The sequence below is a fragment of the Sphaeramia orbicularis genome, chromosome 3, assembly GCF_902148855.1.
Source record: "Sphaeramia orbicularis chromosome 3, fSphaOr1.1, whole genome shotgun sequence".
Classification (NCBI taxonomy): domain Eukaryota; kingdom Metazoa; phylum Chordata; class Actinopteri; order Kurtiformes; family Apogonidae; genus Sphaeramia; species Sphaeramia orbicularis.
Genome location: NC_043959.1, coordinates 42,937,348 through 43,009,436, shown reverse-complemented (window position 1 = coordinate 43,009,436; position 72,089 = coordinate 42,937,348). Strand labels below are relative to the sequence as shown.

At 37.9% G+C, this 72,089-nt stretch overlaps 3 protein-coding genes across 4 annotated transcripts in view; all 3 read left to right on the top strand.

Moving 5' to 3' along the window:
* The window catches only part of galnt2 (UDP-N-acetyl-alpha-D-galactosamine:polypeptide N-acetylgalactosaminyltransferase 2), an 85,124-nt gene extending 60,648 nt beyond the window's left edge, over positions 1-24,476 (top strand). Inside the window, exons 4-16 of the mRNA XM_030131221.1 lie at positions 4,241-4,339; positions 4,457-4,524; positions 4,635-4,700; positions 4,928-5,049; positions 8,428-8,515; positions 10,944-11,031; positions 11,126-11,229; positions 12,125-12,251; positions 16,303-16,395; positions 19,209-19,292; positions 19,791-19,917; positions 23,128-23,247; positions 24,321-24,476. Of these exons, the coding sequence (XP_029987081.1) occupies positions 4,241-4,339; positions 4,457-4,524; positions 4,635-4,700; positions 4,928-5,049; positions 8,428-8,515; positions 10,944-11,031; positions 11,126-11,229; positions 12,125-12,251; positions 16,303-16,395; positions 19,209-19,292; positions 19,791-19,917; positions 23,128-23,247; positions 24,321-24,476 (1,342 nt within the window). The remainder of the gene's footprint in view (positions 1-4,240; positions 4,340-4,456; positions 4,525-4,634; positions 4,701-4,927; positions 5,050-8,427; positions 8,516-10,943; positions 11,032-11,125; positions 11,230-12,124; positions 12,252-16,302; positions 16,396-19,208; positions 19,293-19,790; positions 19,918-23,127; positions 23,248-24,320) is intronic.
* Positions 24,477-33,089: 8,613 nt separating this feature from the next.
* smyd2a (SET and MYND domain containing 2a) lies at positions 33,090-45,886 on the top strand. The gene is made up of 12 exons (XM_030131224.1): positions 33,090-33,360; positions 35,497-35,560; positions 36,103-36,213; positions 36,849-36,909; positions 39,207-39,334; positions 40,336-40,403; positions 40,621-40,723; positions 40,878-40,988; positions 41,746-41,866; positions 42,038-42,212; positions 42,932-43,040; positions 43,248-45,886. The coding sequence occupies exons 1-12, from the start codon at positions 33,188-33,190 to the stop codon at positions 43,329-43,331; spliced, it is 1,308 nt and encodes a 435-aa protein (XP_029987084.1). The 5' UTR covers positions 33,090-33,187; the 3' UTR covers positions 43,332-45,886.
* Positions 45,887-47,035: 1,149 nt separating this feature from the next.
* On the top strand, positions 47,036-64,801 carry cenpf (centromere protein F). 2 transcript variants are annotated; one of them, XM_030130830.1, is made up of 38 exons: positions 47,036-47,083; positions 48,033-48,208; positions 48,498-48,623; positions 48,880-48,950; positions 49,114-49,241; positions 49,415-49,506; positions 49,588-49,864; positions 49,984-50,186; positions 50,327-50,452; positions 50,561-50,689; positions 50,859-50,981; positions 51,101-51,236; positions 51,356-51,485; positions 51,574-51,853; positions 52,332-52,538; positions 53,016-53,224; positions 53,453-53,582; positions 53,785-54,063; positions 54,170-54,757; positions 54,848-55,021; positions 55,320-56,161; positions 56,295-56,506; positions 56,590-56,710; positions 56,850-56,997; positions 57,165-57,228; positions 57,521-57,768; positions 57,872-57,980; positions 58,135-58,340; positions 58,532-58,750; positions 59,172-59,315; positions 59,479-59,668; positions 59,756-59,853; positions 59,945-59,986; positions 60,087-61,211; positions 61,348-61,477; positions 61,735-62,463; positions 62,588-62,721; positions 63,802-64,801. In XM_030130830.1, exons 2-38 carry the CDS (start codon positions 48,047-48,049, stop codon positions 63,988-63,990), a joined length of 8,520 nt encoding a protein of 2,839 aa, XP_029986690.1. In that variant the 5' UTR covers positions 47,036-47,083; positions 48,033-48,046; the 3' UTR covers positions 63,991-64,801. The 2 variants fall into 2 exon arrangements, with proteins under 2 accessions (XP_029986690.1, XP_029986691.1); XM_030130831.1 differs by lacking the exon at positions 47,036-47,083 and having other exon boundaries at positions 48,047-48,208; positions 56,593-56,710.
* Positions 64,802-72,089: the final 7,288 nt, after the last annotated feature.

Here is a 72,089-nt window from a genome sequence, read left to right as displayed (position 1 = left end):
AGAAAGGTCGTTTTGAGCGCTGGCCCTTTAAATGCAAATGAGCCACTTCAGGCCCCACCCCCTCCAGGTTGTTGGCTGTGCTGCTCTGTCCTGTTCAATCAACAACTTAGCATTTTAGGTAATCGGCTCGAAGTTTGGACATATTTTCAGTATGGACTACAACCGCTGCTGCTGATAAACAATTATGTCGTACTCGGAGAAATGTTCATCAGAAGTCTTGACCTTATATGTGCAAATGTCGTGACATAACTAGATATAGACGTAACAAATTAAGCAGGAATTAAAACAGGTTGTAGAAATCCACTTGATTTTTGCCAAAATTAATATAAAGATAGCTTTGCAGCACGTGGAGGGTTCAAATTTAAACTTTTGGAACTATCAGGGTCCAAATACAAAATATAAATGTACCAAAGACTAATAAAAGTAGGTTTAGCAAAATATGACCCCTTTAACATGGCTGTTTTGAAGCTGATGAAAGAAACATACTGAAAAATGCAGCCAGTGCAGCATGTAAACACTGCAGGGAAAGTCATGACGAACCTGATTAGGACGGTGCTTTAGTCTTGCATAGCCGGTCCTGTCTCTGCAGCCTTGATAGCGGTCCTGCTTCACTACTGCGTTTTCTGTTTATTGGCGGATGGCGGACCAGCTTAGAGGTGCATTACCTCCGCTACGTGAGCCAATGCACTCTGTCATGGATTTTGATTGGCTTATTTTTTTCTCCTCTGCTGAGTTAAAGTGTGATACTTAGTAGTAAATTACGGTTTGCTGGCTCAGTCCAGCGTTAGGATTCATATCAAACTGGTCTGAAAAATTTTACACCAACACGAACTTAATACTTGGACCTCACCAGGATGTAGACCAACACAGGGAACTCTACTGTGGATTAGATGATTCAGTACGAAGGAAAGTTCCCTTGAGCTGAAACACTGATGAGGATGAGGATGATGATGATTGCGGCGGGTAGTTATGGTGATGACGGTGGTTGGATAAAAATATGGTGACAGGTTGTGATTATGTGACTTTCCGTAGAAATAGTAGGAAGTCAGACTTGTGATTTTGAAAACTTTCACAAGGAGGTGGTCTCTCTAATGGTTAATTATGGTGTGTGAACAGTGTAACTCACCTTTGAATACTTTAGCTTTAGGAAACCTGGTGAATATACCGACTTGGTAAGTGCTTGGAGCTCTTTCAGTTTTGGTTCTTTTAGTGTACCTCCAGAAGTAATGACGCAGTGAGCAAAAACAGCTTTTTTTTTTTTTTTTTTTTTTTTTTAATAAAGTCACTGCTTTATGCTGTTAATAGAAACCCATCACTCTCTGTAACTATGTGATATTAAACCCAGTAGAGCATTTCAGGGAACAGCACCTACTGGCATCTGAAACTGTGAGTCTTGTATCATTACCTATAGTGTCTAAAATCAAACAATAATGTTTTTTCAAGTAATTCAGAACAGCACCATGTTGAAGATAACATACATGTGCAGGATTAACACCAACTCACATGCATGTCATTGCTGTATTTATTTTTTAATGATATAATTATGAGACATGCCATTTGCTATTCAGGTATTTGATTTCCTTTGTGAAAAGCAAACAAATCACGTCACTGTAGTGTTTTAGCAGGGAAAACAACAACTGTTTATCATTTGTCAACATTTTAGGTGGTTGCTAAACGTGTTTGAGTACTTAATTTGACAAACACAGTGAGCACTGACTTCAGAGGTAAATGAAGTTGAAACTCCTGCCATCCCTGTCAGCTCACAGTGCAGTGTCGAGATACTGTACGTGCTGTGTGACTCAGAAACCATCTTTATGAAGCCAGAGGTCTAGCCATGCTGATTTATTGACCTGACTTGGACAGCTAGAGCCATTAGCCCACTAAAAGAGTGGGGATGTGTCTCCTATTGATTTGGTGGTGATGTGTCATTTGCACACCAGCTCTGACTTTGGAGGCGTTTTCTGCCTCAGCACCGCTTTTAACACACGGTCAGAAGATATGGACCAGACGACTCACACTCATTCCACATATAGATGCACTTCATCATCTTATATAAACTCACATTTACATCAGGATCTGACCGACGGGATGTAGTGTTAATATAATATATGTGTTATGCAAATGTAAATCAGGGTTATTGTAGATGATATAAAACTAAGAATAAGACCTTTCATCATGTATATTGGGAAGTTTTGCATCAAATTTTAATTTTAATTTCCATTCAATGAATTAAATCAGAGGTATTTCAGGGGATACAATATTACTAGAACGGATTCTCAGAGCAAGAATACCAACAGTGGGCCCAAGACATAAGAACTTATCATGGGACACAATAGAATACATGATAGTATGGTGATAATAATAAAAGAAAAGAAAAGTAAGGTTCATTACACACACACACAAAAAATGCAAAGATAACCTACAAACATACTCACACATACACACAAAACATATAGACACACAAACTTGACATCTAGAGGCACTAAAGTGAGAGAGGCAGTGGCAAAACTAATGTACAGCATGTTTTTCAGTCAGAGTCAGCAGTGCTACACCAGGTGTTTAGAGTGCTTTCATTAGCACCATTAATTTGAGCCGTTGAAAGCTCCGTGTATATGAAGTCCAAAAAGCAGAGAATCCAAGATTGGGTAGTTAGAAAATGAGGTGGCTTCCAGCGAGTTGCAATCATTTTCTTGGCTGCTGTCAGTCCAGCAAAGATGACTCACTTTTTGAGTTTAGAAATAGTAAAGACTGACAAATCATTAAGCATCAACACACATGGAGTTGCAGGCACTGTTTCATGGATCAACTCAAATAGTTTGGATGTTTTGTATCAGTTTTATTTTATGGAGTTGATAGCCTCAGTAGCGTTTTACATTACAGCTCAATAACAAGATACTTTTGGATTAATGTTAACAAAAAATTAATAATGTAACAATGCCATGTAATTGCCAAAACAATGATAACAAGAAGACTCTTTATTTTTTAGTATATTATGCATGCAGCACTTGAAAATTTGACTTCTACATTTAACTCATCACTAGCTGAACATGCAGGAACACACCATACACTGCAGACGAGGAGCAGTGGGTTGCCATGTCAGGTGCCAGGGGAGCAGATGGGGGGGTTGAGTGCCTTGCTCAAGGGCACATCAGACAAAGGAAGTTGCATTTGGACAAGGAATATGTTTGGAAGTAAAAATGATAGTCATCATATTGTAATGCTGTATACTTCTTTGTTTAGGTCTTGGTTTTTGTTCAGTATTGTGACTTGTTAAGTGGAAACACTTTTGGTTACTGGTTTCTGTGTAATGACCATGAAGCAGGGGTGCAAAATGCAAAACACCAATTAAGGCTGTGCATGAATAATCGATAAGTAAATTAGGGAGAGACTGAAAGCATAGTCGACATCTTTTTTTCAGAATTGAATAATTTTTATTTGGTGTGGAAAGAGATTCATGTTTCACTGTTTAGAAATACAGAACTAATGTTTATTTATCTGCCCGAGGGCTGCATATGTTAAGTCAGAAAAACTCTAAGTGTTAGACTTGTGGTCCACCCGATACGATTTTTTTTTTTTTTTGGTTTAGATGGCAGAAACATGTTAATGATGACAACTGACATAATTGACTTAAACTGACTTGATTGCTGGACTTTATAAACTAACTAAAATGCCTGTCGTTACTACCAAATTCTTTACTGATTTAGTTCTTGCTGAGGAGTTTACTTTCATTGCTGACTACTGTGCTATCCAGCTAATGCTAACTTGATCATTTTAGCTTTGAACTACAACATTAACTCAATGTTTTCCTTCCTCTTCATCCCTTCTCCTTCCTCTTCCTCTCCTGTCTCTCTCCATGCATCGTCATACTGTTTGTGCTCCTGACTTTTGGGTCAGGGCAGGATTTGTCTCTGTTGGACACACACATACACACAATCTCATGGGATTTCATCCTGTGGCCTGTAAAACCCACTGTCAATCCCAGCTTCACCAGAGCATTACTCTGTATGTCTTTGTGTGTTGGTGTCTCCCTCTTGAGTGTGTGTGCACTTTTTTTTTTTTATACGCATATATTCAGGTTCTGTTTTCAGGAGCGGTTCCTGTTTGCAGCTTGGTTCACACATTTCACTGTGTGTACGAGTATTTGTGCATGTGTATATCTGTAAACATTTATACCATGTCATTCTGTGTGGCTCTTTGTGGGTCTTTCTGTTCTACTCTGAATGATTTTGTGTGTTTTTAGTTGTAGGCATAAACAGTGGAAAACCGACCTACCCGCCTCCAGCGTCGTCATCACCTTCCACAATGAGGCCCGTTCCGCTCTGTTAAGGACCGTGGTCAGGTGTGTATCAGTGTGTCGTAATGAAGCCATTTATTTCCATCTGTTGTCCAGTGTCATTATTGGATTTCTGTTATTTCAATCACATTTTATTTTGTCTTAATCCCCGTCTCGGTTCAGCGTCTTGAAGAAAAGTCCTTCTCATCTGGTCAAAGAAATCATTCTAGTTGATGACTACAGTGACAACCGTAAGTAATACACTTTAAAACATTGATCTCTGCAGACGTGAAGATCAGTGTTTAATACTAATGTTATTTCTCAATCTTCTGCATTACATCTACTTTTATGTGTTTTTCAGCGGAGGATGGAGCACTGCTGGGGAAGATTGAGAAAGTGCGTGTGTTGAGAAATGATCGCAGAGAAGGTAATTTAGAAGAATATTCTATAGTATATGTGTCATTTCAAGAGGCTATGTTGCCTATTTAATATGTTATTTTAATCAGAATTTTGTCAAACTTAAAATGGATTTCAATTTCAGCCCAATTTCAATAATAAAATCTAATGAATATGGATCATTTTTGCATAATTCATACATGAAAGGCTGTAAATGCAAACAACACAGTATCCATTTTTGCTTTGTGTGTCCCTCAGGACTGATGCGTTCGAGGGTACGGGGTGCAGACGCTGCCACGGCGCCAGTCCTCACCTTCCTGGACTCCCACTGTGAATGTAATGACCACTGGCTTGAGCCGCTGTTGGAAAGAGTTGCTGAGGTACACATGTGAACACGCAACCTAGTAAAAGATAAACAAGTCCAACAAGAAACAGTGACAGAACAGAATTAGTTTGTGTTGTTAAGGGTGACCAAACGTCCTCTTTTCGGGTGTTCTGTCTAGAGCATCTGAGGGGGGGGGGGTTATAAATTAACCCATAAAGACCCTGTGCTACTTTTGTGGCCATTCCCAAATGAATTGTTCTCAGTTTTGGACCTTTCTTAAGTGATTTATCACCATTTATTGTAATATTACCCTCTGTATTTTGGGTTTTCTTCAGTACAAATCAGGTTTTTTGCTATATTTAATTTACTGATCATGTAAATGCTCATTAAAGCTCAGATTAAAATTGAGGGTTATTATATCAGAAACAAACAAAACTGAAGAAAAAGTGACTTTTTCTGTTAAATATATTAACTGAACAGTAAACAAGTGTCTCCATCCACTGTCACTGATTCAGCTCCATGGGTTTTATTGATGAATCAATGTTGTAGAAGGTGACGATGTTTCCACATTCACTATGGAGTCTCTGAACGTCCAAATGGGTCATATCTGATGACCATGAAAAGATGGCAAACTGCATTTACACAAATTATTTACATGGATTGATAGAATTAGTGGATCAACTGGTATTAAACATTTTATATGAATAGATAGTTTTGATCACCAGTGGATGTTTGGGTCTTTATGGGTTAATGTCTTTTCTATTCATACAGAGGAAGCTTACTTTAAATATCTAAAAGTTGTAAGGCATCTTTGAGTAAACTTTGAGTATCATTTTAGTATTCCAAGGCAGAGCTGAGTGTCCTCTTTTATGGAAATCAAAATATGTTCACTGCCATCTAGAGTAACAGTAGTTTGGAGGTGAAAGGGCTGCTCTGAAATGTCAACACAAACCCTGTAGACTCAGGTTTGCCCTTCATCTTCTAAAATCTGATAGGAAAAGTGAAACTTAGACAAACTATCAGCCTACCGCTGTGTATTGGTACAAAAGCACAGATATACATTTATTTTATCAGCACAATTATCAGCCAACATTTACATAACTTTGAAGGCCAGCTGTTTTTTCACCACATGGTACCGGCTCTGCTTGACTCAGGTCTTTGTAGATTGTACCTGGTACTTTTTACCCCTCCACCATATCCTGCAGCATCTGTCTGTCCATCTATGTGTCTGTCAGTTAGTATTAAGGAGATTACTCTTCATCAAATCATCTGATCTCCTTCATGTTTGGTATTTGGATGAGTTCTTTAGAGATTGACCTTAATTTTCAAGGTCGAATCGGGCTCAACGCATCAAATTTTAGCCTTTGGCAACAATGATACAACAACGTGATACCTCTTCACCGAATCATCTCATCTCCTTCATGTTTGGTATTTAGGTGCAAATTGGGAAGCTCTTGGTAGTATGAGTACTCACCCTTGACCTTCAATTTAGCAATGCTGATATAAATTTTTCCGGGGTTTCGGAGCCAGTGCATGGTCATGGGATCCAGATAGGAGAAGCTACAACCGATGAGGTGAGGGGATAGTGATACTGGTAGGGGAGTAGTGAGCAACATGGGTATACACTGGAAAAAATTTAAGTCTTAAATCTTACCAAGTGTATTTTTTTCCATTTCTAGTCAAAATATCTTCTTTATTTTCACTTGTTCCATCGGCAGATGTTTTTTTTTTTTTTTTCTTTTTTTTTTTTTTGCTTAATTCAAGTAAAAAATCTGCCAATGGAACAAGAGACAATTATCTTGGTAAGATTTCTTGAAATAAGATTTTCAAGATCTATTGTCTAAAAATAAGTTCTTATATCTCACTGAAAAGTTACTCTTTAGGTGATTAGGTCTTATTTCAAGTGTGGTGAGATATTTTGACTAGAAATGAGAAAAATGCGCTTGGTAAGATTTTGATTTTTGCAGTGTAGATGCAAGGCAGACATCATTGACAAAAGGGGACGAGGGGTCATGACAAAGTTTAACAGTGGTCTTGGTCTTTTGGTATGAGTCTGTGAAGGTTCCAACTGAGCTGAGGTGATGGTAAATACAGCAGAATAATGATTGGTCAGAGAGAGTCATCATAGTCATTGTGTGAGACAGGACTTGACACACCTGCCAGTTTTAACTGAAATGGAAAATGATGTGAACTGAAGTGAAATGAACTGAATCAAGGGGGAGTGTGCCCAAAGGGGAATTGTTACATCATCAAATGCCATCAGCACAGTGGAAATGTTTGATGGTGGATTGATCTTTTTCCTTTTATGAAAGCACACTGTCACAGATTATATAATGACTTTATAATAGCACTCATAGTGTGGATATCTGAGGAGGACACTGTTCGTTACTCCTTCTGTCATCTAGAATTTAGGAGTCAGAGGTCATAGGTTAAGGTCGTCTACAAAAAATAATACAGAATTCATGTTTCTATGGTTTAACAAATCACTTCATAGCTTTGAAACATAGAGAAATATAAAAATCGCATTTTTTCAGTCCAGTTTCTATTTCTGAAAAGAGAGGATAAACTGATCCTCAGTCACATCTCAGAAATGTAATCACAGGAGGGTCTTTTGGGATGGCACAACCTGGCTTTATTTTGTGTCAAAATAGAAATGCAGTTTCTCATCTAAGGCACCGTGTTTATTCAGTTGTAAGAAGACAAACCTTTCACAGATTCATGTGTTGTTCTTGTTAAAGCATCAAGCAGCGAAAGGAGAATCTTTACACAGAAACACAAATTACATTATTTTACAGTCTATTGATATTTAGAATGCAGCGTTTTAGTAATGACTTTAGGAGCAGCTTGTTGATTTAATGTAATCTGAGTCTGCAGCAGAGTACTGTGGGTAAGATTGTTCTTTAAATATTTATTAGATATAACTGAAAATAGCTCTAATTCTGCATTTGAGCCATGCAGAGCTGCTGTTTTATCATTCACAAGTTAATAAATGCCTGAAACATTTTGCGTTGAAGTAATTGCTTTTGCTTTTGTTTGCTTCAGTTGCACTTCTGAATAATAAATCACTCAATACAAAATGAAAGATGGGAAAAAAAATCTCTGGGGTAAGCCTCATTTGAAAATGTGAATCAACTCCCTCTGTACCTGGAAGCTAGTTTCTATTTTTGTAATTTGGAGATTCTGTCCTTTCTCTGATCTTTGATGTGATGCTACTGTTTCTGCTCAGGGCTTCATTTGGTTTGAAAAAAACTTAAACAGTAATAAAAATTAATATATAGTAGAAACAAACTGAAGTAAACACATGAATAATCATTGTGAATGCCAATTTTTCTCCTAAAATTATGTGATTACGAGTGGGTTGTAGCCTAATTATCTTTTAATTGTGTTCGTCTAGGCTGAAAATTAATATTAATGATAATTTTTTTGTCCTCAGGATAAGACCAGAGTAGTTTCTCCTATCATCGACGTCATCAACATGGACAATTTCCAGTATGTGGGAGCCTCAGCTGATCTGAAAGGAGGTACAGTAAACAAGAGCTTCATGTACACAAGTCCTGTCTAGTTCAGAGAATAGAGCTCCATAAAAGACCGTGTGTTTGCTGAATGCTCTTATGTTTTCAGTGCAGCACTGTCCTACAAGGAGCCTCCGATACTTGTTGTGTTGGCATCGAGTTTGTCTCACATGAACTCACTTTAACTTTTCAATGCACTTTTCACTGGATATTTCCACTTTTTCTCTCAAACACAAGGTGAATTCTTCTGGAATATACTAAAGGAGTTTGTTTAGGAACTTAGGGGCTGATTTACTAAAGGTTTGCACGTGTCAAAACGTATGCAAACTTGACTGCGCATGCAAAAACATGCTGAAGTGTTCCTACTAATGGGATGCACCAAGGGTTGCGTCTCTCAAATGGGAAAAATAGCTCATGCAACCCTTTTAGCGTGTTTGCCTTGACGAATAGGCAATATGGGTGTTTCTGCCAGAACATGCGAAATTATTGGGAGGAGTAAATGCAAATATTTATTTAGTGGGCGTAATGTGATTTACCAAACCCGAAACTGATTGTGGTGGCTGATTTTGCATCTATATTTAGCACATCTGAAAGGCAGGTTTTAAGTGACACAGCTTCATGCAAAACTAGCTGCAGTTGTTGTGGCGAAGAGGCAGCATAGGCCCAACCAAAGGCAATGCACAGAACCAATCTGTTCTGCTCGCCTCAACATTTTTGGAATGGTGGAAAAAAAATAATTGAGACCTATACCCCCCACTTTACAAGACTCTTGTAGAAAAGGCTACTTTTCCACTTGATCTGATGATTGTGATTAAAAATACGCACCAACATCAGGCTACAGTGTGACAAAATTTTGTGCACCTGACAGTCATTCAATCCAACAACCTTCACAGCCCCCCCACCTCTAGCATGAATCCAGCGCCGCTGCCCAGCAATGCCATTTTAGAACTTCTAGATCAACTAGGGGATGATTTGGGGCCAGTCACAAACAGTCAAGCAATACCTTCTATGAGAAAACTCCGCCAACGTTACATTTTTGTGCATCTGGATCCTTCCAGCGCACTGTTGCCATTAGTGCTGGTGTATTCCAGAGCAGTTTTGACAGCATACTGTCTCCATGACGACAACCAGTAGCGCATGCAAAATCCTCATTTAAATTAATGAGGTCTCCAAGACTTTGCACCTGTTGTCATTTGCGCAGGCAATCTTAGTTATCACCCGTGACACGCAAATCAATAGCATGTGCATTTTTAGTGCGAGCAGGCAAATTTGCACCTGTTATTTGCGATGTTAGTAAATCAGGCCCTTCGTGTCTTGCACCCTGAAAATGTGGTTTGACAGAAGCGTATTCATGTTGAGAGTGTAAAAACTATTTGGTGGAGAAACACGATCCACGGAACATGTCAGGAAATGGTGAAAAGAACTGAAACTGTGGTCCTCATATACTGTTTTAAACTGTCCTCTCTTAGCACAGTTTTAGTATTTACTGTCAGTTTGCTGTGGTTGCACAGGTAAATGATATGCAGATTGTAGATATATGTGCAATGTCTGCTCCACCTTTTACATATTTGCAAATTTAATTATTTTTTTTCTTTAATTCACTATTATACTATCACTTATATTTGCCCCTTTTCTTACACTGCGTAGGTGCAATAGTGTGGCAAAGAGACCTACTAAATGTAGAGAAGAGTTTACGGAGATTCTAAAGCAGTTACTAAGACCCGAATAGATGCACAGAAGAGGTGTTACGACACATTATTATGTGACCAAACCAATTCATTTTCTTGCACAATGCTGAGATAGCATCATCTTTAAGGTGTCTAACTTCCACACAAGTGGGCTAGGTGTGTATTTTTAGCATCAGTGTGTGTGGAAAAAATAATTTGGCGAGCCACTGAGAAACAACAAAACACTCCAGCAATAGGGTTAGACAGGGTAAAATATAATATACAGTAGGTCTTATTGATCTATAACTGTTTACTCAGATGCAAAATCTGTTGGTTAAATTTAAAGCAGGAAGTTTTACATCGACAAATAAATAAGACAGTGTGAATGTAGTTTTGTTGTATTATCCCAGCAGTGCTCTTGATCCATAGATTGATCTCAAGTACGTCACCATTGATGCACAGCACACTCTAATTGTATTAAAACTTTTATTATTTAATATTTAACATGATTTTTACCAATTTTTGTGTGCACATGAATTATATGTCGTATAAAAAATATGAATATTGCATCTTGTACTTCCTAATGCTAGTATATGTAGTAGAACTGGTATATCTGCAGAAGGGTTAATTCAGAAAACTTCAGATGTATCCAGCCCAATCGAATAAACCTGATTTATTTTATTATAGAGCTCAGTCGCTCTTTAAAGCTGGTTAATGGTCTCACTGGTGATGTGTTTTCATACCCTCGGTGTGGTTTTTCATGTGTGCAGGATTCGACTGGAATTTGGTGTTTAAATGGGATTACATGACTTTGGAGCAGAGACGAGCTCGACAAGGAAACCCCATCGCTCCGATAAAGTAACACACACACACACACCTGTCTAACTACGGGCACTTTGAAACAAAGGCAGCGATCTGACTCTTTTCTCTACTTTTCTCTCATTCCCTCCAGGACTCCTATGATAGCAGGGGGTCTCTTTGTCATGGATAAAGAATACTTTGAACAGCTGGGAAAGTACGACATGATGATGGATGTGTGGGGAGGAGAAAACCTGGGTGAGTGCTGCTACTATGCAAATGCAAATTCATTAGGATCATGCTTAATCCTGTGAGTAACAAAGAATTAAATAAATATGAGCGACTGAGAGTGGAAAGCTCAGTAAAGTGGCAGGTAGAGAAAACAAACACAGCAACACTCAGAGCCATCACAAGGATGTGTTACAAGTGCCTCGCTCTTTGACAATGAGCCTAAAGGACTTATACCGCACTCATATCCGCAGTGTATTTCAATCATTAATGCCATGCTTTTGGCTCAGAGGCCCTCAGATTCCTGCTGACTTATGAAATCTGTGCTCTCTTGAGATTCAGTAGCACCAAGGATATGTCTCACGCTGTAATTTACTCATGAGATCATCTGAGTTTCCAGGCCAAGATCATGATAAAGAGCAGAAAACCCTCCTGTGTTGCATCGGTCATATCCGGGGAAAGAGTCCTCAGGGAACAGTTGCTCTTAGGAAAATTACAGTGTTAATGTGATAATGATTAGAGTCGGTATTCAGTGAAAATACAGCAGAGACGATTCGCAAACAGTACAATGATATAATAACAGCTGTGACTCTGTGTTGCTTTTGTTTAAATTCTGCTGGGAGATCCTGGAGAATAAACAGCTGACACACTGATTCATGTTCCTCTTACAGCAGCATAATGATTCAGAACTGGACTGACAATTTAGATCTCAGATTACTTGTGTGCTCATTTAGACAACACTTACTCAAATTCAGACAATACTGGACCTGACAATATAAACACGCTGAGAGCATTTGTGACAATATGAATTACTCTCAAAACAAGACTGTTATTTTCTTAGAAAGAGCATTTTAGCACAGGCGTGGGATTAAAAAAAAAGAAAAGAAAAATCAGTATTTATGTTTTCTGTTTGTATGTGTTTCAGAGATTTCATTCCGAGTGTGGCAGTGCGGTGGCAGTCTGGAGATCATCCCCTGCAGCAGAGTTGGTCACGTTTTCAGAAAACAGCATCCATACACCTTCCCAGGAGGCAGTGGGACTGTGTTTGCTAGGTAACACAAATACACTTAGATTACCCCAGATATTTCAACACTCATTAACCAGAAGACATCACACACCTCGATTTATTTACAGAAGCACAAAAACATGCTCTCACACCTTGAAGTCATGTGATCAATGATAAAATCAAAGTAATGTTATTAATACAATTTGATGAATTCTCCTTCCAACTAAAACAGACCCACAAACTACCATATTTAAAATCAGTTAAAAGATGTAGACAAAGTTATAATGACCACACAATATGCATTTCTCAGTCTCTGTATTAAGATACAATCTGGATATGTGGGAGGTGTGTTCAGTTACAAACAGAAGTTTAAGAGAAAAAACAGCTTCTGTATACCAAAGAGGTAGTTTTTACTGTCCTCCATTTGCAATTAAAAATGGCTAAATGACTATAAAAACCAGTTTGGCAGCTTTCTTTAAAAAAAAAATATGGCAAAAAAATTGTAAAAAGTGCTACCTAAAAAAAAATTTAAACTTCGTAACAGCTACTGTCTGAAAACCTGTTGTTGTTGCTCATTCTATTTTCTTTTGTGATGTTTTAATGTGCTTTTCTCAGTTTCCCCACGACTCCCCATAGATTTCTCTAAATGCATGTGACTGCTGTAATGAAATAAGAGATTACTCTGACAACAAGTTGTGTCGGGTGAATTAGTTCGTGTTGCTGTGATTAGTAACTGCCAGAACATACATTAATAAGTTATGTTATTGCTCTGAGAGTCGTAACAATGTTAAATCATTAAAGCCAAGCGCCAACAATTAAAAAGCAATGAAAAAGTAATTACAGGGAAAATTGGCTTTGGATGAGAGACGAGCTCTCTTGTTGAATGTGGAAGATCTGTTTTTATACATGGTGTCCTTTGGAAGGTTGAAATAGGACAACATAATCAGGAAACACGATACACGGAAAGATAAAGCTTTGAAACTAAAACCACGCGTAACCACCCCTGGAAATGAGCCTGACAAATGCACTAATTAAGACCTCATGGGTGGATCAACAAACAGATAACAGTAAACTTACTCCTAGTGATGCACTTTTCTCTATCGACTTTATCACAGGAGGAAAACAACGCATGAAAGACATTATCAGCTCTTTATTGTCTTTAGTTTCTGAAAAGGCCTGAATTCTTCACTGGAAAAGGACATTTTCTGGCTGTAAAAGAGAAAAAGAAGCAGCTTATAGTGATCAAGGTTACAGTGATCAAGCACTCAATAAAACCCCAGGACTGGGGTTCCTAATAATTTCCTTATTGTGCTGAAGTATCCCTCTCACAGGGTCTTTATATCTAAAGTTTGCTGTATAATGAAACTCTGGTGGAGAGAAAGAAAATAATTTTCTCTCCATGAAAAAGTCTCCTCAAAGCTTATGACAACCTGCCAAAAATGAGCCAATCCGGTGGAGCAGCCAAACATGGTGTGCCTCAGGCTGTCTTCTGTAGTCTAATCAAAAAATGAGAAACAGTCATAGCTGCTAGCGGTGCAGACGTCAAATGAATGCACATGGCTAGAGCACCTGTGTTTGAAGCCATCCTCGTCAACTGGATTGATAATACCCGGTGTTGTAATTTCCCGTTGGAGAGGAAAAAGGCAGAAAACCTGGCAGGGAGCCCGGGAGAGGACGGTGTGAAAGTTTCCATAGGCTGCTTTAAGCAATTTGAAGAGAGAGAGAACATTGTGTTTAAGAAACCACAGGCTGCTGAGGTGATAGTTAAGCTATGCTGTGTTCGCGTCATTTTGCTCTTAAGTCTTATTACTGTCCAACTTGTAATTTAGAGTTTCTCAATGTTACAGTATGTGGATGTGTAAGTGTACCTACAAAAAACATAGCTACCAACAAGTTAAGGTGCATAAACTTCATTATTAGGTGAGGAAAAGGTTCCGATTAACACATATGACTAAATTATTGGTTGAGTTATACTCATATATTGATCAGTTTGGCCAGAATGGACATGATCACTATTTAAGCTGTAGTTTCAGCTGCAGAACAGTTTAGTAGATGAGTTTTTGTTATTTACATTGGATCCCCAGTAGTTAATACCTCAATAGCAACTGTTAATCCTTGAATCCACACAACAACAAGCAACACATTCAAACATTTTAACAACAACCAATAGTAAATGAAAAAACACAAGTGTAATATTTAGTTCACATCAATTAATTTCTCAAAAGACAACAAAACAACCTTCAAACATTACATTCATTCATTACTGTCAGTTACTAATAATATATAAACTTGCATAACAGTACATGATTCTATCAGCCTCATCAGGAAGAAATGTACTAATCAGTGCGTGAAGAATATCCTCTCAAGTCTTATTACTGTAAAGTAGATTCTCTCGTGTGTGTTATGTCAACTTAAACAGATCCCGTGGACCTCATTCCCAGTCTGTTTTTTGTCAGTTATATAAAAGTTAACCCAGTCTCATAAGATGTTGCATAAGCCTCGCCTACAATTCAAGACAGTGTTTATTAATTGATGGGAGCAGTCAACGGCGTGTATCAGAAGAGGAAGCTTACGGTGCAGAACAAACTGCTCTGTGCTTTGGGGCTGCCTCAGTTCAGACTTTTAACCCTCAGTCTAAAGACAGACCCAGACTCACTCCCTGAGGCTGATGGTTCTGACCCTGGGGAGCTGCAAGACGGCACCTGTTTTTTCTGCTTTGATGCCTTTTATAATTGTTCATCTGGGAGCCATATTTTCTTGTGTAAAAAGTTTTAAGACAAGCTTAAAGTGATCTTTAAAAAACCCTCTAGACCTGTACTATAAAGTTTACAAATTGCACCTTTGCTCGTGTTACAGTTCATTAGAATAAACTGCAGAAGTGTCTATGTGAGCAGGGAAAGAGTATCAGTTCTATTTCAGATTTGTCTATAGAGTAAAGAAACAGATGAAAGAGCAGGTCCAGATACATCTAGTTGCTGAGTTGCCTGTTCTCTTTGCAGGTCTCAGTGTTAATGGTCTGTATTAACTCAGTTAACTGTGGCAAGATGTAACTTTGTCAAAGTTGAGCTAATTTTACTATGTATTTCAGTTTTTTGTTGCTTTTTACTTCTACTCTGCCACATATTTTACTCAGCTAGATATGAGTGACAGCTTTAGTTCTTTTTCATATTACATTTTTTATCCCCTTCCTTTCCAGTACAACACAGTTTATCTCCAAATGTGTTGATTATGACAGTTTAATGAAGGATTAATTGTTCATTTATGTGCTGAGTTCATAAATCTCACTCTTGATCCAAGTAAACTCTTCAAAATCCCTCTTGGTGAAGCACTTTGATGAAAAATACATTGTCACAAAGCTGAAAATATGTCTGCTTTTCTGAAATCATGAAAAGTTGACATTTTAGAGATACTGTCCATGGCTCTCATGAGGTAGTGATACTAAAAACATATGATTTCATATAAAATGATGAACTGCTCTGGAATAAACAACACATAAGTACTTAAAATGAGCTCAGTCATGTACATTTACAGTAGTAAAATGCAACGTACAGATTTATTTTGCAATAAAATCCAAAACCATCACATGTAATAGTAAAACACTGACAGAGATAATATCGTTTTATTTTTCACAAAAGAACATTTTGCTAATTATACTCATTTAAGTGAAACTGTAAAGCCTCACCTTAATGTATGGTATTGCATGTCCAAGGAGTGGTATTTTTCCATAAGGAAATCAATTAACTTGTGCAGTACATAAGCTAATGAGACTACTGAAAGTATCTTTACTTAAATTTGTTGTAAAGTGCCTGTTTAGAGCTGAGCATGGCTGTATTTTAATAATAAAAGATCCTCTATCAGTACCCTCCAGATGTGCCAGTCCAGCCATCTGTCATATTAATCATTCATTAGTTAGTCTGATGATTTTACAGAGTGAAACCACCATACTTGATCTGCCTTTCTCTGTGTTTCCGACTCTGTCCATTTCCATTTTTCACCTGTCCAATTTGTGTCTCTCACATCTTCCTTTAAACCTTTACAGATTTTTTTTCATCTTTTTCTAATTGATCTTACTCTTCTCTTGTTTTCATTTCATGCAGGAACACAAGGCGAGCTGCTGAGGTGTGGATGGATGAGTTTAAAAACTTCTACTATGCCGCCGTTCCCTCTGCCAGAAATGTCCCCTACGGAAAGTGAGTATCACTCTGTTCGAGTCCTGCAGAGCTGAACAGAGTAACGATTCTAAAATTACAAAGGCAGCCACATGAATGGGCTTATTAATTGGATTGCCAATTTGCAGTATGTCAGCTATAAAAAAAAAATAAATAAAAAAAAAGTAATTTAGCCCTTTTATTGATGGGACATGAGGCGGTTAATGTGGCTCTAAAGAGGCCAAGAAGTCAGCACTGATCTAAAGACAGCCGTATAGTTTCATGTGTTAAAGGGATTAGTGTAGAATTATGACAGCATACACCGACGCAGACGACGTGTTGAACACAAACTGCATGAGTAAAGAGGAGCGCGGATCACACAGCGGAACTCTTATTAAAATAGATGGATTTTTAACAGGATATCTGCATAGAAATGGAGCCTTATCTTTCACTATGATACAGTATAGGAGACAAAGATGAAACAGTGATGTGACCTTGTGGGACGTCTCCCTCTAGTGTCAGATGAAGCAGTTATTTATTCTCCCAGCCGCACACATACACTTAAGATGTCTCTTCCCTCACAGAATCCTTGAATAAGGCTATAATCATGACATTCTGGGAAATGCCGATTTGCAGTTACATTGGTCCATAATATGTAGCCTTCTCCTTCACATTAAATTTGGGACTAAAAGTGTCTTATAGGAGTTAGGACTTTTTATTGAACTGGGAAACAGAAAGGATCTTGTTACTTTTGCTGGCCTCTTTTGATTTGTGGAGGATTTTTTTATTGCTGAAACTGGGTGAGTTGTTCTGATATGTGTTTGGTGTTTCTTAATATAGGTTGCTATAATAATGATAGTTTGAAACAAGAAGCTGAATGAATAAATGAATAACCGGCTGATATCTCCCCCTCCCTTCTTTCCAGGAAAAAAAACCAACACTGCCAGCCTTTAACTTTATTAAAATCTGGATAAATGATAAACTGAACATCAAGATCAATATCAGTAATAAATAACTCTGGATACGATGGGTACTGAAACCCAGTATTTAATATGTCCCAGGGCCAAATTTGTAAGAACTAGAACATCGATAAGCTCCAGTTTTTCCAGTTTTCCTAATGCCACTGGAGACAAAATAAATAGAAAAATAGGTCTCCTATCTATTACAGCAACATAAAAGTTGTTTGGCAGTTTTTTCTCACCAACACTGTTTCTGACTAAGATGTAATCTTGTTCTCATTTGAATTTGGAAAAATAATCAGTAAGAAAATCATGAAAACACCAGGTCAATAAGCAGCATCAATTAGAGTATTACCATTGATAAAATCTTAACAATACTCATCCCAAACTCTGGAACTGAAAATCAAATTAACCATAAAAAACAATCTGAGGAGAACAATTTTTATTTTCCTTCGGTGTTAGTAATTCCACTTGAGAGGCTTGATATTACCCATCAGCCACTTCTGTCCTTTCAGTGCAGTTTATTTCTCTATGCTTCTTTGGCTCTATTCAAGCTTCCAGCTGTGCTCAGCTCAGATCTATTGGGTTTTTTTTTGTTTTCTTTTTTGGGCTGCTCACATTTTGTGTCCAGTGTCAGATTCCACTGTGAACATGTCACAGGCCTGAACTGACCTACATGAGCAAAAGAACAGTTCCAAAGACATAACATGCAGCACGCTGTCGTATGGAAGTAATCACACTAAAGTCAGGGTTTGTGTTTTCATCTTTAATATGGTGTGTAGAGGAAGCCTGAGCATTTATGAGCAGAGAATAAACAGACAAGAAAGAGAATTTCTATTTTTACTTCAGTGCATAGTTATGATATATCTTAATCTAGAGCTGTGTGTAAAAGTCACATGGATTCTGATGACTGTTCAGATTGAGGTTATAATACAAAAAAAATAAATAAATCACCACACGTTAAAGCAGTGTTTCTCAGACTGTGGAGGGTATGAAGCCTTGCCAGTGGGGGGCATGGGATCACTCCTGGGTGTTTTTTCTTTTTTTTTCTTCAGGTTAGAACATGTAACAAGTGGAACTAATGTTTTAGTACTGGAGCACCCTGGACTCATTTTAGGGACATACAACAAACAAATCTACTGCCATGGTATCTGTCACTAAACTAGACAAAGAGTTTAGGTGTGGAGCATGGACAAGGTCTGGACTGGAAAAGAACAACGTGCAATGTTTCTGTTTTTGCACAGTTTGCACTTTAATGTACTGAGACGTGCAACGTAAACAGGCTCATTGCAGCCACTGAAATTGTGAAAATGTTCATCTTTATTGCCGTAGTTGTATGATAATTGCGCATTTCCTGTTTTTATTTGGAAAAATATTGTCTCAGGGAGCAGTCTTGTTGACTTGATTTGTTTTATTCAAGCAAAAATCTAAGTTATTTTTAATTTATGCAACAAATTTTTTAAGGAAAAGCAAAAAGTATTGTTACAATATTGATGTTTCTTTTAATAAAAGTTATAATTGCACCACTGTTACAATGTTGTTGGGGTTGAGGGGGACCTGGAGATTTTTCATCGTCCAAGGGGTGGTCCGACAGAAAAAGATTGAGAACCACTGTGTTAAAGTGACCAAAGTCTGACTTGAAAAGATCACATTCCAAATTACTTATTCTATTCACGCACAGCAATTTGTGTTATGTATGAGTGGAAAAAAGGCACTTTTTTAGCCACTTTTGCCTGCACTGGGAATGTAGATCAATTTTTTTCTGTCTTTCAACATCTTGGGGCTAGTTATGTTTTTAAATTCACTTACATATATTAATTTTTTTTTGTTTTTGTGTACTTTGTCTGAAAATAATTCATAAAAATAATCAGTGCATCCCTTCTCTGTTTTATATAGTATCCAGAGTCGTTTGGAGATGAAGAAGAGATTAGGCTGTAAGCCGTTCAAATGGTACCTTGAGAACGTCTACCCTGAACTGCGGTAAGAAAATTACAGCATATTACCTGATATTTATGCCTATATCATGTAACCGCATTGAGTGATATAATTACACATTTAAGGAAACCTCTACACTGAATGGAAGTGGCAGTTGTACCAAAACTTTGACATGAATAGAATGAACCCCTGTGTGCTAGACTAATGTTTTAAACCCTATAAGACTCTGTGGTGACACTAATGACTAACCATTATTAGAAATTATGACTCCTGCACAGTAACAGTGTTGACAGGTTTGCAATTTGTCACATACCCATCTATTACTGTAACACATAAAAACTGCATAATTTTAAATATAGTAAATATGAGATGTGAGAATTGTATTTTTTCAGAAAGATGAGACAAAAACATAACTTTTGATTTTCTGTCACATTATTCCTGTCCTTATTAGTGCCAGTTTCTACTAGTTTGTATTAAATGACTCTACAGACTTAGCCCATGCACATTATCTTTAATATTGACTGTGTGTTTGTGTGTGTTTAGAGTCCCGGATCATCAGGACATAGCATTTGGAGCCTTACAACAGGGAGGAAACTGTCTGGACACCCTCGGCCATTTTGCAGACGGGGTGGTGGGTGTGTACGAGTGCCACAACGCAGGGGGAAACCAGGTAGCGTTACCACGACGTCACACACAGGTCAGCTTGTCAAATCTTTACTAAAGAAACCTCGGCGGCAGATGGTGGCACTTGTGGTGAGAGCACAAGGGTGTAGCATCTCATGCAATCATAAAAATGGGAACTTGAAATGTAATCATTCTTACCCTGGTTGTAGGTAACATTTACTATAAGTGTGAAGTATTTGTCAGGGTTCCTATGCAGAGTGAGCTTGAAAGAAGAAAGGCAACAAGTACCAAGTGCAAGTGAAAACACCGCGGAACCAACAAAGCAAAGTCATTAGATTTCTTTTCTAGTTCCCTGATGAATTTTACATGAACGTGCCCTCTGTTACTGTAGAAGCTGAACATAGTCATTTAAATTTCCATGACAAAACCTGAATAACAATAGCATTGCAGCGTGAATAAAATGCATATGTTTTACATCCATATCAGTGGAACTTTACTCTGGTAGTGGTTGATGGATGTGCAGCCTCCAGCAGTAACATGGGGATATGTGACACTGACACTGAAGAGGGCACAGTAGTGTCAAAATGACAGTCTGTTGGCACCGTTAAATGACTTTGTATTTATCACTGTGCTCCAGTTTTTGTTACATAACAATTTCATTCTATTATTTATTTTTCGCAAAATCATTTAATAACTTATTATAACTTCAATTACTTAAATGTACACATTTACTTAATATGAGCATGACAAGGTTGTTAGTAATTGATGCTTTTATGTTTGTGGCATTATTTATCCACTCATGAATGGCTTTTCCCTGCTCCATGCTGTTCTTATTAAATCAGCATCTAATACTTAATCAGAATGCAACATACATTTTAACAATTGAAGGTTATTAACACCTTCAGTTACATAATAAACATTTAGCTATATGAACTCAGATGTCAAATGTGGTGTTAAATCTATGAAAAAGAGCAGAAAAGGGCCAATGTTAAATATGTATGTATCGAGCCAGTTTACAGGAATATAATAACATACTGTTTACTGCTCACATGTAGAGCGATTTCACGTCTATACTGGCTTGTCGTTGCATGTGGGCTGACTTCTCGGTATCTACACAAAATATCTATGTCTGTGCACTTAAGTATTGCAACATTGTTCATACAGGAAAGGACATGTGTGTGAATGTGTGAGGTCATGTTGCTGCATTTTGTGTCTGCAGACCCTTAAATAGTTTATTCTAGAAATAGAACGACAGGTGGAGAGGTCTGACTTGCGAAAACTGGTGTCAATTAGAGTTACAGCCAACTGCCTGTGTACACCTGGTTTACTCAATCACCACAGAAAATGCTGTTTTTCTGCTGAGACCTCTTGGGTCTTGTTTGGGTCAAGCACTCATCTTACCATCACAATACTGATTATGCTTATATAGTACATATATCTACAATATTATAATGAACTAAATATGTAGTTGGATCCCAACCTTCATAACTTAACTTGACACCAAAAACACCAAAATAGCTGTAATGGTCACATGACAACAAAATCACAATTTCTTTTTCAGTTCTGTCTCAAACAAAATACATGAAGCTTGCGACATGTGATGCAAAAACACTCCATTCCTGAAACATATTTTTCATAATCAAAAGTGAATGTCATTTTCAATGTCTCCATGCTTTCACAACATAGTCTGAGGTGAAATTGAAAATGAAATGGAATTCTTGATTTTTTTTTTTTTTTTTTTGTATTCTGCCTACAAGGACATGAGGGATGGATTAATAAAGCATCTTCTATTTACAGGGTGGGGAAGCAAAATTTACAATATTTTGAGGCAGGGATTGAAAGACAGTGTATGACCAATTAGTTTATTGAAAGTCATGAGAATTTATTTGCCACAAGAAAATTGACATAATAGAAAATGTTTTTATTCTATGTGTCCTCCTTCTTTCTCAATAACTGCCTTCACACGCTTCCTGAAACTTGTGCAAGTGTTCCTCAAATATTCGGGTGACAACTTCTCCCATTCTTCTTTAATAGTATCTTCCAGACTTTCTCGTAATAGTTTTGCTCATAGTCATTCTCTTCTTTACATTATAAACAGTCTTTATGGACACTCCAACTATTTTTGAAATCTCCTTTGGTGTGACGAGTGCATTCAGCAAATCACACACTCTTTGACGTTTGCTTTCCTGATTACTCATATGGGCAAAAGTTTCTGAAAAGGTATGGATAATAGTGTTAGGTATGATTATGACATCAATATATGTTTGGTTTCAAAACAATTGACATAGTGCCTGCTGAGAAAAAACAACTAAATGTTCATTGTAAATTTTGCTTCCCCACCCTGTATATTTACTTTATTCAGTCGTAGAAAAGTTTTGCCTCATATACTTAGCACCATTCAAAACGCACGGGTCAGAATAATATGTATATGTGGAGATATATTAAATTAATTGGTTTGGGGTTGCCTTCATATTAAAGAGGGAAGCATTGGTCACTAGAGAATGAATTGTGGACAAATTGTGATCAACTTACACGTTTATTCAGTCACTGAATACAGGTACTCAGAACTTGAAAGTGTCATCATTCAGTATCGGGTGTGTCCACCTCTGGCTTCCAAACAAGCAGTGCAGCGACGACACATGGAATTAAGTCTCATGATCCTGTCCCGAGGGATTCGATCACTCAGACGACTGATTGTACTGCGATAACAGTGCAGACGGCGAGCAACTTCACCACAGCTCAGACCTTCTCGTAATCTGCCACCGGCACATTGCATATCTTGTATTATAAGTCATAGCATTGTGAGCTGGCAAAAAGATTTTGGTGTTTTCTTTGCTGGCTTTATATCTGCTATTGACCACACCTACAGTTACCAGTCAAGCCTGACTCTGTACAAGAGATTCGACTCAATGTCCAACATTAAGTGATTAGTCCAAACGCCGACATCGTGCACATCAGGAATGAAATAAATATAGCTGTTAATTGTGTTACACATCTTGTGAGCAACATATACAAAATAGGCATCTGAGCAAATCATTTTCTGGAAAATACACCACATGTTTGGACCGTGCATTTTTAATGATGCTATGTATATAAGTAAACTGGACTTTGATGAAGCAACACACTGTATTGAGACACACTTTGACATCTTTAATCAGACCATTTCATGCTCTGATATGTAACAGGTGATAGTACTAGTAGCCTATGTTTTAATTTATTTATGCCTATATTCTCATGTGTGCATATCATTGTACAGGAATGGGCCCTGACTAAGGATAAGTCAGTCAAACACATGGACTTGTGTCTGACTGTGGTGGACAGAACAGCCGGGTCCCTCATCAAACTACAAGGCTGTCGAGAGAACGACAGCAGACAGGTAACAACCAGTTTAGTCACATGTGTGTAAGAATTTTACTGTTACAACTTAATAGAAATGTTCCAGACAGGGTAACGCACACCAGTACAGGTTGTGGTGGAAAAAATATTCAGATCCTTTAAGTAAAAATTGTGAAATGATCTGCATTCAGAACCTTACTGAAGCCTATATATACACCATGTAAGTTTTATCAGCAAAATGCCCTTAAAGTGTGGAAAGTAACACTAATCATTGTGTATTATGTTTTTCATTTCATATCATATCATTGTTTGCTGCATTTTAAGCTGCAGAGCTTGATAGTTTTTTGGCACCACTGGGCTAAAATTGCATAATTGCCTTTCAGTGGATTTTTGCATCTACTCTTTCTTTCGTTTTTTGACGATAGAAAATCTACACTGTTAGGTCTAGATTTGAGCTAATCATTGGTGGGGAAGGGTTAAATACATGATTGACAGCATAAGTACCAATTGATCAGATTCTATTACCCTACTCTGGGTGTTGACACTGAAGTGTGAAAAAGTGGCTTCGTTTTTGCATAACGGCATGAACCCACGCCAGTTTCATCTATATTTATATATTATAGAGTTTTTTCCCCTTGAATTTGGCTCCTGAAGCTGTAACTATCTTATATATTTGGGTAGTTTAATGTACAGCTGTGCATCACAAGCTCTAAGATCATCATGTTTGTATTGTCACTATCCTGTGAGATTCATCTATCTCTAAAGGAATTGACTTCTTATAAGCATTTTCCAACAAATCCAAAAGGATATTTAGCTTTAAAAGGAGGAGAATTTTAAACTCAACTCATTTAGAGACACTTTATCCTTCAGTTTATCACAAACATTCCGAATCAGCAGATTTTGATGTCTTTGGTTTTCACTGGACAGGAAATGGATGAAAAACTGTAAAATGACCAGTAATTAAAGACATGTAGTGGAGTAAAAAGCACATTATTTGCCTCTTAGAATTTAAAAACTTGCATAGAAATTATATATTTAACTTAAGTAGAAGTCCTTCCTACTCAGTCACATATAAGTGTTATATTGATGTTTGGTATTTTCTTGTTGCTTCAGAAATGGGAGCAAATCGAGTCCAACTCGAAGCTTCGTCACGTGGGCAGTAACCTCTGTCTGGACAGCCGCAGTGCCAGGATGGGTGGGCTCACAGTGGAGGTCTGCAGCCCGAGCCTCAATCAGCAATGGAAGTTTACCCTCAATCTACAATCATAGGGGGCGTTACAGACCCCGGGAATATTTGGATATAATAGATACTATAGTGGATAATGGATAGAGACACCAACGGACTCAGCAGATGGATATAGACTCAAGGTGAAAGACAAACTTGATGGACGATTAGATCCTTCACCTGCTCCTCCTCTTCCTCCTGGGTCTTGCTCCGACAGTCAGAGGTGGAGCCAGTACTGTCTATACCCCTCCCCCACTACACTCTAAACACACCCACTGGGGAAGGGGCTCGTAGACCATAATGGAGCAAAACAAGAGACTGACTATTGAGTGGATGGACAGTGATAACGAAGATCATGATGAGGATAAAAGCAATGAAGAGGCTTTCCACCCAAACTACATACCTCAGTGTTTTCATTGATGGTTGAAAAGGCAAACGATGAGTGAATTCTTTCAGTTCTTTTACTTTCTTCAAGTGCTGGTGAAATAGAACTCTTTGCGGTTTTTACTTTATAATTATTTTATTTTCATATTAATATTTTTATTTCTTACTGTTAATTCTTCATAGAGGTTCACAGAAGTTTTGGGGGGGGGTTTTGCCAGAAAAATCAGGTGTTGATGTTGTTACTCCTTTCCCATGCTCTCTCTAATCGAGCCAGAGCCTGTGACAGTAGATAGAGGCTTCAGGTTGTGATTTCTGTTGTAACATGTTTTGAAGGGAGGAAAAGGACTTGATTTCCTGAGCCTTTCCTGTTCTTTGATCTTTTTGGTTTACAGGATCAACAGAGAAAAGAGTAAGGAGGTGGAGAGAAGAATGCTGCTTTGTTTTCTCTGCTGCTTTTCCTACAAATAGTGTCTGAAGTCTCTGCTCTCTGTCTGTGAGGGGAAAGGAGTTCATAGGTGAACTTAGGTGTTGTCGACAGGCCGGACACAGACTGGGCAGGGATGCGACGTCCCAAAACCAGAAAGTGTCTCGAACCCTGCCCTGAGGATTTACTCTTCGTCTTCTGGCTGTAGCACTGGCTGCTACAGTGATCTTTCTTCCACACGATCATGTCTCTAAAGATACAACACAAAGGAAATATCTTATCAGTCTTTTTTGTTTACGATTGTCAAAAACAATGGAACCAAATTTCAGGAGGATGTTTTGTGTTTCAGGAACTCCCAAGGAGCAATTAAAAAGAGTAGATGTACTTTCTTTGCTGCTCTTACTGCCCTCTAGGAAGTGCTTCTGTTTATTGTTTTCCTGCAGATATTTCCTTGGCCTGTGTCTATATTGCCATTGTGTTAAGTTTTATTGTCCAAAATTACACCCAAACTGGATACAATGAATTTAATGTAGCAGCTTCTCCAACACTCAAACAGGTTTTAGCTGCAAATGGAAAACATTTATAAAATCACCCCAGTGAGACACACAGTATTTTACTGATCAGTTGTCATAGGCATGTTTGAGTTGTGTGTCTCTCCACTTCTACCACCACCCTGCCTGTGCTGGCTAGAAAATAGAAGGAAACAACAGTGTTCACACGTGGCTGACTTTTAGAAGACTACACAGGTCACCCACATTGTTGTTGAAGTACAAACCTTGCTTATTCCAGCCTAAGAACAGATGCTATGCAGAAAAGTCTTTACTGTAGTCTCCCTGTTATGTGAAATGAGCATGCATTTGTGTTGAAACTATCTTTCTAGCTGCATGTTTCATCAGCGAGTTCCCACACTTACAGTCAGTTGAGTTTTACATCAACTTTTTCCTTCATTGTGTCTGCTAGATGAGCCATCTGTTCAGAAGTCTGAAACTGCAATAAACAAGGTTTTACTGTTTGTAGTCACTCTGTCTCTGCTAGAGATCTGCAGATTTTGTGTTTGCACCAGCAGAGCTGCTCAGTTTTTTTTCTGACATTCTAAGTTCAAGTAACACTTTTCTTGTTTATTTTGGCAAGTTATTTTATTTAACGCAAGAACATTTCGTTGTCACCAAACAGCACTGTGCCACTTCTTAGATTTTTGGTTGCCTGATAGTGTTACTAACACAATTTAAGGACATGTAATGGTTTGTCATCACTTTATCTTCATTGCTGTAAAACTCTGTACTGTTAAACATTGATGAGTTATTTTGTTTTAGGATTTATGGCATTGGTTTTAATCGTATCTGAAGTGGCTAATCACATGGCAGCTTCAAGGCAACTGCATTGAGTCAAACATCTTTGAACAGACATTGTGTACAACAAATATGGCCTACAAAATTACATCTTTTATTCTAGCGAGCAGTCACAGCCTCAAATGATATTTAATGTAACTGGTTTTCAGTCACACACACAACCTCCCTATAGACGCTACATCTTTTTGTTTTACTGACCTGCCAAATCTGACGAAGACAGCTGGTCAGCTGGCTCTGTTGTCTGATGCTTTCTCTGGTGCATTGCTTCTCTCATTTTCTGCCATTTTGTTCCTTTAATCTTATGTTTGCCTTGTCTTAAACGTTCATTTTTCTGAAAGCAGAGTGAAAGGAGTTGAGAAGGTCAGCTGAAACTGCAGCTGTTTGAAAAGCCTATCCTGTGACTTGATAGGTTGCTGCATTGTGCTACGAGGCACAGGACCAGCGGTTATGAGGCCAGAGTGAGACTCGACCATGGCCCAGCCTAGATGTGTGGAAAATGTGTTGCCATGGTGACCAGACTCAAAGGCCCAAATCTGATTTAGGACACCAGTTGGTGCTAATCAGGTGGTTTTACAGCTAAGGGTAAAATGCTGGAGAGTTTTTGTTGTTTGTTGTTTTTGTTTTTTTTTTCAGGTTAAACTTTAGTTATTTCTTATTATTAAAGGAATGCTGCACACATCAGTAATTGTAAATACTGAAGGCTTGATTGGCTATAATGCAATAATGTATTTCTGTGAGAAATTTCATTGGGCAGTGAGGTTTGGAAAATAATTTAGATCAATTGAGTCCAGCAGTTTAATTTTTAGTACTTATTCAATTGTGTCTCTTTTATAAAGTGTCATATCAAAAACTGCTAATGGCTGATGAAATTTTGTTAATTTTCTAACATATTAGACTTGAAAGGTTAAATGTCATTAAATGTTTTCCCCAGACGTTCTTCACTGTGAGGCAGGATCTCAGATGAGAAGGCCCTCCTTTGCAAACTGGTTCATTTATGTTGTTATTTAGGGCATCATATGTTGTCAAGGTGTATGGCGCCCTCTATTGCCACACTTCTAGTGGGTGACAAAGAGAAAAGTAGAGATTGTAAAATTGTGATGCATAATGCATCTTTATTGTGTTTCAGGCATTTAATGACATGTCCTTTGTCACTGGTTCTTTATTCTGGGCGACCATGGCAATACAATCTGCAACAGTGACATGTTGTTAAAGCCTTTTCTTTCTAAACCAGTCTTATCCTTGTGAAGATGCTGTTTTACTTTATATTATTTTTATGTCATATACAGGGGGAGTGACTGTATTAATAATTAGTCCAGCACCTCATTTTGATTGAATGATTAAATGTTTACATCTTTAGAACAATGTGCCAAAGTTCCCTCCTGTGTTTTTTCTGTTTGAGGAAGAATGAGAAGTCTTTGGAAATGCAGCATTTCAGAGGGTGCACATTGCCTACAGCGTGCTGAGCATCACATTGTTGTTTCTCCTCTCAATTTTAGGACAGGACAAGGAAAAGCTCTGAGCTGCTGAACTGGTGTCAGTTTGTCATTAACAGCCTTTATGTAACAAACCTCCTGCTGTGTAACCAATCCACACTGAAACCAAGCAAAACCAGCTGTGAATGTTGTATTGTGGAAGTGGCTGATACCATAAGCGAAAAAGAGGAATAAAAGAGCTGTTGTCTATATTAGATGTGTAAACTGAACACCAGTCAGTAAAATGGAGTTTCTCACTAGAGGAGGAATTTAGAGAATTAGTTTCATAGTCACTGTGTTTTAGAGGGGAATGTTTAAAGGTGAAGTAAGTATTCTCTAAGCTTCTCCCTTAAACAGGAAAAACAGTCATGTCATCATTCGTCCTAATAGGAGTGACAGCTTCCCCTCTTAGTGCACCTCAAATCCTCTCTTTTGGATTAAGCCCTGCTGAGACATTCGGCTCAGAGCTGTTTAGTTCAGCTCAGCTCTCCCTCTTTTGTTGACAATGATAGTCTGTGCACAGGAGGCCAAACGTGCACACAGACAATATCCTGTACAGGTCTAATAAACCAATGTGAAAAATAAAACGGTAACTAGTAGGGAGAGACATGAACTGATGATTAATGTGTTTTTTAAGAACAAGGTGGCTTCATTTAATGACAGTGGTGTGAAATTAAGTGATATGGCATGAGGGGGTCACACATGTAAAAGTGTATATTTTTGTATATACCTACATCAGTGTGTGTACAGTATGTACATATATACACAGTGTACTCAGCCGCGGTTCCTAGTTTTGTTGTCACACTGTACAGCGCTTCTAACTGTTCCCTGTTTTATAGATACTGCAGAAATTCAACTTTGAATGAGGAGAAATGATTAACTTAAATAAATGCATTTATATATATAAACTGAACAGTGTTGAGTATTTTAATGTGGTGTAATGTTTGAAGGTGTGAGTCCTGATGAAGACACAAATGCCCACACAGACACACAGTATACTGATGACTCTATCAGGTTGGAATACAATATAGTAGCTGGATAGCTCTCTGATTTAGTTTTAATCTAAGGATAGCCAACATGAAAGATATAAAATACACTGTAATGTATTCTATAGCTTTAATATTTTAACACATTCTGTCAGAAAGTTTGTCTTTTCATGTTGTAATGTGTCTATTTGATCTATTACGCCACAGAGCAGCTTTATGTGTAATGCTAGTGAGAGTCAGTGACATACTGTGGTGCTGACAAAGTACATTAGTGTGATATTTCTTAATTATCCAGGCCAGAGAGCAGCCTGAAGATGAATTAAACGTCTTATTTCAGCACTTTGCATATGCGTGGTGTTGCCTTCAGCAGTGATGGGTTAGTGGGACAAAAGCCTTACATTTAAAGCCTTGGGCTCCATGTGGCATATTTATAATGTATAACCACAGCTTCATAGGCTTTGTGACATTATATTGACTAAGATACTGACGTGTATTGGTTCTAATATCAGTATTTAAAACTAGAATTGACCTTTTCCCAGCGGACATTTTAGCTGTTACTGCAGAAAACACACATGTATTTGGTATCATTAAAAAAATGTATAGTTTGATCATTTTCAAGCTTTGGAAATGTTCATACCAGTTCATTAGAATGGCCTCCTGAGGAAAATCAATTGAACAGTGATTCTTAATGTTTTCAGAAAGATATGTACTTTACTTGCTTCACAAACCAAAATGTCTACAGTGGAAAATATCTATTGTATTTTCTGCCAAACAGGGTGGATATCCATAATTTAGTAATGAGTAATTAATTGAATTCAGGTTTAGCTCTACTGTATATGCTATTGTTATGCTGAAAGAGCCAAATGCCTGCTCAAACTGCTTGATAAATAAAGACATGTTTCAGTAAGAGATTTATTTCAAATTAGAGGCATAGCCCAAACAACAAAAATCATTCCCATGTAAAAGAGAAACATGGTTTAGTACAGTATTCCAGTCAAATGTGTTTACTGTACTTTTTATTAAATATTTTTGTAGATTATTTTTTGCTATACCCCCAAAACATAGGATGTTGATGAGATGCCTGCACAGACAGAGCATTCCAATTTGGCTGATCTTTCAAGTCAGACATCTACTTTGTCCACATTAAGAATATGTTTGGTCGAGCATCACTGACTCTTGCTGATGATGTTTCCAGGAAGGAAGTATCCAAAGAGCACTGAAATCACCAAGTGCATGAAATATAATGACATTTCTAGTGTTGGACTGCTGTCTTTGTAACTATAACTATGCCTCCCAGTCAGACTTTGGTTGATAATACAACAGGGTCCATCGGTGATAGTAACTTTGTTTATACTGTAAGGATACTCCTAACCCGCAACCTAAACTTCCAGAAAATGTATACACAGGCCAAGGGTTCCTTTGAGGAACAAGAGCAATAAGTCAGGAACATTTCTCCTCACAATTTCAAATGCAATCCTAAGTATTAACTCATAAAGACCCAGTGCTACTTTTGTGGCTGTTCCCAAATGAAATTTTCTCTCTATTTAACCTTTTGTAAGTGATTTATCTCCATTTATAATGATGTTACCCTCTGCATTTTGCATTTCTCACTGTGAATCATGTATTTTCCTCTAGTTTATTTCCCATATTTAATTTAAATGGTCGTGAAAACTAAGAGTAAATTAAAATATTATTACATCTAAACAGAGATAAAACTGAAGAAAAGCTGACCTTTCAGTAATATACTGTATATCAATAACTGAACATAAACTAAGCGTCTCCATCCACTGTCATTGATTCAAATCCATGGTTTTTACTGATGAATCAATGTTGTAGACGATGATGGTGTTTCCACATTCACTACAGTGCCTCTGAACTGCCTCCAAACGGGTCATATCTGATGACAATGAAAAGATAACAAACTTCATTTTACACCAATTATTTACATGTATTTATAGGATTAGTGGATCAATAGTTGTTAAATATTTCAGATCAGTAGATATTTTTGGTTGCTGGTGGACGTTTGGGTCTTTATGGGTTAAATTGATTATATTATATCGTTATCCCCGTACATTCTACCATGCGCTACTGTTTGTCAATGTATTATGGTTCATTGTGGTTTTTAAAACTCAGTCTATTTAATAAATGATGTGGTAATGCTCAAGCTGACAATTTAACAATGCAATGAAGATGTATGTTTTCTTTAAAATACTTTTTAAAGCTGAGAATTCAAGGTCATAGTTATTTAAAACACCATGCTACACACAATTTGTTATGTGTAAAGTCTGTCTTAACGTCAGAATAGTTGAGAGCCAGAACATATCAAGTATGAGATGTGTGTGGGACTGCAAAGCAATTTCAAAGTTGGTTTGTGAAGAGAAGCAGTAGGTGCATATTTGTAGTTACAGTAAGGTTGAGGATGCAAGATATCATCCTACTTCCTACTGTTAAATCCAGGTTTGTAAGTTTACTTTGTCCTTCACGTGCTGATGCCTGTACATAATCTATATATTTGTGTGTTTTTCTCAACTGTGATATTAGATCAAAATTTAAGATCAATAACGTTTTGACACAGGAATTCAAGGTAAAGGTGGATCTGCATCAAATATCAGCTCTGAGCTCCTATTTGTTTGCATGGTGATGTTTGCAGATGATGTTATAATCTCTAGTGAGAACAGGGAGCAGGTGGAGGAAAACCTGGAGAAGTGGAGGTATGTGCTGGAAAAAAGAGTGATGAAAGTCAGCCACAGCACGACAGAATACATGTAGACATAATACATGAGTATGAATGACAAGAAAAGGAGGTGAAACAGTAAGGATGCAAGGAGTCAAATGTGAAATATTGTAATCATTAGGGTCAACTGTTCAGAGCAATGGGGAGGTTGGATTGGAGGTAAAGAAGAGAGTGCAGATAGGGTGGAATGAGTGGAGAAATGTTCCAGGGGTGATGTGTGTCAAATTAGCATCTGCACAAGTTAAAGGAAAGGTGTAGAGGACGGTAGTGAGATCAGTGATGTTGTACAGTTGAGGTGGCTGTAGGCACAGCTGAAGATGTTGAGATTTGCCTTGGGAGTGACAAGGATGGACAGGATTAGGAACAAACCCATGAGAGGGACAACTCAGGTTGGATGTTTTGGGGACAAAGTGAGAGAGGCCAGACTGAGATAGTTCAGAAACATGCAGAGGAAGGCTAGTGACTATAAAGGTAGAAGGATGATGAAGATGGAGCTACCAGGCAGGAGCAAGAACAAAGAGGAGATTTATGGATGTGGTGAAGGAGGACAGATAGGTAGAAGATGCAGGGGACAGAGTCAGATGGAAGCAGGTGATTTGCTTTGGTGAGCCCTAAAGGGAGCAGCCGAAAGTAGGAGTAGATCAATAACATAGCCCAGATCTTCCTTAACCTCCTGAGACCCAGGAAATATCAGCAAAGTACAAGATTTTTTTGTTTTTTATTAAATAAGTGCCTATATTGGAAACATCATGATACAACAGTTTGTTCAGATGCAGTTTTTAAAATTTTTATGGAAAGCCCTTTGTGGTGGACAGTTTTCTTTTTTCTTTTCTTTTCTTTTCTTTTCTTTTTTTTTTTTAATAAAGTTGTGAAACTCTTGTCCACAAATGTGGACAGAAAACCCATGGCTGGGTCTTAGGAGGTTAGACAAAAAGTAAAAGACAGTAAAGTTTTGGGCTTTTTTTCTATTTCTTTTTTTAAATTAAATAATTGTCTTAGTTGGAAACAGCATGATGCAAGTTTTTTTCAGATATATTTTTTATGGAATGTTCATTGCAGTGGACATTTCTTTTATTTATTTATTTATTTATTTATTTATTTATTCATTCATTTAAGTAAAGCTTGGCCCCTACAGAGTACAAAAATGCATTGCTGGCTCTCAAAAGGATATAGTCCCACACTACTACTATTTGGACCTACTCATCCTCAACAGGCTTTTGCACATTTACACAACAGTCAGACCGTGTTGTGACATTTCCTCTCCAGCAGGTGGCTGTGAACGCATCACCCTACACAAAGGTACCGTAGAAGAAGAAACAGCTCCGCCAGAAGCTGCTTAGTGGATCCAGCACACATAGGTAGTGGTCGGCGGTATCTGACTCAGGACCCGTAAACCGGATAAAAACATGAAGAACGAAGGCATAGAGGGCACTGAGAGGTTCCTGAGCCCGGGTAAAGGCCGCGGCCTGCGGGCTGTGCGGCACTTCTCCGTGGGGGAGCTGGTTTTCGCCTGCCCTGCCTACTCCTACGTGTTGACAGTGAATGAGAGGGGAGCACACTGTGAGCACTGCTTCACCAGGTAACTGGAGCCACACTCACAACACCTCAGCTCTCTGTAGTTGCTCTGAAAAACACCTCCTTAACACCTCGCCTCCAGTTGCTGGCTTTTACTGCACTCATGAAGAGAATGGAAACATGTCCAGTCCGGTGCTGGCTAACCTCACTACTTTGCTAGGTTAGCATTAAAACCTCTGGACACCTACCGAGCTGAAGTGGGTCAGTGAAGGCAGCTCACCTGACTGGCACTGCAGCATTTGTTTGTAGCAGTGCAGACACAATCCAGCATTTAATGGAAACATGCATGATCAGCAACCTCACTATGACTATTTAATCTAACATTAAAAATGCTACCTTTCCCATGGTTATACCCATGCTACCATGCGACCTGACAGTGCAGATTACAGTAAATATATTAGTTAAATGTGCACCAAACCCATTTTAACCTAATGTGTTTCGTCCTAGAGTCTGTTACACGTATTTATTGATCTTATGATCTGTTGCTCTACAACACAGGGATAAATACAAGTGCATGCTTCAATCTGTCTTTATTTTCCCTACATTTCAAGTTCTGTTTTCTTAGGTTAAGGCCTGTGTCTAAACTGAGCTGTCAGCTTGTGCTTGCATCACTAAATGAGTCTGAATGAATGAGTGCAAGCCTTTAAGTTCACATAAACATTAATGTAAGAGATGACAGAGATTTGCAAAGTGAAACAACCTTTAAATCTCATCTAAATTTTCACCTTGAGGGAGCCCCAGTGACCTATTAAATAACTGCCTTTTATGTTTTAAGTCAAAATGCCAAAGAAGGTCAAAGGTCACTGTTCCGTCCAGACAGAGTAGATATCAGTTTCCATTTCTTGTAAAAGAAAAAAAAAAAAAAAAAAAAAAAAAAAATGGCTGACGGACATGGTTTCTTGTCTGTCTTGCCATGTGCCATACAAAACTGGACACCTTTCACTGAGCATATTAAGAGGGGGAGGTATCATCCTGGGCAGGAAGTGTCATTATCTGTCTTGTTTTTGTGTTGAACTGTGCTTTGATCTGTCATGACTACAGCTTTCTAGTGTTCAATATCACTTTGCACTGGCTCCTATTATTCAGACTGATATGCACTGACTTGTTTTTTCGTTGAATTGGCAGCAACATGTTGTGTTTTGTCTCACTTCTCAACATTTTTTGCTGTGTTGAAAAATGTATTATTAAGTATTTAGCACTTTCTGCTTAATCTCAGCTTCTTGTCTTGTGAAGATCTGATGTACTATGACTGTTTTGAGTTGAATTAACACTCACACACACACACACACACACACACACACACACACACACACACACACACTTGCGTCCTTCCTGAACTGCCGTTGAGGTTTGTAGAGCAGTAAAAGGTTAGGGTGCTAAATATAGGTGTCCATGAGAGGGGGAGCCAAGAGATGAGAAGGGCAGGGCTCCATGTGTTCATTCAAGGGGTGACTGTGTGTGTACATTTGTTCCTATACAAGCAGAAACTGTGTGACTTTGTGTCACTTGCTGTAGTCCATCAAACATTTGTAACTTTCATGGGGCTGCAACTTACACTTATTAACCTTGTTGATTTAACTATTAGTTGTTTGCATATCTATAAAATTGTGATCAAGCATAGATCAGTGTTTCCCAAAACTCAAGAGGATGTCCTCAAATGACACATTACATTTACTGTCATGAAGGAGGAAAGAAATTCAAAAGTGCTGGAATCAGAGAATTGTGACTTTTTTGTTCCTCAATAATGGTTAAGCTATTATCAATATATTCGCAGTTTGCAATGAACATAAATGATTGACAACTAAACATAAGCTCTAATCTTTTATATTATGTGTACATCAGTTTCAAAATGGGCTGTTTGGCTGTGTAAGAATCTAATAAAATATGGAATTGCATGCAAAAGCACAAGTAATGAATAAAATAAGATTTGACATCTGGTCTATTCAGTTTTTTGTTGCATAATGATTTAACAGTGCAGCTATAGCTCATAGGAAGGTTAGGCTTTTTGTCATGTTTAAATATAGATATACAGTGTATTTTTTCTCCAGACAATTCATTTTAATCCTGTTTATGTAATGTTTTACTTTTCACTTTGTCACAGATTTTTCCACTAACATGTTACATCTTTGTGTCATTACAGGAGAGATGACCTTTTTAAATGTGGTAAATGTAAGCAAGCGTACTACTGCAATGTCGACTGTCAGGTAAGAGGTTTTCATGTATTTAGATCCTATTCCTGCTTCAGTGTTTCACTTTCAAAGAGAAAATAACAAAGCAGAACCAAAGCCAGAAAAATACCAATGCAAGGTGTAAATGTGCACCTAAACATTTTCCAGCTCAACTCCTAGTAAATTGGAGGAACATCTTGCTGCAGCGCTCCGCAGACCTCTCACTGAGAAGCTGTTCAGAAGAGCTTCTAGCGTTTGCAGAAACGCACAAAGAACAAGCTCACACTGCTGTTGCTATGACGATCTAGCCTGTCCACCCTCTGCCTCTGTCTAGTTTTAGTTCAGTCATACAAAAACATGCACGGTGCACTACAGGAAAGCTGAAGAGTTTTTTGTTTGAGGGGAAAAAAAGAGAAAAATGAGTGTCCTCGGCTGCTGATATAATCCTCTCACATAACAGATTTAACTTCTTGCTCTATTTGTTCATTTCATCACTCCATTTACATGTTTTTCTATGAATGGGATTATTTGATATAATAACTGATTTGTTTCCTCCTCCTCCTTTTGTGTGTGAGCAGAGAGGTGATTGGTCCATGCATAAGCCAGAGTGTTTAGCCATGTGTGCCTACGGGGAGAACTGGTGTCCATCAGAGACTGTCAGACTGGTGGCCAGAATCATTATGAAACAGGTCAGAGAAAAACAGAAGCATAACAAATTATATACAGGAATGTTATGCAATAAGTGAAATATACACTAGTAAGGTTAAGGCAACAAAAAAAATGTTCATTTCAGAATCTAGGAAATCCGAGCGTGCATTGTGGACTCTATTCTTGGTGCTCATGAAAATGACAATGAAAACCAAAGCAATTTAATGTGAAAGCAGCTAACTGTGTGAGGTTTGTAGCTCATAATCAAGTGAGTAAGCAACAGTCGTATTAGTTACACCTAATGTGGATTAGTTTTCAGTTCACAGTAAAAGAATTAACACTTAATTGGAAACTCAATCATTAAAGATAAAGGTTAGGTACCAGACCAAGCCTGATAAGAGTTATTGTGTTATATGTGACCAACCATCTGTAATGACTTCAGTGACACTTGCACATTTGCATGAATACTGTAACTGGTGTTATGTCTTAGATGTTCATTTAGGGCTTGTGTTGGTTGCTTGTTTTAACTAGGTCAAACACATCATAAAATGAAACAATTATAGACCGGCTGTGTTTTACATCAGTCCTTAAAATGTCCAGAAGCTATATACTGTTTGATATAGGTCTAATAAAGTGTAGTATTAGGTGAATTTACACTTTGTCTCTTGTGTTTCAGAAAGTCACAACGGAGCGGACTCCTTCAGAAAGACTTCTTCTGCTAAGAGAGTTTGAAGCCCGTAAGTCAGTGCATGAATACATGAGCTTGTATGTTTAGTTACATATGTGTATTCTTTTAGTTACAGTAAGTGTGCGTGTGTGTCTGTGTGACTGATCGTCTGTGTCTCTGCAGTTGTAACTGTGCGTCTATTAATAGAGTTTGCTGTAGGCTCCAGTCCTGGTTCTGTCTCTTTCATTCACTCCAACTCGGCAGAGCAGTGGGACTTAAATCCCGAGCGTCTGGGTGCTGTAATTTCATTTGAAAAATGACTGTCTCAGTGCCCTTTAGCAAGGCACTCATCACTCTTCTCTTGAAGACTTTGACTGAGCAGCTTGTAGTATTCATTTAGTTTTGCAAATGTAACTCAATACTTAACAGTTTAACGTTTCGTAGAGTAAGTTTATTCCCTCTTGCCGTTTTCCCAGTGTTCATGTTAAATTCTACACCTATACCACATAGGGTTGTAACTATGTCATGGTGTTTCGATTAATCGCGATTTTAAATGTCACGGTTAATTAATCGTCATGACTGCCAAAAACCGTCTCATAAAGTACAGTAGATTAAGAGCAGAACCAAAGACAGCCAATATGCACTTCCCGCACGGAACGAAAGCAACATTACAGAAGCACTGCATTCAACATTCCACGAGTGAAAATGACAGAGAAAGAGCAAGCTGACTGTGTGTCTCAGGGGGTGGACCTATTTCTGAATAGTCTTGACCACTTTCGTTTCCATAGAGTTTGCGTTTGCTACCGTCATCTACGCAGCTTCAGGCTACCATTGTCCAACCCATTCACAACAGTCGGGCTGCATAGCTTTAGTAGAGTAAGGCCATTCTTCTCCAGTTCAGACTGTCATACAAGCTTTGGGAGGGTTAACTTGTGAATTGATGCAGTAAATCTGCTCTGTTTGATCACAAGGCGAACTGCATAAAGTAGTCTGATGCACCTGTAGAGCAGGCCCTGTTCTGGGAGGGAGCAAGAGGGGGCAATTCCCCCTTAAACAAATGTCCTGCCCCCTCAAATGAAAGTTAGCAAAGTTTCAGGAGGTAGGGAAAAGGTAAATGAGCTTCACAACAGCGGGAGACATAGAGGAATTAGTAACACCTATCAAGTTTCACTCGCTTTCACTTTGCAAAGGGACGTACAGTCGTATGGTCTGTGCATATTCATTATGAGATATGTGCGGCACGGACCGCACCCCTACGTATAGACCCCCGCAAAATAATTGTAGTAGTCATGAAATAGCGATTATTTCTTTGACTATAATCATAGCGCCAAAATCTCCAATCGTTACATCACTAATATCACCCTAGTGTCAACTCCTAAGAGAGCACAGAAAGTATTTAAGTATAGTTTCAGAAATGTTGAACATATACAGAGTTTTCCCTAGGTTTGTGGGGGGCTTTAGTGATATGGTTGTGATTTGGGGTTGTGTGATCATAGGGTTTGATGTTATTTGATTAATTTCTCTGCATTTTCACATAGTATTAGACTATTCTTATAATATTTGTGACACAGAACATTCATACTACACTTATGCATGAGAAAAGCACAACAACAAGTAATCTTCTCATTTTTATGTGCCATGAGAAATAATAATCGCAAAATGACTATATTAAAGAATGGTGTAGACATCAAAGACTATCTGCTATAATGATTGGAAAATGTGATAGAGTTTTTTTCTTTCAGATGAAATCCCTCAGTATAATAAGGGCTGGGATATTGTGGCAAGAAACATTTACTTCCATTTTTGCCTACTTTGGTGCATTATAGCTGAAATTAACGAAGCAAAGCTGCTCTTGAGTTGCCCTAACCCAATTAAACTTTGTTAGTTGACAAAAGAACGCGTTATTCAAGACACACACCCATAAAAAAAACCTATGTTCCATGTCAGTATCCACAAATTGTTTTCTGTGCTATGCTTCATTTGGTATTAACATTAGTCTGAGCTGTTGTTATTGGCAGACATATGTCATCAGAGGATTGTCACAGAATTACCCTTCACACCTGTCTCTCACGCACATAAAGCAAATCTGTGGCCAGCTGCTGCCACCTGTGTGTGTGTGTGTGATTGACAGTAACGTGTTAAGCAGCAGTGATCTATTCTACATAGGTTATAATGGGGTTATAATATAAACACATACTAATAAAACTATGCATTAATATCATACCTTACTTTTTATTACCAGTAAATCATAGACTGGTGGTTTTTTTGTCACAGTGGTTTTCATTGGTCTGAGTGGAGCACTGTCTCAAAGACTTTCTTTACTCTTTTTCACCCCCTTATCTATTTTCTTCTCTCTTTTTTTTCCAGATTTAGATAAAATGGACAGTGAGAAAGATGAGCTGAACCAGGCAGATCTTGCAGCACTGCACCACTTCTACTCCAAACACATCAGTAACATCCCTGATGAACAGTCTCTCACTGAGCTATTTGCACAGGTAACATTAGAACACATTTTTATCAGAACAATGAGGTTCTCTGCTGAATCTTATTAAAATCTGAAGCCTATGCACTTCAGTGATACTTCAATCATTACACCTTTTTATTTTAAACTTTTCATTGCATGGGATGTCTGCAGAACTGCGGAGGCAGCGTCATGGTTGTGTACCTCTGTGGGAGATTTCCTTAAAGGACTGGTTTTAAGGATTTTTTTGAAATCCAGTTGTGAGGTTTACGGATGCCATCGGGGGGATTACTTCTTAAAAATTAAGTTTTTCTAGTATTTAGTTTCATTCAAGAAAAGCTGTGAAACAAACTGACTTTTCATAGAAATTACAAGCATTTACTCCCTAACAGTAAAGGTGTGGTTTACTTGGACGAAAACACCAGACAAATTTAGAGCAGTTCAATGCAATAGATGACACAAACTTTGTATAAAGATACAACACTAAAGAGTCTTTGTTCTCAGAAGGATTCAGGATCCTGGTGTGTGGTGTATTTGGTCAGGAAAGTGCGTCAGTGAGTTTTGGCTGAGACGCAGACAGGTGTTGACCTTTCTTGGTTTGCAGAAGGGCATCCTGTGTCACAACTCACCCAGTGTGTAAATACCAGGTGTCATGTACGTTGTGCATCTGTGCACACAGGTTCAGGTTATTGTCGGATACACAGGAGCACATGTTGAGTTGAAACCAGCGTCTGTACCACAAAGCCCACTGTGATTTGTTTAGCTCTTCAGTGTGTGAACTAATTTCTTTTTCATCTTCCTGTTGGGGCTGTTGTCGTCTTTCAAAGTCAAATGGATGAAAACAACTTTTTTGGCTTCTCATCACACAACCTCTTTTAATCTCCACTACCAGATGTCCTCCTCCTGTTGGCTGTGGTGTTATACAACAGGACAAATTTTATTGTCGTATTACTCACCCCTGCTGTTCTCATTCTGTTAGTTTATTTGTCTTCCCCTCATTCTTGATCTGTCTCCTTTACTCTTTTGTGTATTCAGGTTAACTGTAATGGTTTTACCATAGAGGATGAGGAGCTCTCTCATCTGGGATCAGCTGTTTTTCCTGAGTAAGTGGATAACGCATCATAATCTTTCAAAAATGTTTTGTCCTGTGTCGTTTTGCATCAACAATCAATGCACCATTCGAGCCCCATCCTTAACACCTTTTCCCTGTTTATACTAGAACATGAACATTATCGAACTACTAAATGTGATGCTTTGTTCCATCTATGATTTAATTCATCTGGCTCTTACTTTTATAATTGTCCTCTTTCCTTCTTACAGTGTAGCGTTAATGAATCACAGCTGTAACCCTAATGTCATAGTCACCTATAAAGGCACCGTAGCCGAAGTCAGAGCTGTTCAGGAAATAAACCCTGGAGATGAGGTAAACATCAAGTAACATTGAAGACCTCCGCTCACAATGACTAAATACTGAACAATAATGAAGAAATGGAGATGGTGTTAATAGTCGTATTGTGATTAATGTAATGTATAAATATCTGTTACTTCTTACACTCTCCGTGCTTCTTCCTTTGTAGATTTTTGACAGTTACATAGACCTGCTCTATCCAACAGAAGACAGGAAAGAGAGGTTGTTAGATTCCTACTTCTTTACATGCCAGTGTACTGAGTGCACCACCAAGTCTAAGGTACTGTTGACTCACACGGTTACATTGCATGCACTTTCTGTTTTGAAAAATAAATTTTACTGACTAAGTGTTTAAGGCCAGATCTCTCCCATTTGCATCGGTTCAGTTGTGTGACAGAGAAATGCAGCGGGTTCATTCTGTGACAATATTGTAGAGTTTGAATCATGCCAAAAAGAGGATCAGTGTTTCTAAAGTGTTAAATTTCTCAGCGTCATTGAGAGCAGCTGTGTGCCAGTCCCTTACCTCATACTCTTATATTTACTCGTAAATGTTGATGAATCCTTTCTTTAGAACCTATTTAGACACAAAGTGCTAGACTTACAGCAACAGAAGTCCATCAACTTTGCAAACATCTTCTAGTTATATGTTTGGAAACACTGCAGATTTTTTAGAAACATTTTTCCTTTGTCTGAGATTTTCCTGGTGCCGTTTCAGGCAGATGTGTGTAATAATTACCAGCTGTGAGGAGTTCCCATTGTGCAATTCACTGAAACCATAAATCAAACATTAGTATTCATACTGACATGTGAAAAATGGAAGTTGTCACCACACACCTTCTTCATAACCTCAAAAGCTGTGTAGTATAAAACCTAGACATGATGAATGCTAATCTACAGCTGTTTTCTATAAAAGTCTCTGTGGTGCTTGGGTGTTTGTTTGTTTTTTTTTTCTTTTAGGTAACCTCTCTAAATCTTGTCTTGTTAGATGTTTTACTGTCCTGAAATGTCTTGTGTCATTTCTTTCTGTCTGTCTCTAGGACAAAGCTAAGATGGAGATCAGAAAACTGAGCTCTCCACCTGAGCCGGGAGAAATTCAATCCATGGTCCGTTACGCAAAGAATGTTATCGAGGAGTTCAGAAGAGCTAAACATTACAAGAATATCCTCCTCGTGTGATTATGACCGTCTCTCTTTTCTCCCTTCTCAATTTTTCTGATAGTGTCTGACCTTGTGTTTTGTTTCTCAGTTTGTCTTCTGTGTTTATCAGTAACAGCCTTTTAGCCTCCTCTTCTGTCTCCACTCTGTTGTGTTTTCCTTGACTCTCTGGCACCTCCCAGTGAGCTGCTGGAGATGTGTGAGCTCAGCCAGGAGAAGATGGGGGCTATATTTGCAGACACCAACGTCTACATGCTGCACATGATGTATCAGGCTATGGGTGTGTGCCTCTACATGCAGGACTGGGATGGAGCTATGAGTTACGGGGAGAAGATTATTCAGCCATATAGGTAATACAACTTCAGCACAGATCTAATGTCTTAGAAACAGGGATGTACTGACTGCAGAATTCTTGGCCGATAGCTGATGCAGATTCCAATGGTACTTTCTGTTAATTTATTTTGTTGTTGCTGTTATTTATCCCCTCTTAACAAAGAAATGTTCATTAAAGAATATTTAAAATGGTTACTACTTTAAAGTCTTTCACTCCTTGATCACAATTATCTTAATGGAAAAACCTTTAATAGACCAACACATTCTTTATGTTCATATTGATATCGGCCAATATTTGTTGATATCAGTTAAACAACAAATTCTGTCTGCTGTTTTTTTTTTTTTTTTTTTTTTTTTTAAGTTTTAGATTGTGTTCTGGGTAACATTTTTCTCTTGAGACATTTGGGATATGCTAATATTATGCAATATTTGGAAACTTTTTGGACATGAATCATCAAGTGTGGATATACTTACAGAGTATTTATATTACAGTTTAGAATATAATTTTATGGGATTAAAGCAAAAAAACACTATTTTATAAATGGTAACATAATTACAGATGAGTCAGTCTGTAATAATGTCATTTTTGCAGAGATCTGGAGAAATTTAAGGGCAGAGACACAGTTAACGATTAACTGTCTTTAGTATACAGTAGTTTTACAATATAACACGTCATAGATTTGTGATATCTTGTTTCCTCAAACTTCTGCATATACAAATGATATTCTTTCCACAGTGTACACTACCCAGCCTACTCCCTGAATGTGGCGTCTATGTATCTCAAACTGGGCCGTCTGTATTTGGGGCTGGAGAGGAAAACGCAAGGAGTGAAAGCTCTGAAGAAGGTTTGTATTGAGACATCCGGACAAATATTAAAGTGGTATGAGTTTGATATTTTAATGATGAACTGAAGGGCTTTTGGGTAGGAAAGACGGGACTAATCTCAAAAATGTAACAGAAGATACATTAGTTGGAAAACTGCAGTCAGAATAATTTGAACAAATAAAAAAGATAACGAAAAGACTGGTCTGAATCCCCGTTTCTGTCTACAGGCACTGGCCATCATGGAGGTGACCCATGGCAAAGATCACCACTATGTGGCAGAGGTCAAACGTGAAATCGAGGATCAGAAGTAAAGGAGATGGAGCATCAAAATAAGAGAGGGACGGGCTCCGGGATGACCCACGATGAAAGCAGCAGCAACAATGAAAAATACACATTACACACAACTGCATGGCATGCATCTTATACCTCTCTGTTTTTAACTTACCTCACTCACTCTGTTTTTCTGCCTCTCCTCCGACTGGATTTATTTTAACTTCAGATGACTTTCTGTCCTACACCTCTGATCTATATCCTGTTAGACCTGGATTTAAAAGCAGGCACCCCAGTGTTCAAATGTTCGAAATGAAAAAAAAAACAAAACAAAACACATCTATACCTAAAGAGGCTGCATTTCTTCCATAGCATGGCATCCTCATATTTGGTTTGTATTGTTCAAATTTAATTTAAAAAATTTCTGCATCTCTGTACTAAAACAGTTACTCAAGAAGGATCACATCTGAGTGGAAAAACAGCTAAAGTTTCTGTGATACTGCCTTTTGGAAGAAACAGCTTTCATGGGACAGATTTGTGAGACCATTTTCTGATTCTGAGCTGAATTTTTATGCAGTTTTTGCTTCTATTTGTAAGTCTGTGGTTTTGACGGGACCCACTGACAGGCCATTTTACTTTTCACTGGCAGCATTTTCCACTGGAAAGCCTTACTCCAATGCGGTTGTTGTAAAACTCTACACAAACTGCTTATGGGGGGCATTACGACACTTTTCTTATCCAGTGCATTTTAATTCTGTCTCTCAGTTTCTGGCTTTACTGATTCATTCTTGTTTAAACTGTGAAAAAAAGATGACTGACCATGCATCAGGTGCTCTGTAGCAACTTAGCAGAGAATGCAAAGAGCAAATTCCATAATGAATAAGCAGTGGTTTGATTGGCTTGTCTTACAGTACTTTTTGCTTGTTTAACAAAAAAAAATAACAGAAAAAGTGTTGCATGTTTTATTGTTTGTATTGTGTCTTTTGTTTGTTTTTGAGTTATTGTTAAGCATTTGACCAAAATGGCCACGGGTTAACTGACAAGGAACCAGCTGTAAATCATTTACAATTTAACCTTATACAGGGGTGCTGAGCTGAGATCAGTTTGCCTCTTGAGCTGAAGAGTTGTATGATGATCTGACTATTGACTGTCTGTCAGAGCCCCTCTGCTCTCAGGAAATTAAAAAACACCAAAGGCAGCCCTGTAGCTTTTGTTGCCTTTGTCAAAAGATACAGTAATGTCCTTTTTTTATTGTATTTTCAGACTCATGAGTGCAGATATTCATCACACTGGGAGTGGATTATTAGTCACCGTAATGGCACAGAGATTCATTGATGGTGTGATGGGCAGAAAAGATCTTAATTCTGTATTAAACTGATTAAAAATGGAATGTAATTATTCTCAATATACACTTAAATCATTATTTTCAACAAAAAGGAATTAATTATCAAATTATGAAATATTTCTTAAGGAGGTTAATGCATCTCCCTTTAGTCTCTGCTTTAAGTGTGATGTAAATTTTTGCACTGTGTACACTGTATAGAATATATAAAGACCAGGGTCTAAAGTAACTGTTATTCACACTTCACAGAAGCATGTACTTCAGTGAGAGTAGAAGGTAGATACTTGGAATAAATCTGAGTAGATGGTGCTCTTCGAGGATTTAAAAACCAGTATTGAAAAAAAGGAGGACGGTATTATGAAATGTTTCTTGTATATCATGGTTTGGAAGTATGTCCTTTGTAAAACCAGGCCCTTCATTAAGGCATTACCAAGTTAGAGGCAACTGGACCTTCTGTTTATAGCTGTTAGAAATGTGACAGGCCTAAAAAGACTTAATCATCATCACATGGGCCTGATTTGTTTGAAAGGATCTTGTTTTGCTCCTGTTTTGTAAACTTTTGTGACAAAATGATGTCAGACTAACTTTTGTCAGTGGACGGTCAGCCTGCCTACATGGTCCATACCTTGTCATTAATGTCATTGTTTATTTTCATTGAAATGTTCATAGCTTCCCTGTTGTATTTAATGTAGATCAAATGATATGCACCACATGGAAGTGGAGTATAAGTGTTCAGTAGCCCACTGTCATGAGTTGCCTGTGGTCATATTCTGTAGCAACACCTGATGGGTGACTTCTTTCCTCACCTGCAAAAATGCATCTAGTAGGTGCCTGCCTTACAGCTTTGAATAGGTTATCCAAAAACAGCAACTCTGCAACACATATTTGTATGCTTTTATAAGGAAATGGATCAGGAAAAGATGGTTTTATAGACAGATTTACAAAAACAGATTCAAGCACTTCATTTCTGACCAGGAAGAAGTAAAATTCTTACTTCTTTTTCTCTTTTTTGATGTTTGTGATAAAGCCTGTGGAACAAGTGTTCAAAAAAAATCAGTTTTCTTGCTGCATGAATAAATCCAGTGTAAAGAGTAATGGAAAGGCCACCTTCATGATGTTTTCTGCTTTTTGTAACCAGCTGTTTTGTTCAGTTACCAGGCATGAATGTTAATTTAATGGAATGCATCAAATAAATCTGAGCCACTGATTCTTTCTGTAACCTATTCATAAAACTCAATAAACGACAGGATGGCACTTTGGCCTTGGTAAACTGATTGTTCATCAAACACAAGTAGCTAACCATGCAGTGTGACTTCAGTTTCAAATGGTTAACAGGTTCAAGTCTATTTTCTGCCCCGAGCAGAAAATGAGGACTACTAGTGACACCACCCACCCTGACTAGGGCAAGTGATTCAGTGACCATTCAATATTTTTTATTAGTAATAAGCAAGCCATCATACAAAAATTTAAAAATTCAGAATAGCCTAGTTTTTTTTTTTTTTTTGTATTAGGAACTGTCTGCCTCAGATTATTATTATTATTATTATTATTATTATTATTATTATTATTATTAAGAAGAAGAAGAAGAATTGGAAAACAAATGACAAAAGTTCTAATTTCAATGTATATGTCAAAGTTTTATTCCACATATCGTTTATGCTCATTTATACAATTGAATATTAAATCCTCCACAAGAAAGAACCTGTAAAGTGAATTTATTGTGCAGACAGTGTATTGAGGTAGATCTGGTAGCTCTCAGAGAAACATTCCTTTTGAATAAAATCCATTCTGTCACCAATTCTCAGAATCTCACATTTTTATCAAAAACTCTATCCTGAGAACTACAACCAGCATTTTTTACTTAATTTTTTTTATTAGTGGCTCAAACTTTGTCTTTTTTTTTTTGCTACTTTTATTCTGTAGGACTTCTACTTGTAGCCCAGTGTAAGTGAGTTTACAATCCCAATTTCCATTTTCTATATCTGTTAACCTCAAATAATATGTCAGTGTAATGTTTAAGTTGGATAAATTCAATTTTCAGTGGGTTTCTATTGAAGATGTTAAAAAAAAAAATTTAGGTCCAATATATTTTTTATTTTTATTCTGAGAAAAAGTCAGAATTCTGTGACCTTATTTATTTTAATTGTTTTCCAGTGGCTCTAATCCTCTTCCGTACAGTTCTCAATGTGGAAGTTTATAATAGTTTTTGTGTAAAGGTTCTTGGTCTTTGTTACCGAGTCCCACATGCACCTGCTCTACCTGCTCCTACCACACGATGTCGCTAGTGAGTGAATAAACTTTAACCAATCATATGCATCACGTGGTGACGTCACAAATATTAGCCAATCAGATGTGCTTTTGTACTGAATTGCGGTTTCCGCTTGTGGAATTTGAATTTTCAACGGGATCCCAAACAGCCCGTGAGTCCGGTAAAGAAGAGTCGCGCCCAAAGTAAGTCCATTTCTCTGTAGTCGTAGTTCTACTTTAGATAACGTAGAAATGTGCCATTACTCATTGACAAACGCGTATTATAGTTTGAACCTGTGCACTTGTTGAAATTGTCTTAAAATCCAAGTCACCCTCATGTTCTTCATCCAGGCTGTTCACTTCAGTTCCGTTAGTGTTAGACTGATGCTATGTAGTTTTGACCCGCTGACTAAATATTATCTTTAGATTAATGAACATTAACATCATATCTTATGAATGCTTAAATGGTTATACAACAAATGCAATTTAAAACAACCTGGTAACATTAGCTGCAGTGGACTAGTCGCAAAGCTAAATAATATTTGGTAACTCTACAATACCCCACGATTGTAAATATGCATGCTAAGCTAGCTAGTTCATACCCCAAATAACCTATTTTACCATATCTCGGCCTTTAGTTAAACCGATGTTTTATACCCACCTGTAGTTTACAAACTGATAGGTTATCATCGAAGTTACTTTTACGACAGTTTACTAATTCACTTCTATATGGTATTTTTGTTTCACTAAAACATTAGTTTTCTTTCCATCGCTTTAAATACATATTGCAGGGTTTACTCGACTTGTCAAAAATACCATATAGAAGTGAATTTCATCTTATTTCTTGCACTTCAAAAATTCTATGCATAATCAAATATTTTCATGTGCGCTGTTTTTATATTTATTTTTATTTTATTGTATTTCTCTCAAATTTCATTTTCTTTCTTGATGTATAATCAAATCTTAATGTATTTTAATATTGTATTTTTTCAATCAATGTGAAGCACTTTGGGCTACAATTTCTGTATGAAAGGTGCTATACTAATAAAGTTTATTATTATTATTATTATTATTATTATTATTATTATTATTATTATTATTATTATTATTGTCTTTTGTGTTAACTTGTCATATACTTAAACTGTTTATTTAGTCGGGTTATAAACCATGAGCTGGGCGTTGGAGGAGTGGAAGGATGGACTTCCAGGGAAAGCCCTGCAGAAGATCCAGGAGATGGAAGTCCAACTGGACAAACTGAAGAAGGAAAGGACCCAGAAGCAGTTTCAGCTGGACTCCTTAGAAGCTGCCTTACAGAAACAGAAACAAAAGGTTTGTATTTCTGGCAGATGGATTAATGAGTTGAACCATTCATACTTTACATTTGAAGGTTCTCAATCATCCAGGTCACTGTGTATCTGCTGTATGTGGGCAACTGATCTGGTCAGAGTTTCCTGAACCATCTTAATTTTAGATGTATTTGCAGAAGTGAAACAAAAAAATTTCTCCTAGAAATTATTTTGCATGGTACAACTTTGAAAATTAAATCTCAGAACTGATTAAAAGTTGTAAAGAAAGGATAAAAGTTATGGATGTGTTCTTGTCATTTTCCCTTCCTTAGGTGGACAGTGAGCGTAATGAGATCTCTGGTTTGAAAAGAGAAAACCAGTCCTTAGTAGAGTCATGTGACTCTTTGGAGAAAGCTCGTCAAAAGGTTGTCCATGACCTCGGAGTCAAAGAGCAGCAGGTCAGTTTACTGCTCTGAGAAAATTACATTTGTTTTGGTTACAACAGAGAATTGTTGGTGCTGTGCTTATTAAAGATTCTTTGTGTGTGTGTGTGTATATATATATATATATATATATATATATATATATATATATATATATTTACACACATATAATGGGTGCTTGCTGTGTCAGTCCATCCTTCCAACTTCTGTTTTTTTAACAGAAGTTAAAAAACAACAACTTAAGTTTTTTAACTTCTGTTCCTGAATTTAGGTTAGCTACCTGGAGGGTCAGCTTAACTCATGCAGGAAAACCATAGAACGACTGGAGCAGGAGCTTAAGAAGTAAGTTTAATTATTTGTCTGCTTATATACAGCCTTATAAAAGGATAGATTTGAACAATACCTTCATAAGTACTGAATAATGTCTTTCTAAAACAAGGGCATATGTATAGGATCACACAAATCCCTAAAAGAAGATCCTGTCTTTGTTCTCCCATTTTCTCAGGTACAAAAATGAACTGGATCGTTCTGCAGGTGCTTCTTTGTCCTCTTCCTGCTCTGATCTTCAGGCTGCCACCACTCCACAGAAAGGTTTTGCTACACCAGCTCCTGTTCAGGCCTTCAGACATCAGGGTATTTCAAGCTTTATCCTGCATATTTTAGGCTGTGTATATCAGTATAGTTTAATTGGTTGTCTGGTTGATATTTTTCACCTGCTTCTGATCTATTGTATGGGAATGAGCACATGTATCTCAATCTGGATGAATGTGATGCTTTGCTAACTGTTATGCTCTTATTTTGTACAGATAACAAACTAGAGGAATTGCAGGAGAAATATAGCCAGGAGGTAGAAGAAAGAAAGAGGCTAGAGACTGAACTCAAAGTCCTTCAGGTCAAAGTAAGTACATTTATTAGTTATGATAGATATTTTCTGTTTAATTTGTAACTCATGATGATTTCTTTTTTTCTTGTCTACTAGATGTTGAATCAGACATCAGTTAGTGTAAGCCATAAGGACATTGCTGCTCGCCAGCAAGCTGGATCATCCATATTCCCATGGCAACAGCAGGATCAAGTACACAGCCGCCATTCTCAAGATGCAATGGAAACACCACTGAAGAGACGGGGTATGTCTCTGTGGGAGACCCATGAGGCGACTCCAATCAAGGCCAGTCAGCGAATGAGCTGTTATGCATCAATGCCGAGTCCCAGTGGGTCTTCCCAACAGATGGATCAGCTCAAGACTCTCAACCAAGGTGGATTGTTTGTAATTAGTTTGTGATGCATATATTGTGCTGTGTTTGAAATCTTCTGTTTCCTACTTCCACAACTTTTGGTTTGACCATAAGGGCTTTAATTGTCAATGTTTCTCCAGAGCTGCGAGGACGTGTGTCAGAGCTAGAGAGGAGTTTGGCCAATCAGGATAAGGACATTCGCAGCCAAGCCTCCAAACTACAGGAACTGCAGACTCAGCTGAACCAGGCTCGTAAAGATCTGACTGAGCGGGACAGAGACCTGGCCAAGACCAGCCATGAGCTGAGTCAGGCCACAGACAGACACCAACAGGTCCAAGCTAAGGTATGATGCAGTGGTTGGTACAGAGAAGTAATTCCCTTCATGTGGGTTATATTTTTTTTACATTCAGTTTACAATATGAGACACAGGTGAAGGAAAATGAATATTAAAGATGGCTAAAGCTCTTTTTCTGTTTATCTCAGTGTTCATCTGTTGAGCAAAAGCTGAAACAAGTCACAGAGGAGATGAGTTGTCAAAGGCACAATGCAGAGAGCTGCAAACGAGCTCTGGAACAAAAACTCAAGGACCAGGAAAGAGACAGTCAAAAGGTGAAAGGCTAAGGAATCATGCCCCCATTTCAACATTTTTCTGGTTTTATCAAACACTGTAAATGCATGCATTTATTTAAATCTTTATTTTCTTCATATTTTGCTTAGGAGCTTGCCCAGCTGCAGAATACTCATCGGGCTTTGGAGCAGCAGTTGAACCAGACCCAGACTAAGCTGACACAAGAGATCCAGCAGTACAAGAAGGACTATAATGTACAACAGTCTGACATGGAAAAGGTAATTAACTTTGTTATTATCTCTACGTTCGACTTTTTATTTAATGTTAAACTTTTGCAATATATATTTGATGAAATATATTTGTACACAATGTTTATGTCACAATTGGTTCCTTTTTTGTTTTCAATTGTCTCTTTATTGACTCCTGTCTCTTCTGGCTTCAATCCAGCTGACCTTCCAAAAGAAGCAGATTGAGAAGGAGCTGGAGGAACAGAAGCAGAAACTGCTGAGGGCAGAACAGAGCCTGCAGGCAACTCAGACCAAAGAGCAGGATGTCCGCAAGAAAATGGAGGTGGGTCCTGCTGTGTGCATTAAACTTGAAAATGTATGGTTTGTGTACAACAACTTGTTATAGTGGAGGAAAAAAGTCAACTCACATTCTTCTCTCACTCCCTTGTCTCTTTTCCCCAGGAGGTGCAGAGAGAGAAGAACAGTGTGTCTGTCCAGTTGGACCAGAGCAGCAGGCGCCTGAGTCAGCTGGAGGATGAGAAAAAGAGCTCAGACCAGAGCCTTAAACGCACCCAAGGTCTATTAGATGACCTCAAAGGTAATTTGTTGCCTAATGAAGATTGTGGCAGCATTTCAAGTTTTTATATTTATATAATTTTATTACTATTATAATAGAATAAGCTCAGGTATTCTCTTTTTCCCATTTTGCCCTTTCAGCAAAATCAGAGGCTCAGTCTGAGGAGCTGAAGAGGCTTCAGTCTAAACTGGAGCAGCAGACTCAGTCCTCAGCTTGGGAGCTGGAAAACATGAAAAAGACACTTTCTGAAGCAGAGGCCAAAAATGACAAGTGAGTATGTTACTATTAACAAAAGAGGAATTTTTATTCAATGTTCATATATGTTTGATCTTTCTAAGTACCTTCATTCACTCTGTAGATCTCAGAATGAACTGCAGAGACAGAAGCAGCAGACAGAGCAGTTGACTAACAAGGTGAGCGTCTTGGAGAGGGAGAGCCAAGAGCTGAAATCCAGTCTCACTGCGAGTCAGACTGAGTGTACTGAACTTAAAGGAGAATACCAAGCACTGCTGCAGTGGAGAACAGAGAAGGAAACCCTCATTAATGAAACCGAGTCTGTGCAAAAGGAACTCGCAGATAAAATCAGCAACTTGGAGAAGAGTCTCACCACGCTGAATGAAGCTACTGATGAACTCAAGGTAAGGTGTAGTGGATGCCTTAGATGGATTAGGAAAAATATGCTCAATATATACGGCATTTCCTTTAATTACTCTTAGCATTGTCTCTTCAGTATGGATGCTTTTAAAATATGTTTACGTTGTATTGTAACCTGTTTTCCAATCTCATTGTAGGAGGACCTCCATAACAATATATTCAACAATACTTTGCTATTAAAAACAATAAAAGTGCATTTCAGTAAAACAAAGCCAGTAGTATTAACTGAAGCAATCCAAATATAAGGTGAATTAATGAGCTGAAATAAGAAGAAATTGGGCTTGAATATGAGATAAAATATTCATTGTTATAATATAATTATAATATTTAATCCTGCATTATTGATCTGTATGTCTCTATTGATCTGTAGACCTAAGAAACTGCGCTGATGTTGCTCTTCTGAAATAAGAAGTGTAATCAACAGTAAATAAACTCTTAAGACATTTCTGTTCTGTATTGCAGAGGCAGTTGGTGAATGTAGAAGGAGAAAAAGCCACTCTCTCTGCTCACATAGATTCTTTGAAGGGAGAACTTCTCATCAAGAGCACTGAGCTGGAGGAGAAGGAACACCAGTACCAAGAGCTCCAGTCCCAGTTTGCTGAGGCTGGACAGAAGCACACCAAGGATCTAGAGAATGTTGGTTTGCAAGTGGCACAACTTCAGTCTCAGGTCAGTAAATCAAACTAAGTTTCACATAATTATTTTCTATTTTTAGACATGGATGTGCTACTATACCAATTTTTACTACTACTGACCTTAATCACTAATTTCTGCAAGTAAGATATGCTTTTGTGAATGGCTGAGGCCCATATTTATCTGTTGTTTGGACTAGATGCACCAGTCCATATTTTTCAGGTCTGATTTGACATATATTGATATTGACTTTGGATGTTGGCAGATTCCAAGTGCTGGTCCAATACCAGAGTTGAATAAATAAGCAACATACATCTCAATAGAATAGCCTTGGATCCTTTTGTTATGTGTAAATGTCAGGCTTCACTTTCAATATTGAGTGACATATTTTGATAATTATTCATTAGATTTTTTTTTAAAGATAAACAATCACTTTTAGTAACCATTTAGACTGTTAGTGTACATATGTGGAGTAACACAAATGATTCTGATTTACCCCTTTTGTCCAAACAGGTGAAAGATCTTCAGTCACAGTTGCAAAAGGAAGTTAGTCGAGCCGAGCAGGCTGAGAGGACAAACACCCAGCTACAGGATGAACACCAGGCGACCTGTGACCTGGTCCGCTCCAAAGACCAACTGGTGGAACTGGGCCAAGCCGAGATCAACCAGCTGAGAGAGAGCCTCACTTTGGCAACTGCACAGCAGGAGCAGCAGAATACGAGGTGGGTGTTTATTAATTTCTCATATACAACAGCCTTCAGTTATCTACTATGTGAATTCTGTTATTATTTTGACTTGTGAAAATAAGGATTTTGTGTTAGTATATACATAAGGAATATACTGTCTACAATTTGTGTGTGAATACTACATGCTTGTTTTCATTGTTTCCATGGGAAAATAGCAGCTCTTAAAACAAGTCTTGTCTGTCCTTTTTATCTGATCTCCTTTAGGTGGGAAGAGGAGAAAGGTTCCCTGCTGAAGCACTGTGAGGAGAGCATTTCAGCAAAGGCTGAAGAAATTGAGCAGATTAAGCTGCATTTGGAAGAGGCTCAACAAGAGCTACTGCTTACAAAAAATCAGGTTTGTTTACTATATCATTTAACTAGATTATTACGTTTTCGTACTATCATTTGCCCATCAGTTAGTGATGTCCAACTTCTGGATAAACAGAAAAATAACAGGCGGTGCAGTTCATCCAAAACAAGTTTCCTGTGATGAACAAAATATTCATTTTTTAAAATGTACTTGTGAATGATAAAAAGGGTAATTGTTTGTGTTTCAGGTCAGTTCCATGGATCAGTTCTTGAAGGTCCAGGAACAGTTGTCAACTGAGCTGCAGAAACAAATTAAGACGCTCTCAGATAGTGAGGACGAAAACAAAAAGATGTACGAGGAAAAATCAAAGGAAGTTCAGTTGATTGAACAGGAGATGAAGGAGCTGCAGAGTCAGATAGAAGAGAAGGAGAAGTATCACAGAGAAGCTAAAGCTGAGATACTCTCTCTGGAGGAACAAAAGGCTGAGCTGGAAAAAGCAATACAAGAGATGAAGAAAGATGCAGAGGTAACATTACATATCTTTTAGTAGACCAGTATTATTTTGTCCAGTTTGAAGACTCCAAATCATTGATTGTCACTGATTGTATTCCTGTTCTTCTGTGTGTTATAAGATTTTCCAAAATACTCAGGCTGAGAAGATAAACAACCTTCTGGTACAGATATCAACTCTGGAAGAGACTGTTTCTGCAGGGAAAGAGGCAGCAGAGAAACTTGTCATCTTGCAGAGTGAAATGCATGCAGTCAACCTGGCTCATGCTGAACTTCAGAAGAATCTGGAAGCTCTTGAACAGAGTCACTCTTCTATTCTTGAAATCAAATCAAACTTGGAGAATAGCCTGCTTGAGAAAAACAACTTGGCTGCTGCTTTGCAGAAAGAGATCATAGAACTCACAGAGAAGATGAGCAAAGCGTCTGCAAGTCATGCTGTGGAGAGAGAAAATTTCCTTAATAACGAGAACAACCTTAAAGATCAGCTTGAAGCAGCAAAGCAAGCAGTGACTGCTGCTAAAGCGGAACTAAGGTCTCGTCGGGAGGAGATCAAAACCATGAAGACCACTCTGACTGCAGCTTCAAGTGGACTGAAAGAGAGGGACAACACAATAAAAGAGCTGAAGGAGAAGCTGAACAAAGCAGAAGCAGAACAAACCAAAACCTCAGAGCTCCTGAAGGAGAAGACAGTCGCCATGAATAAAATTAAGGTTTGATATTACAATGAATTCTTATTGTGTTGTCAGAGTACATGCAGTTTTTCTTTGAATAATTTGATTTGTTCGCCTATTCAATTGAAGGTGCAGCTGGAGATGCTTCAAATGGACCTGGAGGACAACGAGTCAGCTATGAACTCCTTTGACAATCAGGTGGAAGAGCTGAAGGGAACCGTTGAGTCACTTGAGGCCCAGTTGGCTCTGAACAAAACCCAGATGGCTGATATGGAAGTCAGGCTGGAAGACAGCAAAGCCCAGGTAGGAACACTGTCCAATTAGCTAATTGTTTGCCACTGTTGTCATACTTCGTTTACACTTGATTCAGTTTTTCTGCAGACCCTCCTGTTCGTAGCAGACAGTAGAAACAGAAGGGTTTTGAATGAAATCAGAGTTTATACTACAGAGAATGAGATTTAAATAATGTACAAACATATTTTAATTCACAGAACATTAAGTTTTTAGATTGTTATCGGCCAGGCAATTGTGCTTGATACCGGATAATGCAAACCTTAACTGAATATTATAATGTAATTCATCTATAATTGTGTGTCTTTAGGTCTCTGTCTTGGAGTCCCGGTTAGAAGAGGTCCAGTCTCAGAACTCTGTGCTGGAGACACAGTATGTCACAGCAAGGGAGGAGTTGATGGAGAGAAGCTGTGAAATAACTCGTTTAGAAGAGGATGCTGTGAGACGAGACCAACTAGAGGAGAGTATTGTTGCCTTAGAGTTGAAACTTGGTGAGATCACAGAGGAAAAGAACAAGTTAGAGACAACTCTAACTCAGCTGATTAAAGACAAAGACCTGTTGGTCAAAGAAAAGAACAACATTGAGACTAACATGATGGAAGTTAATATGGAGAAGAAACAGTTGAAAGACAGCATAAATAAACTTACTGAGGAGAACCAACAGCTGCAAACCAGCATTAATCAGTTAAGTACAGAAATACAGAATGCAAAGTCAAATATGGAGCGAATGACTACAGAGAAACAAGAAGCTGAATCTACCCTGAGACAGACCATTGAGGAAAGAGAACAGCTAGATGTTGCCCTCAGCATGAAAAATGAGGAAAAACTCCAACTGGAGACTAAAATAAGTGAACTAGCATCAGAGAAAAATGATCTGGTGACTAAGTTTAATCAAGTGGTTGAGGAAAAGCTTCAACTGGAAATGAGCTGTGATCAGCTGAGAGAAGAAAATGACAGATTAGAATATAATGTGATTCAAGACTCTGAGGACAAGCTGCAGTTACAGGAAAGAATAGAGAGGTATGAAAATGAGGTGTCTTCACTCCAAGAGAAGAATGAGTGCATCCAGCGTTCCCTCCTGTCCTCAGAGCAGGAACACCAGAAGCTGAAGGAGGAGCTTGAGATGAGGAACGAGGAGGAGAACAAACACAGGTATGCTTGATCTTATCACTTTTTATTTGCCAGTTCCATTATAAAATGGATTTGTGTATGTTTGTATTTATTGACACTGGCTTGCATTACAATTTTAGATGGGTTAATATTAACAGAAATTATTAACTAACAGGAGCCAACGTTTTGAGGCAGAGCAGGCAGAACTCCATCAGAAGCTGGCCAGCTTACAGGAAGAGCTTATTGTGTTCAAGCAGCAGTATGATTCACTGCTGGAACAGGTCGGTGAGCAACACAGAATCATACAGCAGTTCTCTGAACAGAAGGAAACCCAGGACCAAGCAGAAACCATCAGCCGCATGGAGTCTGTGCAGGCAGAAGTGACTGGTGAGTGTTTTTGAGCAGGTGAATGTGTTTTGAATCAAGTTTTAATTTCATATGTTGTGGTTAAATTATCACATCTGCCACAGCAGAAGAAGGCCTTGCCAATACAGAGACTGCACTGGAGACAGCTGTGGATGAAGTTGGTTCTAATACTGATGCGCTCCTAGATACAAGTGCACATTCTCATCCACCGGAAAAGGATTTCAGGTATAATGCCCGCGCTTTGAGTGTGTGTTCATAGAAAAGTGCTATATAAATGTAATCCATTATTATTATTAATGAGTTTGGCACTGAGCAGAAATGTATTCAAGGGTGTTTGAACCTAATGTCCTGCAACCCACATTAGTGAGACAGAGCAGGACTGCGAGGAGCACATCGCTAAGAAAGAAATGATCCATCTGGAGGAGGAGAAGGATGCATGTGCTGCTGATGTAGATGAAATGGAGAGTAATAATGAAGAGAAGCAGCAGAATGACCTTCAACAGTCAGATCAGGTAGAAAACAAATGAATCAAGATCATGACTTTATTGTTTTAGCTGTTAAAGTATAACCTAGTGTTTATATTTGTGGTATTTATACCTTAATTAATTTTAAAGTATTTTTATATAATGAAACAAATCATCAATTATTGTGTCAATCTGTGTATTGTGTTTTTCCCTAGATTCCTGGAGATGGCAGTGCTGATTCTAAAAATGAGTCTGATGCGCAGGGAGAACAATCCTCAGGTGTGTAATAAATGTTAATGTAATGTGATAAATAAAGTAATAATGTGGTATGTTATTTTCAGTAATTGAGTCTTTTCACTTTCACCCAGAACTCTAAGACTAACATTTTCTTCAAAAATATAACTGAAGTCTAATATGATATTAAACTACTCAGGTGGATTAACATTGCATCATGATTTAGTTTATCAAGGTAAAACGTGATGCTCATTAGGACAATTTAGATTAATTTATGACAAATCTCATTCAATATAGTGTAAATAATTTGCATGTATTAAATCTTTCTGTATTGCAGGGTCTGATTTACAAGATGACTTTGAACACCACATGGAAATAGACAGAAAAGAGCAAGAGTTACAGACCCTGCGTTCAGAGTTTGACGTATTAAACTCTGACCTTGCACTCAGAAAAGAGTTGACTACTGAGCTGGAGGTCCTGGTGAAAAACTTGGAGAACAAAGTTAGTGTGGCTGAGGAGGAGGCACGTGGTGTAGCACATAAATTAAAAGTATGCTTGGAGGAGCAGAAAGGCCTTGCAGACCAGGTAAGAGGAGGAACTGCAGAATGCTAGGTGCCACAGAAATGACAATGTTATCATGGCATTTCTCCTGTAATTGATGTGTTGGATATGGTCTGTTCTTACGTAGGTCGCTCAGCTGTTAGAGGAGAAGGAGACATTAACTCTGCAGCTGCAAACCTCTAAATGCCAGCTGACTGATGTCATGGAGATGCTGGAGGGGCTGGAGATGGCCAAAGGTAAAAATAAAATGGAAACAGAATATTCTACTTCATCTGGCATAAGTAATTACATATTACCTGCATTCATACATGCCCGCAGAATTCTAAAGGAAAACCATGCTCCAACTAGGATGTTGCGTTTCTGATTCTTAATGCATGTGTTTTGTTTAAGGTGGATGGGATGAGAAGTTCCTTCAACAGGAGAGTGAGCTGAAGAGGGTGCGCTCAGAGAAAGCTAACCTGGAGCAGCACATTCTGGGAATGGAGGGAGAGCTGGAGACGCTGCAGGAGGAGAGGATGAGGCAGAAGGAAGAGATGGAAACCCAGCGGAGGACCTGCTCAGGCATGGAGCACCAGATAGAAACACTCCTGACAGAGGTTAGTGCTCCGCCACAAACCAGAGATAAAATTTGTAATGATACCTTAACTTGACCTAATGTTCCTTCTGTAAAAACATGGTTAAAATTGTACTCACGACAGTATTACTGAATGTTGTCTATGCTCCAAAGGTTACGTTAAGTGAAACAATTAGTTTGATGTCAAAACTATTACTCTTGGTGTTTGTCCAGACAACCCAGCTGAGATCAGAACTAGTTTCCTGCACAGAGGAGCGAGATGAGTTGAGCCTGTCTTTGCGCCAAAGCAAAGAGCAAGTTCACAATCTGGAGAAGACAAACTGTGACACCAGAGCCCTAATTGTCATACTGGAAGAGGACATCAGAGCAGGGAAGAAGGACTTTGAAGCACTGAAAAGCAAAATGGAAAAACTGGACGCAGAGAAGCAACAGGTACTTCACTCTGCTGGTTTACTAAAGAACGAAGATGGTTTTAGTTAAAAATCTGAAATGGGATTTCATTTCAAGTCAGGAGTAATTATGGATAAGAAAAAGGACAATTTGGATACAGCTGTGAAGTATCCAAGTGCTCCTATTGGCTACAGTGATTAAGAAAACCTTAGAATGTACCACATATTTTGGACTTTCTTCTCTGTCAGTTGAAATGTGAGACTGCAGACATGATGATGCTTATAGCAAAAGTAAACCAGAGATTATTTTTTTTTAAGACATTGTTGCTCATAAGCTTTGAAGAAGAGCTATTGATTGGTAGGGATATCGCATAAATACAAACCAGACATGAGAGCAACTAACAGTTTGATGAAACCTTGATGTGATGCATAAGTGATTTTGATTTTAATTTTTATCACTGAAGCTGTTGGAGCAGGTCAAGACTCTTGAGCAGGCGATCTCTCAGCAGTGTGGAGAAAGAGAGGAGCTTATTGATCAACTGGATAGAATCAAAGAAGACCACACCTCTGATATTCAGCACACAGAATCCATGGTCAGCAAGATACAGGTGAGGGGGAGTCTACACAGCATGTTGTTATACATCGATGTGTTTTCACATCACTTCATTCTCTTAATTGTATGGATATTGTAAAAATTCTGCAAAATGATCAGCCTGTTCACTAAAAAGCTCTACCATGCTTATATCTGTGTTTCTTCTTGGTTATACCAAGGCCTTAGAGGGAGAAGTGTGCCGCCTATCACAGTCTTTAGAGTCTTCTCTATTAGAGAAGGGAGAAATTGCTTCTCGTCTGAACTGTACACAAGATGAGGTTCAGCAGATGAGGACTGGCATTGAAAAGCTCCAGGTCCGCATTGAATCAGATGAGCGAAAGAAAAGGAAGATGGGAGAGCTGCTTAAAGGTGACTCTTATCGTCTTTAGAAATGGCTTTGCTGTTTTTTGTGAAATTTGTGAGAGCTGGCCTGACAGTAAATTTGTTCCTTTTCAGCTGCACAGAGAAAGTCAGATGTATTACAAGACCGTATTGAAAGCCTCGAGCGAGAGAAGGAAGAGGTGGAGCAAAGTCTAGAGGACGCTGTGGTGCAGGTATAAACATAGCTGGCTTAGAAAAGAAGCACATTGTTTCATGATCGATTCAAGGGTTTTGATAAAACAAAAAACAAATGTTTTCACACAGGCTGAGACTGTTAAAGCTGAGCTGGAAGAGGAGAAGAGAAAGGTACTCATATACTTTCTGTCTTTGACTGTTTAATGTCCAGTAAAGTTTGTTTTAAGTTTCTTTTCCATTCATGTTCATCACTGATATTACTGACCTTTAGGTGGAGGAGGAGAAAATGGAGCTCATTGAGAAACTAACAGAGCTCTCTGCTGCTCTGGAAAACCTCAGAACTGAGAAAGAGTCCATGGAAAGAGATCTGGAGATGAAAAACAAAGAGATTGAAGAACTGAAGGCAGTTAAAGAGCAGCTGGAGCAAGGACTGGAGAGGGTTCAAACAGATAGAAGAGAAGAAGAAGAAAGACAGAACATCAGGGTACAGGAACTGGAGAAAGGGATGAAAGAGGAAGCAGAGAAACAAACAAGACAGATGGATGATCTCCAGACACAGCTTGAGGTCTTGAAGGAAAAGGAGATCTCTTATGACCAAACAATTTCAGAAATGGAGGGAGAGAAAGAAAGGATGAAATCTCTGCTGGTTGAGTTGGAGAAAGAGAAAATCTGTCTGCAGAGCTCTTTGGAGGAGTTGCAAACAGAGGGAGAAAGGCTTTGCACTCAGGGAGAGGAGTGGGAGAAAGAGAGAAATGATCTGAAGAGTCATATTGAGGTTTTAGAAGAAGAAAATGGGACCCTTAAAACCCTTGTGAAAGATAATGAGGAAGAGCAAAGAGCATTTGCAGCAGAGAGGGAGCAGGAAGCAGGTCAGCACCAAGCCTCTTTGCAAACCATCTCATCTCTTACGGCAGAGAAAGATCAGATTGAGGAGGAAAACAGACAGCTGCAAGATGAGAAAGAGAAATTACATTCAAACTTAGTTTCAGTTGAACAAGAGAGAGATAACCTGTGCAGCACTCTGGCAGATGTGAAAGAACAAAACGAAAATCTAGCTAGTGAGAAAGAGAAGCTTCAGTCTAATCTGACTTTGATAGAAAAGGAAAAACTTGATATGCAGCAAACCCTCTTGTCACTAAAAGAAGAAAAGGAAAGACTAGAGGAGAAACACAAGTTAGAGGCTGAAGTAAATAAATGCCAGTCTGCTCTGTCTTTGATGAAAGAAGAAAAAGAAACGTTAAGTACAGCTCTTTCTTCACTGGAAAAGGAAAAGCAGAGAGCAGAAGAAGAGAAAGAGCAACTCAGAGAGCAACAGGAGAACCTCCAGTCTACAGTTAACTCCATGGAGAAAGAGTTGGAAACACACAAATTATCTATTTCAGAGCTTAATGAGCAGGTACATGGAGTACACTACTTTGCTTCAAAATAAGTTTGTCAGTAAATAGATTTTTTTAATACCAAAAACTGGTGTTGGATAGCAATATGTATTTGAATATTTTTCTTTTAACATGTCCCTGTCCCCCCACCCCAAGATATCAGAGCTTTCATCTCGTGCCACTCGTCTGTCCAAAGAGAGAGACTCTGCTCTGAGCAAGATGAACCTTTGGATGAAGACCTGCAAACAGATGGAGCAGGAGAAGCAAATGGCATTAAGCAACTCAGGTGAGCGAACACAGTAGCGCATTTTTGCAGGTCTGGATGCTTTGAGTCTGTTTCAATATAAAGATCAGATTGATTTAATATTCAGGTATTCTGAGAAGAAAATGACTATTAAGTTTATTTACCAAAATGGCCGGAAAACTACCAAACATATGGTCAAATATATAAAAAAATTGAGGGAACAAAAGATTTGCTATTGTTAATTTTGTGTTGTTACAAACGTTTTTTTTTTTTGTTTGTTTATTTGTTTGTTTTCCAAGATGATGGAAAGGTCAGCGAGGATATGCAGGCTGAACTCAGTCAACTGAAGGTGGCAGCAGAGGAGAGACAGAAAGAAGTGAAAGAGCTGAAGGCTGCCCTAGAGGTGAAGAGGATGGAAGCTGAAGAAAAAATGAACGAGTCACAAGAAAAAACCAAGAAAGTGGAAGAACTCAAAGCTGCTCTTGATGAAAAGAAGAAAGAATTAGAAGAGAAGAATAAAGAGCTGGAAGAAACCAAGACTGAGCTGCAAGAACTGAATGAACTTGTTGAGGAGAAAAGCAAGGAGGCTGATGAGAGCATGGACAAATACTGCAGTTTGATGGTCCAAGTCCACAAACTGGAAGAGGCCAATGACGCACTAACAACACGGCTGGAGCAACTGACAGCTGGTAACCACGTCAGTGTAGGAGACAATACCTCGCTCCTTCACACCCAGAGTACTGACAGCCGCCGCTGCTCAAAAAGAAAGTCCTCCTCCAAACATCAGGGAGAAAAAATGTCTGAAAACAGTGAGAACGTGACCCCTTCAACACCTCACAGGTCTCCTCAGGGCTCATCATCTGGGAAGAGGGGCCACTGTGACATCAGCGATAAAGACGCCGCACAGGAAGCTCTGAACAACCTGACAAAGAAGATCAAAGCCAATGCAGCAGCGACACCCAAACTAAGAACTGAACAGGAAGAGGAGGACTTCAGGCCAGAGGGTCTTCCAGAGCTGGTGCAGAAAGGTAGAACTAAACATCGCCAAGAGCTTTAAACAAGTGTAAAGTCTGATGCGTGGATATATAACAGTTCAATTTCTGGTCCCTTTGTGTGTTGTTGTTTAGTTGCTCATCTGTTCTTCTCTCTCAGGGTTTGCTGATATTCCTCTTGGCGAGGCCAGTCCATTCATCATGAGAAGAACCACAGTGAGGCGCTGTAGTCCTCGGATCGCTGCAAGACAGACCAGCACTGTAACCACTGCCTCCACCTCTGCACCAGACAAGGTGAGTTCAACAGACATGTGACTTTTACATGGACAGACCTACAGTACGTACATGCACAGACCTACAGTACATGCACAGTCCAGTGCTCTACATGTCCATTTATCAAGGTAAACATTACAAACACCTATAGAATTTCTAATGACAGTCTCTGGGTGATGTGTTCTGCATCTGCTAAGAAACTGAATTTGACTTTGTGCAGTCTTAACCACCACAAACATGAAGTCTCATTTTATTTATCCATCATCCAATTTCTTATTTCAGTTTGAGTTAAGCTTCTCTGTATTAAAGTCATAATTTCTGATGTAAGGGCTATTAATGTTCCAGGATTAATACTGTCTGTTTATGCACTTACCTGTTAGCAAAATGTAAATTAGCTGTACCATAACCATATTCTTACATAAAAGACACCCCTGCACAGGAACACATACACAATAAATAAATAAATATACACACAACCCTGAAAAGCATTGCATTAAAGTGTAGTGCATCTGTAAACACCCTGCTGCATTAGTGAGGTTGAGGTAAATTACTCCATCAGGTGAGCCATCAGGATGCCCCTGAGTGGGCTTTAAACCAGTGACTACTACCTCTTTTTGTGCCTCCATCCCCTAGTCCATCTAAATGTGTAATTTCACCTTTAAGGCAGGTGTACTTCAGACACCGAGGCTTTGTGTGCACCTGTTGGTATCTACAAACTTTACAGAAGGCTTAACAGAGTCCAACATGTGTCAGTTCTTGGGCCCCTAATAAGTCTACAGAATGTCCGGACCCCCTTCCTACCTTTGTGTCAGTTGGTCAGGTGGGTTTCCTGTCGGGTCGGGTCAGCTGAGATAAAGCATTTATGGGTTTAGGAGGATATAGAGGTTTCAGGTCAAAGGGTTCAGATGAAAGAATGTAGACCGACCTCCTGCTGTTTTTTCTGTGACCGCTGCATTTGCATGTTTTCACCGATAACCCAAGGCTTCAATGGCCCCTGAATTATTTACAATTTTTTATTCACCTTTGTCCCCTTTCCTGTGTGTTTTTCTGTACATACCTTTATCATCATTTGGCTCACTTCATTCTCTTTCCTGTTGTCAGGTTTTGGAGCCCATTTCCCTCCAGAGTCCGTCTGTCGATATGGTGCCAAACGGCCCCAACAGAAAGTCTCTTTCACAAAGTGGCGAGGAGAAAACCGTCCGTCGTCTGAGTTTACGGCATACGCCAGAGCAGAAGGAGAAAGTTTTAAGACAGCAAGCCCAACAAGGAGACAACTGTCACGTTCAGTAAACATCACACCAACACACAATCACTCTTCCACACAGGATTTTTGTACGAATATCCACATCAACACTCAGACATGAAAAGCTGACACTCCACTTTAAAACACATGCTTTTATTTAGAGAATGTAAATATCACATTTCAACACTTTGGTACAGCTTAATGTCCTGCTTTTTGTTATGTGATGCACCTCTTTTTTTTAGGGCTATGATCTCATTTCCTTTCACTATAGAAAAAAAACAATCTGAGCATCTTTGTATGTACTTGTCTTCTTGTTGTGTTAATTGTGGTAAACCAGACAAGTGGAGGTGGTTTTGGTTCAGCAAAACTATGAATTACCAGATAACTTTAGTTGACAGACTACTAACTACTGTCCTTCTTCATCCCACTCTTCATCTTCTGTTTGTCTTTTAACTGTTGAGTGACTTTGTCCTTAGTGTCGCAGAATTAATCCAAAATTTTTCTGATGATTCTGAATGTAAACCAGCTTATAATGTATGATCATTTTTAACTCTATCATTTGGTTTTATGTTGTTTAAAGCTGTTTTTGCTTTGCTTTGTGAGAAATGTCTTTTCCTGGTCCTTGTACATAGTACTGTAGATGATATATACAGAAATAACCGCTGTGCTCTGTGTGTTCATTAACACGTTACCTGTTTGTTAATGGCAGCTAAAACTGTGTAGACTGGACTCTTAGTAATTGTACTGCACTGCATTTTATCATTTTTGTGTTTCGATGATTATTTAGGTAGATTGCTTTAATTCTTTGTAAATAGCTGCAAATTGTTACCTTCTTAGTAAACTTTTTTTTTAACTGTTTCACAAAATGTGTTTTCTTGTGTGTTTATTATGAGTACTGACTGTTTAGAAGTTGAACTGGTTGTCTGTCAGTGCCTATACAAGAATCCACAGAAACCTCTACATGGTTACGGTTGAGGGCACAGACCAGCACTGATGTCTTCTCTCCATCCTAATGCAATGTGTATTAGTGTCTGATGTTGGGTCAGGTGTGATGGGACACTGATTCATTAGAGTAAAGCTTTGTCGACACAAGATGAACAGGTCTTAGACTCTGAGATTGATTCTTCACGTACAACTATTTTAATGTTTAAATGATTTTCATTCCATATTTAGTTTTTCATTGTGTGCATTGGTACTCGGTTCTATGCTGCAAATATCATGTTCAGTTATTACTTAGTTATTAATTATGTTTCTGATTTGATTTTACAATAAACTTTAATTTGTTTTTTCTTTTTATCTGATAATGCAGCACTGATTACACCACCAGCCTCAGCCTGTTAAATAACGTAACACTGCACAAATTAATGACTATTTTGTTAATAAGCAACTAGTGTGTAATTCACCAGGTTGATTTAAGGCTGTCACATGATCTTGGCTTCATTATATCTGTGTGAAAATGGTCATTGGTCTGAGATTCACTGTTTTAACCTCTATATGAAGCACACCACACATCTATTATTACCAATCTATTATGCTTACAATTGACCTTATGTGAACATTTCTGATATATTTTCATTTGAGTCAGGATTCTTAAAATGATTTAACTCCAACAGTTTATTTAGTTAAACAGGTGATTACTGGTTCCTTCAGCTAGAACCACGAGCACCGTTCTCTCTATTTCCTGCTGGAAATGCAAAACTGTATTTCATGAGGTTGCAATGACCTTGACCTTTGGCCACCAAAATCTAATCTCTTCATTCTTGACCCCAGATGAAAATTTTTTTGCAAACCATTCCTGCAGTACTGTATTTTAAATATAACAGGGTTCAACCAACACGTCATTGTGATTTACTGTGTCTAATATTGGAGTAGCTCAAGTTTTTAAACAGTTGCTGTAAAAAGTGAATGTTAAAACATACTCTCAAAAATATTAACTTTAGTTACGAAACTTTTTTTTAATCGTTTTTGAGCAATGCAACAGTACATAAAGAAGTGGAATGGCAGTGCATACATTGTTTATTGCCTTTTATATTATTTTTCCCCCCATGCACAAACCAATCCTAAGACCGTCCAAGAGGGGGCAACAGCTGGAAAAAGAACATTATAACAAAGTCTGTGTAGTAGAAAATCCGTAAAGTATAAACAGTAATAAATCTGTGATATACAGAAATAATAACTGAGCCAACAGAAAATAGAAAAGAAAATAATAAATTAATTAATAACAATAGAAATATAATGTATACTAAAAAAAAATGAAAGAATAAATAAAAATAAGTAGACATAGCTTGTAGATACATGTGCCAACTTTAAAATATTAGGCATTACATAAATACATCAAACATGAAAATAATTGGTAGACAGAATAAATTAAGACAAAAAACAACACCTAAACAAAATATAGAAAGTAGGGTGGTGGTGTGAAAGATCAGTCTGAAGGCAGTGTTCATAAAGGTTAAAGGTAATCAAAAAAAAAGATTATCATTTAGTACAAAATTAGTTACTAAACTTTTAAACAAAATGTTACATCTGTTGAATCCTAAGGGTAAGTTAAGTTAGATTTACATCAATAATTTCACCTAATTGTCATAAATTTTTCAAGAAAGTTAAAAAAAAGTTACCTCATTACACAGCAATGAAAATATTAAGAAAAATTCAGAATTCAGTCAAAATTCATAATCCTTGCACTCTTTGACTTCAAGTTATCACTAAGTAAGACAAATTATCCTAAAATCAGTATTATCTCGTTAGAATTAGTATTATTACTACTGCTATCAGTATTAATTTTGAATGTAAAATGTAATCAATAAAATATATATTTAAGCCAACTTAATACTGCACAAATCACATTTCAATAAAATATTCTGTTCAATAAAACACGTCCACTTAATTCAGCCCAGTCTCATTATTTATGCTGTAATATTTACAGCTTTTGTTTTTAGGCGTTTTTCTTTTCCTGCACTCGTTTAAGTGTCCTTCGCTGTAAAAAACAATGACGGTAATAAAACATGAAGAGATGAATGTGATCCTCTGGTGAACGGTCACAGTGTGTTGAAGAAACACTTACTTTGGATCAATAATCATTGATCTTTAGTTTTTGTATATAGACGTCAGAGATGTATTGATGTCACTGTGTTGACCTTTTGACCTGTGTTCAGAACAGAAAACAAAAAAATAGCTTATACTTTGCCTTTTTCGTCTCAAGTCAAGCTAAGTGGATTTACAGGATTAAAAAAGTCCAAAAATATATTTCCTAAATGTTAGTATTAAATAGTCTTATGGATGAGTTTGTAGAATATGAATTATGTCATAACCCAGCTCGTATGACATGACAGAAATTACATCTGAAATAATTAAAAAGGATAATCTAGTACCTACTGTTTTGCATATACATCTTTTATTTAATGTTTGGCAAAGAGAGTTGAGCTCCTCTGCATGAACATCCTCATCAAAAAACCTGAGACTGAAGCCATCGTCTTCTTACACCATGAAAAAGGCCTGTACAAAATAAGACAATTGAACTAATTATTCAGTTAAAATGCCTTATTTCAAGTAAAATTATCTACAAGTGCAGTAAGAAAATTGCATTGATCAAGTTTTCTTAACCCATAAAGACCCAAACAGCCAGTGGTGACCAAAAGCATCATCTGATCTAAAATGTTTAGTACCTGTTGAGTCACTAATCCTATCAATATATGTAAATAATTGGTGTAAAATGCAGTATGTCATCTTTTCATGTTCATCATATATGACCTATTTGGACATTCAGAGGCTTCAAAGTGGAAACACCGTCATCTTCTACAACATTGATTCACCAGTAAAACCCATAGAGTCAGATCAGTGACAGTGGATAGAGACACTTGTTTTATGATCAGTTAATGATATATTTTGTTGAGAAAAGTCACTGTTTTCCTCATTTTTTTTTCTGTTTTTTATATAATAACTCTCAACTCTAATCTGAGTTTTTATGAACATCTACACAATCAGTAAATTAAATATAGGAAAATACCTGATTTTCACTGAAAAAACACAAAGTACAGAGGATAATAGTAGAATCAATGGTGATCAATCACATGAGAAAAGTTAAATATAGAGAAATAAATATTTTGGAACTGCCACAAGAGTAGCACTGGGTCTTTATGGGTTAAAATACGAAAATGTTATCTAAGGATTATAGAATGCTACAATTCTTATTTTAAGCAGAATAGACTTTTAGAGGATAGTTACTGCATCCGCCATAATCATCTCCCAACCGTGTAGCTTGTTTTATTATGAATATTGTTTAAAATTAGTTGTAATATCTACAGGGTGGGGAAGCAAAATTTACAATGAACATTTAGTTGTTTTTTCTCAGCAGGCACTACGTCAATTGTTTTGAAACCAAACATATATTGATGTCATAATCATACCTAACACTATTATCCATACCTTTTCAGAAACTTTTGCCCATATGAGTAATCGGGAAAGCAGACGTCAAAGAGTGTGTGATTTGCTGAATGCACTCGTCACACCAAAGGAGATTTCAAAAATAGTTGGAGTGTCCATAAAGACTGTTTATAATGGAAAGAAGAGAATGACTATGAGCAAAACTATTACGAGAAAGTCTGGAAGTGGAGGAAGCAACAAAAAACGTACCAAAGCTTTTATTAAAGCTCTCAAATCCAAAATCCTAAAGGATCCAACCAAATCCATGAGAAAAATGGCAATTGAACTTGAGGTAGACAACAAGACCGTTAGAAATGCAGTCAAATATGATTTGAAGTTAAAATCATACACAAGAACACCAAAACACTTTTTGACAACAGCAACAAATCCAACTTTAGCAATTTTTGGGAATCATGTTTATGGCCGCCTTCTAGCCCAGATCTAAACCCTCTGGATTCTGCTATTTGGGGCGTTTTAGAACATGCTACCAATAGAACATCACACAGCAATGTCGACTTTCTTAAAGATACTATTAAAGAAGAATGGGAGAAGTTGTCACCCGAATATTTGAGGAACACTTGCGCAAGTTTCAGGAAGCTTGTGAGGGCAGTTATTGAGAAAGAATAAAAACATTTTCTATTATGGAAATTTTCTTGTGGCAAATACATTCTCATGACTTTCAATAAACTAATTGGTCATACACTGTCTTTCAATCCCTGCCTCAAAATATTGTAAATTTTGCTTCCCCACCCTGTAGGTGGGGTAGCTCAGGATGAAAATTCTTGGAACAAGTCAAATAATCTTAAAAAGATTAAGTCTCAATAAGTAAATAAATCTAAAAAAAAATTATCTTTCAAGATAAATATTCCAAATTCATGTCAGTTTATTTGAATCAGATATTCCTTTTTTGCAGTGTAATTTTTATGTGCACTTAACTTATAAACATATTCCCACATAAACACAGATACACTATTTGAACTAGAATTACTGGATAAGAAGAAGATTCTGTTACATTTGGTTAAAAGTATCTGGAACCGGAAGTGTGTTCTACCTGTGGACCCTGACATCTCTGTGTGCGTGTCAGATGGTGGGCACGGAAGCAGCAGGGCATGCTGGGATATGGGAACAGGGAGGAGATGACAGTCCGCTCTGAAATCTCTGGCTGGAGCTGTTAGCGGAAGCTGCAGTGCCAGAACCAACTCTGGACGAGGACACGGGAAACGAAGGATGGGCCCGCTGAGCTGATGTTATCACTGGCCCTGAGACTGGAGAGTGTGTGTTTGTGTTTGCATGTGAGTGTGTGTCTGTCTGTGTGACTGACAGACTGACTGACTGTCGATCCCCACGCTGTATGCATGATTTGTCCCATTCAACACTGTGTAAGCAGCGCAGCCAACAAAGAGCCGCTGGCAGGAAGTGTGTTCTGAAGAGTGTGAACAGAGAAGAGTTCAGTGTGTGGTGATACATTACATTTACCTGAAAAACCTACTGTGCTGGGGAGGGGACGTTTTACTGTAGTTTACTCATACTTCAACCATTTGTAAAGTGATTGAACTACTCTGAACTCTTCAACATATTAAACATTAAACATTTGTTTGTTTATTTCGAGCATTTATAGTATACAAGCAAATTCCAAATCCCCCCCCCAAAAATCATTCATTTATACTCGAAAAGGAGTGGGAAGAAGAAAAACTTATTTAATCCCACCCCCATTCTCATCATCAAATAACTGAACATAACGTTTTAAATTTTCACTCCTGTCCTTCGACTTCAAGCCAGAACAATGAGCAAAATGGAACAAAATAGGCCTAAACCAAATTAGAATAAACTCATTTGACAGTATTTACATTGCATAACCAAAATGTGTGTAAAAAAAAAAAAAGAAACAAAATACATTCCTGGTGGTGTTACCACAGGTAACAGTTAACCGTCAATTTACGTGATAATAATTACATACCAACAATGGTAAAGACAGAAAAACTGCAATACCACAAGTGGTAAAGAACAGCAATAATGACATACCAACAATGGTAAGAAAAAACCCCCAAAAAACTACAATAGCACTAATGGTAAAGGGCAGCACATACCAGTGATGGTAAGAACAATACCAGATGGTAATGGACAACACAGACCAACTAGATGAGGAACAACAAGCACACATTAACATATAAGACAGAGTATTTATGGAACATCAGTTTTAAGACCCTCCATCTTTATACTGGGACCAGACCATGTTTTTGTATAACAGTTTAAATCAGTGGATATTTTGGCATTGCTTGTGTTGGATGTCCAGACTGTTCCAAAGTTTCACTCCACATACAGACACACAAAAGCATTTATGAGTGGTTCGAAATATTCAGTCATTACTGTTCCATGCGTTTCCTTACTGTAACTGGACCTTATTCACACATACTACTCGGCCTGATCACAATCAAGGGTACCAGAATGGGTGCACATATAGATAAACAATAATAATGGTCTATCAAAAAATCAGACAGGCCATTTTATTTGTCTGATATTTCTCTTTTAAAGTCCAAAATATTTTTGTATTATGGTGTCTACTAAAAATTCGGCAGGCTTGTACCCCTGTCAAATCAGAAATTATTGGGTGTACGGACACTCCAGCCTAATAGCCTCCATATTTAATGCCTACGAAGATATACAAATGTTTCAGCACTCAGGATAATCATGCATTGTTTATTGCATAGATGTCGTGTCCAAAGCATGCGTGCTGAAAAATTCCATATATTGACAGAAACAATAAAATTAGACCCACATATTTTGATATGGTGTATGGACACTACTTGGTGTACGGACTCTACAAGATTGGAATGGAAATCTATCTGACCACATGGTCGCATCTCTGTTAGATCTGTAACTAAGTCTTCCTGGTACAGGAGGAAATAAACATTTGTGAACAAGTTAGAACAATATATCTATAAGGCATATACGTGATATTATTGATGGAAGTATATTGGTGTATGGACACTACATGAATTTTGGTGAATGCACCATTGAAAACATGCGGTTCGACGTAAACATCCATTTGACACATTGTTACCAAATTTTCTGCAGCCAGGGAGCATACCAAAATCTGTCTAGTTGTGCTTATTTAGTCATAATAATACTTAAATAACAGGTTCCCACTCTATTATTACAATTAAAGAGCTGTAAAAGAAGGGTTTTCATAACAAAATGGTTGATTGTCTTAATACTGAGAATAAGAATTGATAATCAAACAGCTGTTCAACAAAAATGATCAATACATGAAAAGCAATGTGATGTGTGTATTTTGTAATAAAAAAGACACAGGAATTGAGTAGTAATTATTTATTGTGTTACAAAACATTATGTACAATAATTTTCCTCTCTTATACCAATAAAATTGTGCACGTTTTCACGCTCATTGGGTCGTCATTTTATCAGTTTTTATCCAATTTTCTTCAAATTTGGAGGATTGCAAGATCTAGTAATAAGATGGCCAAAGAAACATTTTGGGGATGGTTTTGGGGGTACCTTTTTGCAATACTGATTAATAACGGATTGCAAATATACTTGTTCACCTTGATTGTGATCAGGCCGTACTACTAGTACTACTACAACTACAACTGCTACTACTACTACTACTACTACTACTACTACTACTACTACTACTACTACTACTACTACTCTATAATTTCATAGTAGTGATCACAGGTACGCCACATTACCACTTCAGTTTTTG

Coding starts and splice junctions, on each gene's coding strand:
- smyd2a (XM_030131224.1), top strand. CDS start 33,188: ATGAAGAACGAAGGCATAGAGGGCACTGAGAGGTTCCTGAGCCCGGGT. Junction 39,335..40,335: donor TCACTGAGCTATTTGCACAG/GTAACATTAGAA, acceptor TTGTGTATTCAG/GTTAACTGTAATGGTTTTAC. Junction 40,989..41,745: donor AGTGCACCACCAAGTCTAAG/GTACTGTTGACT, acceptor GTCTGTCTCTAG/GACAAAGCTAAGATGGAGAT.
- cenpf (XM_030130830.1), top strand. CDS start 48,047: ATGAGCTGGGCGTTGGAGGAGTGGAAGGATGGACTTCCAGGGAAAGCC. Junction 48,209..48,497: donor TACAGAAACAGAAACAAAAG/GTTTGTATTTCT, acceptor TCCCTTCCTTAG/GTGGACAGTGAGCGTAATGA. Junction 53,225..53,452: donor CAGGAGCAGCAGAATACGAG/GTGGGTGTTTAT, acceptor GATCTCCTTTAG/GTGGGAAGAGGAGAAAGGTT.